The sequence below is a fragment of the Embiotoca jacksoni genome, unplaced genomic scaffold, assembly GCF_022577435.1.
Source record: "Embiotoca jacksoni isolate LCO1_2020_lvr unplaced genomic scaffold, fEmbJac1.0.p SCAF_25, whole genome shotgun sequence".
Lineage (NCBI taxonomy): Eukaryota > Metazoa > Chordata > Actinopteri > Embiotocidae > Embiotoca > Embiotoca jacksoni.
In genome coordinates this window covers 3,073,016-3,127,534 of record NW_027185376.1, presented here as the reverse complement: position 1 = coordinate 3,127,534, position 54,519 = coordinate 3,073,016, and the positions used below count along the sequence as shown (strand labels likewise).

The 54,519-nt window shown below is 44.7% G+C and overlaps 2 protein-coding genes across 7 annotated transcripts; both read right to left on the bottom strand.

Moving 5' to 3' along the window:
• Positions 1-719: 719 nt before the first annotated feature.
• On the bottom strand, positions 720-38,850 carry smarcd3b (SWI/SNF related BAF chromatin remodeling complex subunit D3b). 6 transcript variants are annotated; one of them, XM_069159631.1, is made up of 14 exons: positions 38,470-38,850; positions 18,260-18,474; positions 13,756-13,845; positions 11,170-11,212; positions 9,050-9,172; positions 8,766-8,891; positions 8,174-8,269; positions 6,289-6,390; positions 5,827-5,988; positions 5,621-5,718; positions 4,792-4,927; positions 2,951-3,073; positions 2,326-2,427; positions 720-2,233 (listed from the first exon to the last, which is right to left on the bottom strand). In XM_069159631.1, exons 1-14 carry the CDS (start codon positions 38,479-38,481, stop codon positions 2,180-2,182), a joined length of 1,482 nt encoding a protein of 493 aa, XP_069015732.1. In that variant the 5' UTR covers positions 38,482-38,850; the 3' UTR covers positions 720-2,179. The 6 variants fall into 6 exon arrangements, with proteins under 6 accessions (XP_069015732.1, XP_069015731.1, XP_069015730.1 ...); XM_069159630.1 differs by lacking the exon at positions 38,470-38,850 and adding an exon at positions 27,605-27,954 and having other exon boundaries at positions 8,766-8,888; XM_069159629.1 differs by lacking the exon at positions 38,470-38,850 and adding an exon at positions 27,605-27,952.
• A 1,891-nt stretch (positions 38,851-40,741) lies between these two features.
• Positions 40,742-53,910, bottom strand: nfx1 (nuclear transcription factor, X-box binding 1). The gene is made up of 23 exons (XM_069159620.1): positions 53,650-53,910; positions 52,048-52,974; positions 51,309-51,470; positions 50,968-51,045; positions 50,684-50,789; positions 49,947-50,018; positions 49,709-49,848; positions 49,500-49,599; positions 49,146-49,363; positions 48,376-48,473; positions 48,194-48,224; positions 48,010-48,092; positions 47,004-47,112; positions 46,627-46,746; positions 46,461-46,540; positions 46,088-46,318; positions 45,461-45,534; positions 45,268-45,369; positions 44,708-44,845; positions 44,525-44,591; positions 41,423-41,568; positions 41,204-41,308; positions 40,742-40,977 (listed from the first exon to the last, which is right to left on the bottom strand). Exons 1-23 carry the CDS (start codon positions 53,666-53,668, stop codon positions 40,902-40,904), a joined length of 3,282 nt encoding a protein of 1,093 aa, XP_069015721.1. The 5' UTR covers positions 53,669-53,910; the 3' UTR covers positions 40,742-40,901.
• Positions 53,911-54,519: the final 609 nt, after the last annotated feature.

Here is a 54,519-nt window from a genome sequence, read left to right as displayed (position 1 = left end):
AGTTGCTGGTAGGGCATGTCATTTTTGGCAAAAAAGTTTCCAGAAGGCATTTCAAACAAATGTGGCGAGAGCTCGTCGCACGCACACCGCCATGCCAGCCTTTTGATATTTACACATACCGTCCTCTTCGGGTGTATTAATGTCCAATGGAGCATGCATAGGTCATCGTGAAATCATCCGATCGCTTCTCGTGTGTGCTGGGATTATAAAGGAGGGTCTCGCCCACGAGTCCCGACACAAGAGTTTACCGCACAGTGCAAAGAAACCTCCCCGAAAAAAGGTACCGTCTAGAAAACTGCTGGGAAACAAAAACAAAAACAAAAAAAGAAGAAGAAGAAGAAGAAGAAGAAAATCCTCCATCTGACATTATAACATATACATACAAGTCAAGTGTTATAAAAAAAAAAAGAAAAAGAAAAGAGGTGTAAAATGAGATGGGTGCAGATTATATCGTGTGTCACAGCGACTGAGACTGAAAGTGAGGGAGGTCCTTTTTTTTTTTTTTTTATTTTTTTTTTCTTCTTTTGTTGCAGCTTCCAGCTCCCACGTTAAAAACATGGGACCTTAAAATAAACCGCCCCGGGCCCCAAGATACCACGCGGAGGAACGCTAACATTTCCCGCCCTGCTAATCCAAAACGCGTGGAGCTCCCATACTGCACCCACCGCCCCCCCCTCCCCCTCCCCCTCCCCCACCCCGCCCACCCTGAAATCCCCCGCAAAAACCCCCCTTCCCAAAAACACACGCACACACACACACACACGCGCACACTCACACTCTGTCGTATACTGTACAGCTGGCCCTCTAAACAGGGACAACAACAACAACAACAACAAAAATATATCTACATTCACATCTCTAGAAAAAACTTCTTTTTTTTTTTTTTTTTTGTGTAACATAAAAAAAAAAATAAAAAAAAAAAAAGTAGAAATGGACACGAGTGCTCAGACCTGGACTTAAGTGTTGTTTGTTTTAGTTTGTGAAAGAATAAAATTGTGTTCAGATTTATTCATCTGTAAAAAAGGACACGTTCGCAAATTTCTATTAAACCCAGGTCTGAATTTTTTTTTTTTTTGCCCACTTCTATTTCAGTGATCACGTTCTCTTCTTCTTGTTGCAACCTTTGGTAAAACCTTCAGGACATCAAACGGGCAAAAAACACGACACGAGGAAGAGGAAGAGGAAGAGGCAGTGAGCGGACGAGGCCCGACGCGTAACAGTATTATAGGCGTTTTTTTTTGTGTTTTTTTTTTGTCGTTTTGCTATGATTACTGGAAGAAAAATCGGATCAGTACTTTTGTTTTCTCCTTCGATAAAACACTATCCTTACTACAAACAGACACGGAGCTCATTGTGTGATAATACTTTCAGCTCAGGTAACTCTCCTAATACTGTTATAAGAAAGATACAACGGGGAGGTCTTTTAATAACCGATTCGCTCCAAAACCTCACAGACAGCGTAGATCCTCCGCAGCCACCCACCGTAATCTCAACTCTGCTGGTGTAATTCGTTTAAAAAAACAAAACAAAAATAAAAACACTCTCCTAATGAGAACGACTGAAAAAAAAAAAACAACAACAAAAAAAACCCGCACGCAGTCACACGAAGAATCACCCCTCGATAACAAAACAAAAAAAAAACTAAAACGCGAAGACTCATCCGCGGCACGTTCGCGTCTCTTTGAGATGAGAATCCTCCCCCCCCCCAAAAAAAAACAACAACAACAACAAAAACGCAGCGGCGTGTGAGTAGTTTGTCTCGACACGTAGAGACGGGAGTTTCTCTCTTTTTTTAAAAAAATTTTTAAAATTTTTTTTAAGTGACATATTTACAAAGCAGGGTCGAACCTCTGAAGGGACGACCGTGCGGCTGAACACATGCTTTCAGCGGCGATGTCGAGATCCGGGCCGTGGTATCGTATCGTATCGTAATCGCATCGTATCGTATCGTATCGTACGTGCCGCCGCCGCCGCGTGAAGAGGTTCACTTCGTTTTTTTTAAAAACACTGGTGAGAGAACTTGAGCTGTCATCACTGAAGATGAAGACTTCTTCTTAGTTTAGGTGTAATATTTTTCACCAGACCTTCAGCGACACACACACACACACACACACACACACACACACACACACACACACACACACACACAGAGCTCTGAAATCAGATGCAGAGCCTTCGCTTAGGTGTTGCGGACCGCCAAGGCCTGTTCCAGCTCCTGTCTCCTCTGCTGGATCTGTTCGAGAGGCGAGAGAGGAGGAGTCGCGTGAGTCACGTGACCACGCAGGGGCGAGAGTACGCCAGACGCTGAGGCGGCGTCTTCCTCACCTTGCAGTAGAAGTAGCGGCTGACGGCCTCCTGGGACCAGGGCTCGTGGTAAAACGCCGCCCTCCTCTCCTCCTCGGGGTTCCCCACCACGTCCGTCATTAACTGCGGCCAATGAGGAGACACCGCGTCATTAACGGCGGGACCAAATAACAACCGGCGGTTACGTTTCATACAGAGAGAATACAAACGATACCCGGGGACGCGATCAGATAACACGCGTCATTTTGAAGCTTAATAAACAAAACATTGGCTTCTAATTTGCAGCAGACGCTGTAAATGTTTGTAGGTCAGTGTGTCTGTTTGTACTTCACCTTGGGTCCAGACAAATTGTAGCCTCAAGGGGGCGCCAGATACGCTTGAGGCTCCTATTTTTTTTTTTATAGATTTATATGCATTTCTTAGCCGCAACTAATTGAAGCAACCATGAATAAAAACTGAATTTTGATTGGTCGCTTCCTGCCGTACACAGAAATGCGCTAAAAATGTCAGCCGATGAGATCACCGCCGTTAAACAATCCTGCCTCTCAAACCGTCCCATCGTCATTTTACAAAGACCAGTGAGCCGCCTGTGTTTTATTTTCCCAACATGTAAGTGTGCAAGTGCGTATAAATAGGAGTATCGAACCTTAAGGTCTCGGCTCTGGGACTTGAGCCAGTCCTGGATGTAGCCCTTGGGATCTCTGGAGAAACTGAGCATGAAGTCCCTCTGGATCTTCAGCTGGTTGATGGACTCGATGGTCTCGTGGATCTGAAAGGGAACAGACAGCAAATAAAAGGACAAGTATTTCCTCTGCGCTTTTTTTTTTTTTTTTTTTTCTTTCTTTCTTCTTCTTCATTTAGCACTGCAGTCTTTTATAGAAAAATTGAACTAAATAAAAAAAATCGTGTATTTACAGCGAGCAAATGGTAAATGTTTACGTGGCAGCAGGAGGGAGCTCGAGCTCGAGCGACCCTGAGAGAGTTTCTGTCGTCGACAGCAGAAATAGTGTAAATAACAATATGACTGATTTGTTGCCAATAATTCGCAATATTTGCCGCCACATAGCAGGCAATTCTACAGTAGTCAGTTTACTACGCAGCCATTTTTGAAAACATTACATGTATGTCTATGTAAATCCTAAATAAACACTTTCAATGACAAAATATTCTGTAAACCAAGGTAGGAATTACAAATCTATTAGATTATTAATGAGAATTCATTTTCAGGCTTTAAAGCCAGGATATCTGGAGCTCTACAGAAGCCTTAAAAAACACAAACGGTCCTTTTCATAAAAAGCCTCGGTGGTTATTGAAAAAGTCAAATTCCAACTTCAAGGTCTTGAATATATTTCCTTGCCTGCCGTAGTGAGCGACAATATCTCTGTGACTCATCGTTGGCTCATCTTTCTGCCACATATCTTACTCCAGGTCACATTAACTGAGGAATTATATTAGCAGGGAATATTGTTAACTGCAACAGGGAGGCGCTGACTCCATAAATAACCGTGTTGTCCCGACTGGTTTAGTTGCTGACTGGTATGTCTGTGTATGTATTATTGTCATTATACTGCATGTGGTGTTGAAAAGTCTTGACTTGAATTTGGTGACCACGGCAGAAACCCTCTGAATACCAAATGACATTCACACTGATGGAGATGATGACTTGAGTTTGGTGTGCTGTGAGTATGACGAGCTTCTCAGAAACAAACGGTCTAAAAAAAAAAAACAGTGACACCACTCTGCGCCTTGTAATCGTAAAATACCAGTAAATTTGGCCTAAATATCGATCTGCTAGAGCAGAGGTGCCCAAATTCGTTCTAATTAAGGGCCAAAAATGAATCTGGGACGGAGGACCGTGGGCCAAAAACAAATGACTATGTTTTATGAAATTACATTTCATTAAATGTAATAGATTTGACGGGAAAATCAATATTGTAAATCTAAAATAAAAAATTTCAGAGTAATTTAAACCACTACTCTTTACTCTGGGTAAAAGTCATATTATTATTATTATTATTTTGCATAAATTATTACACTCTGCTTTATGTTTTACGGCACTTCAGAATCAAGAGAACAAGAACGAGCTCGTCACAGAGGACCCAAAACAAAGACAGTGTGGTCCAAACTCGGCCCCGCGGGCCCCAAATTGGGCAGCTCTGTGCTAGAGTAGGATTACTGTGTGTCCACGAATGTAATAAAAGCAGCAGTACTTGAATTTTTGTATCACATAAGAATGTACTTCTGCTCTGGTCATTTGTCCCCCTTCCTTCCAGCTCACCTTCTGCAAAAAGGTTAAAATGTGAAGCATAATAAAACATTAATAGCTTCCACGTTTAACACAGTCGGGTGTGAAATCTTGTTGCTAGCAAAAGTACTGCAATAAAACAAGCTCCTTTAATGGATAATTTACAGCAAAATCAGCTGTTTACCACCTCAGTGTGACACGAAACCGGTCAGGTGGCTTAAACACGTCGCGTCACATCTCACCTTGTTGTCGAGCGAGGCGATTTCCTGCTGGTTGGCGGTGGAGAGGAGGAAGCTGCTCATCTGGCTCTTCAGGGGATCTTCCACCTCCACGTCGATGTCGTAGCAGGCCGTCTTCTTCTGGTCGTTGGGGTCCACGCTGGCGAGGACGCGAGGACGGGGGAGATTGCGAAGAACGTGAGCGAAAGGAAACGCCGAAGAAAGCGGAGCGGCAAAATGTGGGTTCGTGCAGACGAGAGCTCTCAGTAAATGAAAGTTACCTCCCCGGTGCCTGCGAGACTATTGAATGCGTTTCCTAATTAGAAGTTTCTGTTCTTTTCTTTTCTGTCGTGTTGTGAATAACAACAACTCCTGTTTAATACGTATGAGAGGGGCGGCGTGGGGCCCCAGCAGCTGGCGTAGTCATGGTTCAACTCCATTTTGGTCTTAAAATATTCTCTTAATATATTAATAACGAAGTACATGATTTGTCTGGTGTGATAAAGCTTCAGCATTTTCAAAGAAAACTAAATCCCAGTAAATAAAACTATTTTAATTAAATATGTTTTTAAAACTAGAATTTACCACCTCTATGTTGTATCTCTGCACCAACCAGACAAGTTGCAGTTTACACCCACGTCTGTATCGATAACGTATGTCGTGAACACTTTGAAGGAATTTGATAAAAGGTAGTAAGCGATATATATATATATATATATATATATATCAATTTATCAGCTGTGGTATTTATCGGTGGCTCGTTGTTGTGCTGCCCGAGCTTGTTCATCTCAATGAGGTTTTTCCTGTTCAAATGTTGTTTCTGTGGGGAGGAGAGGACGAAGAGAAGTCGTACCTGATGACATGGTTGATGACGATGGGGTCGGGGGGCAGGAGGAGGTTGGTGAGGCGCTGAGGGATCTCGGAGAACTTCAGACGAGGGCAGTCAAAAATCTGCAGAGGCGGCGAAATAGAACGAATTCAAAGAGTTTACTTTGTTTATAACGCTGAGCTCGTTTCATATCTCCCCACCTCCCTCCTCTCGTCCCCCTCCCCCACTACCTGCTGGAAGTACTTGTCACAGTTGATGTACTCCTTGTCGTGGGAGTCCTGCAGCTTGTTGGTCTTCACGTACTGCCAGAGGGCCTGGATGATGCAGGAGCGCGTCTGAGTGTGAATGCCGAGCAGGCGAGCCAGGCGAGGGTCCAGCTTAAACTGGGGAGGCTGCGGAGACGACGTAATCGCGTTACAACGCTTTTTTGTTTTCTTTTTTGTTTTCTCTCCCCCCCCCCCCCTCTCTCTCACGGCCCCGCCCACGTCAGGACCTTTTTCCACATCAGCTCCGTCACATCCTTTATCACGTTCCCCACCCCGGCCCGGAGACGCGTGTCGGGGCTGAAGCGGCCCCCGTAATGTTTCTGTTCTCACCGCAACAGCCGATTTCAAGGCGCGCGTTAGTCGCCCGGGTCGTAACGGGAGCCTATTCGTGGAACGGCGTTTGCCAGACGGGTGCGGCGCCCTCACCTGGTAGTCCAGCATCAGCAGCAGAGTGCAGCGCACGCTCACGTCTCCCGGCCGCTTCACCTGGAAGCCGTCCGTCTCCTGGGTGGTGGGCGTGCGGTGCCACTGCGACGGCAAAAACACAAGACACGGCCGCACGTTCAACGGCACGGACTGAATTGGGCATTTTGCGTCGTTTCGCACTTCGTTATCTGTTTGTTTCACACTTCTTTAATCAGAATCGCTAATTCATTTGTGCCCTAAGAGGCGCTGGAAACTTTTTCTCAGCTTCTTACTTTGAGCCGTGCGACGCTACAATAACACTTCTTTTTTTTTTTTTTTTCTGCCAAACTTAAAGAGATATGTGATATTTTTGTTGTTGTTTTCATGCTTAACACCAGTTTGAAGTGGGTGGGCACGTGCTCCCATTAGAGCTTATTAACATGTTTATCAAAAGCTGATCACAGTTATTGTTAGTTGTTTTTTTTTGGTATGTTTTTTGGATTATGTTGCCAGATATTCAAATTTTAGCCCTTTTAGACGTGTTTGTTTTCTGTTGGTTGGTTGTTTCACCGCTCCGCTCCTCTTTGGAAAATCAAATTTTTTTTTTTCCTATTTTTACATACAGCCTACGGGGTTTATGACCCGAGCTGCGAAACTAATGACACTCCCATCGGCCTCGGCTTCGCCAGTTGGTAAATGTTAAACTACGACGGTTAAAACGTTAAACACTGTTGGCGGGTTGGGGTCAGGCGGGTTAGCTCAGTACGACCTCACCGAGCTGCGAGCGCGACCGCGGACTCAAGTCTTACAGCAGCTTTTAGAAAACTCGCTCGAGACCGTGAGAATCTGCACGAGTCAAAAATGTGCAAAAAAAAAAAAAAGATAACAAAGAAGCCGTTTGAGTTCCTCGCAGGTTCGCCAGGAGGTTCGATTTCTGCAAACTACCAATGCGCAGCGCGCCGAGAAACCGAGATGGCGAAAGGTTAAAACCGCGTGGTCGGGCGGCTGAACGTTATCACGCATCAGCGGTATGAAATAACAGCAAAATTAAATACTAACCTGGCCAAATACAACTTTTTTTACTTGACATCTTTGTGTTTACATTTTTCAAAAAGCTGTTCAGCGTCTGACCGTAGACGCTATTTACATCTGCATTTTAAAATCCTAACGACTCGGGAGACTGAAAATAAAAGCACTTTAAAACACTTTCCGTCAGTACAGCGGATTGCAGTAACTTGGCGAGCAATACAGAGTAATGTTTCCCCGCGCCCGAAAAGATTAAGCACTGATTGTACCTCAAGGTAGAAACAAAATTCTTTCGATGGAAAAAAAAATAAAAATCATTCAAAGAGAAGCAGCACCTGAGTGCGTGGCTAAAATTAAAATACCCTCTTAAAAAGAGGAACCTTGAGAAGTCATAATTTGCACTCTGAAAGTGATTTTTTTTTTTTTATTTTGATATTTTTTTAAAGCCGGCGCATTTTGTGAAGAGAAAAAGTGAAGGGCAGCTAATGGCCGATTTTTAATAAGTAAGCAGTTCTTTTCTCCATCTGTATGTTTAAACGACCTTGTGCTATATGTCAGAAATAATAATAATAAAAAAAACCTCCTTTCTGCCGTTACAGGAAATCACGTCTATTGAAGAAAAGACGGTGCAGCTCACTCCATCGCTCCGCTTTGTGCATTTAAAAGAGCTGGTGTGTTTGTATCTCGACTCTTGACCAGACACGGGAAAAACTGTCTTTACAACTTAGATAATAACCTTCATCCGAGGAAAATGTCGATCTTTCCAGCGGCCTCATTTATGCCTCTGCATTTCCCGCGTTACGCTGCGCCCCTGATCAGAAGGTGTGTGTGTGTGTGTGTGTGTGTGTGTGTGTGTGTGTGCGGCCATGTTTGAGCTGACCTCGACCAGGTGGTTGTCAGGACCGTACAGGTCTTTGTCCAGCTCGATCACCAGGCTCTTAAAGAAGGAGGAGAACTTCTTCTTCTGCTTCCCCGGCTGTAAAACAGACAGACAGAGGAGGTCAGTTCGTGTCCAGACACACACACACACACACACACACACACACACACACACACACAGACACAAGCAGATTCAAAAAGGCAAACACGTGTCGCCACGTCTTCGCTTATAGTAACTTTACTCATCAAAAAAAAAAAAAAAAAAAACCACGAGAGGCCGAGTGAGCTCAGACAGAGAACGAGACGGCAGACGTTCTCAGGGTCCACTTCCTGCGAAGCGCAACCAGAAATATTTGTGGTTTGTGAGACTTAAAGCGCTTCGTACCGCTGAGAAACGACGGCCTTGCCCCACGGACTGCTGACAACGTCAGGGCGTTTTGCAGAGAAGCTTACGGCATGCGAAAATCATCCTGCTTTTCATTTTGCATCTACAACATCTCGAAACGGTCGTTTTATCCCACCCCCCCCCCACCCCCTCCCTCTGACTTCGTAACACACAGTGTTATTATAGTATAATAAATAACACAACTCACATCATCCAGCAGCTTCCCCTCAACTCGCAGCTCCCACGATGCAATGCTGCCGTCGGAGTCGTCGGCGTCGGGTCTGGCCGGGTTGAAGGTGTTGGAGATGTAAAGCCTCAGTTTACGCTTTTGCTGCTGACACGAGGGCACGACAAACAGCACAATTTAAAGCAACGTTCGTCAAAAACGTGGCAGGTCGCACGCCCATCGAGCCGACGAGGTGAAGACGAAGCTCCGCGGAGATCAGCGGGGACGCACGGCGCCCCTCCCGAATCCCGATTTCCTTTCCTTACCTTCATCGGTCTCTTCAGCGCCTCCTGGATGTCCACGCGTTTGCGCATGATGGTCTGGTCCAGTTTGCGCTCGAACGCCAGCAGGTCCATGTAGGCCTGAGACTCCGGGACCAGCTCCCGGATCTGCTCAGAGGGAGGACGGCCTCTCATTAAAATCGTGAGATCAGATTCACCTCCTGAATTAAGAAGTCAAGATTATTTTCACGTAACTAAATATCACTAAAGAGCTTAAGGAGATAAGCTGTCCCGCAGGTGCCGGTGCATGTAGGAGTTGTTTCAAGGACATTTTAGCCCCTTATATCCAGTTTCCTGTAATTTCTTCTTTCGGTAGCCGCAAGGTTCGAGGGAGCATGTTATTCTACTCTGTCTGTGAGAATGATTTCTTTTTTTTTTTTTTTTGGGGGGGGGGGGATTTATTTGGAGAAAAAAAAGCTAATGTAGCTAACTGCTAACATAATATAGTGTTAGACGTGGCTAGTTTGGGATAAAAGTCACAGAAGATAACAATAAGCTGGTAAAGAGAACATGAAGAACTCGGTTGACTCAGGTTTATTTAATATTGCGCTGTTCAAGGAGCAAAATAAAGTGTTTCACAAAAGAAAGAAGAAATGTTAAAAAATAAATCAAAAGAAACCAACGGTAAAAAAAGCAATTTTTCTAAACTATTTTCAAACAAGTGCTAATAATTTTCTTGATTGACAGGTTGATTATTTAATTTGTAAAAAGAAGAAAATAGTGACAAACCCCAACAGTTCAAACCTCAGAAATATTAACGATGAATTAAAATTTGTCAAATATTTTGAAAAGAAAGACAGGAAATCGTCATATTTGAGAAGCTGTAATCGTGACTCAAAGGGCTGTTTCGCGTAAAAAAAAACCAACTTAAATTCTAAGAAATAATTCCAGCTCTACTTATGTACAGTACACAGTTATTTCGTTTCATCTGTGACGAAGCATCACATTTTGTAGGGACTTCACATGTTTTGTGTGCAAAAAAAGAAGTTTCCTCTGAATGTAGTGGAGTACAAGTGTGAAGTTGCATCATGATCAAATACTCCAGCAGAGTACAGCTGGCTCAAATTGTACTCGAGTACAGTACTTGTGTAAATGTACTCCACCCCTGCTGCCCCGGCCGTCATTAATGCGCAGGTCCACACCATCCTCGGGACGCCGGGGGGATCGAAATGAGATGCAGGCTGTGCAGCCGACCAGCCGGGACTCAAGACATTACCATACCGATGAAAGTCCTCGGAGCATCAAGGGCTGCTGCTCACCAAACTACACACACACACACACACACACACACACACACACCTCCTCACCCTCCCTCCCTCCCTCCAATCTTCCCTCCCTCCCTCCCTCCATTCCTCCCTCCATCCCTACCTCCTCTTTCATGTTCCTTTCTAAAAGGCTGCCTTCATTGTTCCCTCTCATTCCTTCTCTATCTCCACCTCGCCTCCTTTCACCGGGCCGAGGTGCCGAGCAGACGGAGGGGAGTGTGGCAGACATTCCCTGTCACTGACTCATTACGGTGGAGCGGCGCCCCGGCCGAGCCCGCCGCTATCTCCCTGTCTGGGTTATGTTAACGGAGGGGATAAGACCTGAGCCCAGACGCTCGCGGTCTCCGGACCTCCACGGTTTCAGCGTGAAAGCCTCTCTGTGCGCCGCGCTGCCCCCCGCCCCCGGGTCCGGGTGAGGTGATGGCGTGGCACGGGGGGGCCGAAAGCCGAGACCACAGGGATGAAAAGCACAACCTCGGCCGGCACGCACTCACCTGTGGCAACAGGAAGACCCCGCTGCCTCTTTCGGCTCGACTTGTGGTGGCGTCTTCTACATCACGCTGACTATTCCAATTGAAATCAATGAGCTACCACTTAAATAACAGAATGACCCCCCCCCCCCCCCCCACACACACACACACACACACAAAACAATGCCCTAAAACCTTCTGAACCCTCTCATCCAAATAACAAATAATCATCTGGACCCTCGGCGCCTATCCAAGAACCCCAGACGTCAGTAAACGGACCAGGATTTTTCTGCTCTGCACACAAAAGATAAAAACACACACACACAGACAAAAAACAGAGCAACAAAGGTAAAAAAATATGCAGCCTCACCCTTTGCGGAAGAATCTTGTCTGCCATTTTCCTTCTCTTAGCACTAGAGAGAGGGAGAGAAAGACAGAGAGAAAGAGGAAAAAGAGAGCATGTTACTATGGTGACTGATAGCGTAGCACCCAGGCCATCTGCTAAAATGCTGGGCCATATCCAGCACCCCAGCGTCCCAGCTGTGTGTGCGCCTGCGCGCGTGTGTGTGTGTGTGTGTGTGCGTGCGTGCATCTCGTGTTTGTGTGTTCTCTGAAATGCAGCGGTCCACCTGGAAGAGTGAGATCCTCGAACAGCCAAAAAAGTGTCACATCACATCTCTAGCCTGACATGTATTCACTGCACACACACACACACACACACACCGCAGAATCACCGGGACCGTCGCTGCGGGACTCGGATGGCGACAGGATGGGTGTTCGAGAGCTTTTAGGAATTCAGAGTCTTTCGAGATTTTCCGCGAGGAGAAAAGCGTGCGCGTGTATAATTCATTTGATTCGCGAATCCTCGGCATTTCCTGCAGTGTGAGAACGACACGCGTTTACCGTGTTCTTTGTCTTTTACTTACCAAGAACAATAAGTCAATCCGTGTCAAGTCGGCGCCTCCGTCAGAACTTTCTTACCAGGCGATTTACAGAACCGACACTTCAGCTTCCTCCTCTAGTCAAATTATCCTTGAATATTTCATCTGCGGAGCGACCATTCTCAATTTAATTCAAGCGAGTTGTCGGTGGCTGCAGAAGGACACAGCCTGAAAACAACTAAAAGGGACTACACTGCAAAAAGACAATAATAAAAGAAAAAAAAAAAGGTCAATAACAAATCTCAGGATGGTTTAAACTTATTTTTCTCTCGTTAGTGTTACGTCCTTCGGGCGAGGGCTCAGAAAGGTACAAAGATTAGCTGCAGTCCTGCTTTACATATAAAAACGAATAAAAAGAGCTGATTTAAAATTTCAAGCGCCTTTATTTTGAAAATCCAAAAAGACTTTTTAACTGATTTAAATAGATAAATATTGAAATAAATAGTTCAGCATTTTGGAAGGTAGCCTGATTTTCTCTTGTTTTTTTTGTTGTTGCTAAGAGTTAGATGAGAAGATGGATACTGAATCTCTCATGTCTGTAGACAGCCAGGACATGGAGGACATGGAGCTTTGCTTGGCATGAAGATCGAAAATCCAAGAAGACAGCTCTCCTGGCTCTCTGCCTCTCTCTCACTAATTAATTTGTTACATCTTGGTTGTTAAATTTGTACAAAACCTGATATGGAGAAATGACATTGTAGTAAACCAGGAGTTTCAATCTGTTTTCGTTGCCGGGAGCAACTTCAGCACCAGAACCTGTCATTTTACACTTTGTTTTTGCACTGTGTGTGTTTATAACACCCTGTATTTCTGTAACGTCAGCTGTCCTGTACATGTTTTTATTCCAATTTGCACTCGCTCTTTTTTGCACACCTGGTTTGGTGTCAAACTGCATTTGTAATGACTTTGAAAATCTCTAAAGATCCCTCTCCATCTCCTGGCTGCAGCTTAATATTTAGTTTCGTGGTTTTGATCTTCTCATCTGAGGATGAAGATAGACTTCCTTTTCGACAACGCATTCACGTAGACGATCAGCGTCGCCCATTGGTTGGTAAACTGACAACCTCAAGTTCAGCATTATTTCTATTTTGGAGCCATAAGTGACCATATTTGGATGAGATGGGGAGGAGCTAGTGGAGGATCTGACTTGATCTGATTGGGAAACCGAGTACATTACGCCCCCCCCCCTTACAGAGGAAACCTGACTGCACCACATGCCTGTCAATCAAACAGATACGCTCCCCAAAAATGCAGCTTTATGAAGCCTAATATCTGATTAATGATGGAATTATTTTTGCTTTCCATGACCTTCTGTTAAATAGTCGGGGTGGGCAACATGGATAAAATCTTTTGATATAGGTCATTTTACATATATGTTGGTATTAAATTTACATTTTAGAAAGACACAGTCAAATATCTAAATGGAAATGTTTGTTTTTGGTCAAACCTAATTAATTAAATGCCTGAAAAATCAAAAGTACATGCTTCTACAGGTATAGATAGATACAACTACTGGCTCATCATATATTCGCCCAACCTTATGTGATGGTAGCACATTTCTTACGTTACTGAAAATGTAGCCTTTTTGTGGAGGAGGTTTTTGCAGTGTAGAGAAATTTTCTGTCACAGATCACTGCAACGGTCTGTGAAGCAGTATGTCACATCAGCATGCCAAATACTAAAACAAGCCTGCTGCAAGGAGAATTGAAGGATCCGGGAGTGCATTGAAAAGGAAAACACAAACAATCCGCCATTTTACACTATCTTAAAATGGTTTTAAGGTTAGATTTCTACTCTATTTTTTTTTTTTTTTTTTGCTCATAACTGTTCCCATCATGCCATGCTCCAGCCCAAAGCATGCACCATCTACATCTCAGGGGTCGAACCTCTGGGCCTGTACGTATGTTTTGGCAAAAATAACTCATTCAGGGAGTGCTAGGTCTCAAGTGAAGGGCTTAATAGGCCAGAGTCATCAAACCAAATAAAAACGGACATGCAGCAGAATAAACTCCTACTTTGATCCGAGCGTGGGATCTGATTGGGGCTCTCTCATGTCCATCTGCCTCGCCGGCATCTCATTGGCTCCGGGGAATCCGACCGGCTTCCTAAGAATTGGTGAGGATTCGAAGGTTGTCCGATTAGAGTTGTGGCGAGACACACACTCAGCGGCAGCAAGTAGGATGTCAGAGGGTGGGGGGGTGGGGTGGGGAGGGGGAGGAGGGGGGGAACACCTGGTGGTGCTGGCTGTTTGTATGTCTGTGTGTGTTGGATGTGTGTTAAGTTCAAGGGTCTGTTAGTAGGTGCAAACTCTGAAAAACTCAGACAAGGGCAGGCACTGGGATGTCACTGTGTCCATGCACGCACCGAGGAGGAGGGGGAGCACCGAGGAGGAGGAGGAGCCGGGGGGCGTCCCGCTCGTCTGAGGGACACACTCGTTCAATAAAGCTTCTCGGTGAACCAAAACAATCATGCTTCACACACAGAGGCAGACAATACACTGATAATGGACACGCTGTGAACTCGAAGGATCACAGGGGGGAAAGGGAGGAGACAGGCAGAGTGCGCGCTCACCTCTTCGGTGCAGCCCGGGGCGGCTCTGCGTTGCAAACACGGATGTTGGTTTGATGCGGTGATGAGCATTTGGTGCAGATGAAGACACCGTGCATACTAACAAACAAAATCACAACCCTCCCTGGGCTTTTCCAAAACTGCCAAGAAACAAAAAAAACTAGATCTCGCTCGGCAAATTCGGCTGCGGTCAGCGCCGTGGCCGAGCACCGAGAAAGCCGTTTGAACCTCGCGATGTTCCTAAGCAACCTGAAGTGTCCAAGGTAACTATGTGTTATGAGCGGTGAGCAAAGTCTTTAGGTTTTACTTCAAGGACAAAGACCAGAAGTAATAGGAAAAACCAAGGTTCATAGGTAATGTGGTACTCAAGGGAAATAAAAGACCAAATTGAAAAATCCCAAACAAAATATTGAAGAATGTGGATGACATTCGTTTTCTTAAAGCAAAACATCCAGGAAAAAAAAAAGAAAAAAAAAAAAGTTAGCGCATCAGCTTTTAATGTGAATGCCAGAGGTTAAAGGTTCATGTTTTCAGCTGCCACACTTTGAAATTTGTCATTCGGGAAGAAGTAACTCGTCTTCATCCTCATGTTCTTGGTGTGATGCCCACTGATGAGACAGGCTGCCATTTCTCAGGCAATGCTCAACGCCATGGCGACCAATCGATTTCGTTGTCTGACTACACACTGTTAGACCAACCTGCCTAAATTACATTCGGTTACAATAGACGGAGTGTTCGTTGCTAGGAAACTCCCAGATGTGTTGATGTAATCAATCGATTTCAAATTTAACTGAAGAAACGTTTCAACTTCAACCTTTGTGAGACTGCAGCACGTCACAGCATGAAATGTGTCACTAATTGCTTGTCATAAAAACGAATCAAATGTCTGGGTTGGATAAAAATATAATCATGAGAAAAGCTATTGAGGCAACAAGGAGAGCTCTTTAGATATTTCCACATTTCATCAGCTCTGCAAATTGGTCGATTTGTTTTTCATTTTTAAGAAACGTTTTCAAAGCACACATCAGATAAATTCAAGCAGTTGACATTTATATACTACTAATCTCTAGCAGGAAATATGTTTGGAAATAAATACATGCATTTGACATTTTCTATTAACCTTTCGAACCCGACAGACTGTAGGTGGGTTTGAAAGGAAAGTTTTCTTAAAAAATATCACCAAAATTACATCATTTATCGGTGCATTGTCATCATTTCTTTGAATTCATTTTGAGAACCAAAACTTCCTCCGGGGAAAAACAAACAAACAACCAAATCGCAGCTTAAAATAGAGATATTTCATAGAAATAACGATTTTTCTACATCTCATAAAACTTTGCCAGAAATAAAGATTTTGCGCCGCTCGCAGCTTCTGTAAAAGAACAATATTTCTGTGCTCCTCAGCGCAACTATGAAGATCAAAAGTGACGTGACAAATATTTCGGCAATTTTTGATTGAACTGCAGACCGAGAGGATGAAGACCAGAAGTTTGTAAAGGTTGTAAAAAATTTAAATAGTTCAATAGGCGTAGCATGTAAAGCCCAACCCCCCCCCCCCCCCCCCCCAATATTGGTAACACTTGTGGGCCCTTAGAAAAATGCTGCACGTATAAATATATATATTTTTACATTTTGTGAGATAAATTATGGAAGAAATCCTACTTAAGGTTGTTTTTTTTCTTCTTTTAGGATTTACAATATCATAACTGTGTTATAAAGACATATTTAAGTTCCCCCTCCTTCTTGCAATGACTTTCCATAAAGGAGTAGGACACGCTGGTGCAGTGAAGAAATGAGCCTACAGCGAGCAAAAATGAGACAGAAGCATAAAAAAAAACAAAAAAAAACAATCCACAGAAACTGCTGGAGGCTCAGAGCGTTGACGTAATGAGAAAACGTTGTTAATTAATGTACTTTCCAAATGACCTCTGGATGTAAACGTTGGTCAGTGGCGTCTATCGCCCGTTGTGCTTCCCAACACAGTGCAGGCAGCAAGTATGTTCTCCACCAAACAAATCAGGTGGGGGGCCGGAGGAGGGCGGGGGGTGGTGGAATAAATGAGCACCCTCTAGGACGCAAGGTTGAGTATTTCCACCACTTAATGCAAAGCAAACCGCAATGAAAATCCTATTTTTAGCAGCGGCGGCGTTGCGTAGGACAGCGCGAGCGCTGCGGAGCGAGTGTAGCCGCGACCATAAGGTCTCAATGACACTGCAAAACACAGGTGGGCCGCCCTCAGCTGGCAGCAGCGAGGCGTCCGAGCTGGACGGGACGAGCCGGAGCGAGCCGGAGCGTCAACCTGTTTGCCAGAGGACGCGCGCTCCCGCCAAGCAACAGCGGAGAGAGTGAGGAGAGACGACGACGACACCTGGGGCGGGTCACCCTGGACCATCGATCAGAGCCTCCGCAGCCGGGCCGGGCCGGTGCCTCTCGGGATGGGTGGGGAAGGGGGCGGGGGGAGGGTTGACGCCCCGACGCAGGACAACATTTCCCCTGACCTGTTCGACAAGCCTGCTTAATTGTAAGTGGATCAATCGCGCTGCAGATAGCGAAACAGAGAGGTCCACGGAGTGCGCATATTGATCGCCTTTCTAATGACCATACCTGCCACACACTCGTCTCCTCATAGACATCCAGCTACTGTGTGTGTGTGTGTGTGTGTGTTTGAGTGTGTGCGCGCATTGAGGGTTTTGTACACGGTAGTCGAACACCTGACAACAGATAGTGTAACAAAAAGCCGAAGCCGAGACGAGACGAGAGTCTGCACGTCTGCAGACGGCCGCGTGGACGCCGCGGATGTGTGTGATGGTAAAAATGAGACAACAAAGGGCAAACAGAGAGCGAACATTCAGGCACGGCAGCGAGCGGGAGGGTAAAGAGTGGAAGTACGACGCGGTGAGCAAGGCAGAAGATGCAGAAAGGTGGGAGCGAGGAAATGTGCAAGCCTGAAGAGTGGAAACAAAAACTGAAGTAAAAGCTGTGAAAGCATGTCTGTACTTTTTGATTTTTTTTTGGGGGGGGATTTCAATAAATTCATGATTGTTTAATTTACTGAAAGGAAAAGTGATCATCCCATCACCTTTTTTTTTTTTTTTATCAACTTACAGTCCTAAATACTAAAACTTGAGAAGTTGGAACCAGCAGATATTTTGCATTTTTCGCCACACTAGCGGAGATGCTCTACGGAAACAGCTTTTGATCCCCGGCTTCGGGTCAGACTGAGTTCATCTCAGTAGAAACGGATTTGGTGTTGTGTGCGATTGGTTTAATAAATGAACTTTTTTTCACAGAATAAATAAATAAATAAGTGACGTGATGATGTTTAAGTGAGTCCACTTAAAAGTTCTACCATTACAACAATGAAAACCAGTTAAGTGAAGCAAAATCCATTGGTTATTTAAATAAGTTTAGTTGAAACTACCAAGTTTAGTTGGGCAAACTACATTTTATGGAGTTCAATCAGTCACATTTACACAAGGGAGTTAATTCAGCAGAATAAAATATGTTTATGTTGGGATTAATCAGGACAGTTAAGTAAAATCAAAAAAGAAAGCATTTTATTGAATTATAGTTGGTCAGTTTAATTTGCAAGATTATTGATTAAATCCAATTCTGACAGATCATGTTGGTTGCACACATGTCAGTTATTTCTGTCTTAATGATATTATTAATTTATTCAACAACCCCGATTGTGATGGAAATAACCGTATTCAGTAAATCTAAAAACTTTTTTTTTTTTTTTTTTTTTTGGGATTGAGCGCTTTTTACTGGATTTGTTTCCACGGCGATGCCTATTTGAACAAATCCAGATGTTCAGTTCATCCAGATTAAACTGAACGTGAAAACCGCAGCCGTCGAGCTCATCGGTCACACAGAAGCGGACACACGAAGGGCTACAAGCCGTGCAGCGTTCAGGTCGCAGCCGGAGGCCGAATGGATTCGGGGACTCACTTCCTGGAGCGGTTCTGGACGGCCTGCTGCTGCTGCTGTTGCTGCTGCTGCTGCTGCTGGACCTGCTGGGAGGGGGCGGGCCTCTTACGGCTGGGCTCCATCACCGGGGCGGGCAGGCCGGGCCGCACCGCCGGGCTCCCGCCGTACGGCGGGCCGGGGGGGCCCATGGGAGCTCCCTGGTGGGGCATCCTCGCTCCAGACGGCATGCCGGGGCGCTGGGAAGGAAAAGACGGAAAAAGAGAGGGGGGGGGGGGGGGGGGGGGGGGGGTCACGGGTGGAGAAGATATTCAGTGGCGCGTTATCTGATTCATTTCAAAATCAAGAGTTTCTAAAAATACTATCAAAGAAAACGTTAGATCTACTTTTTCCTCGGTGGATTGAAGGTGGAGTTGTTGTTTTTTTTTGGTGAACACGCCTATCTCGAGTCACGAATCGCAGCTCTAACAAAGAGCTTCACGTCAGCCTCTGAATCCAGACGACCCATCAACATACAAACTGTGTTACACGCCGTGCCTTTCTCTTCTCCTCCACAACCTTTCGACAATCAAACAACAGCAGCGTTGCGCAATTTAGGTGACGTCAGCTTACACAATTTCAGTTTTGTTGCCATGCCGGGCCACAAACACGAAGATCAAACACGTCCTGTGAAGCTTTAAAGGGAACGCCGTCCAGTGTGGGATCTGTGTTCGTTAGACAGTGACGTGAAATGTGCCGCATGTCATTCAGGGCGACTTTTGAGGCCTTGAAGTGTCATTGGAGTAAATCTCCCAGCGGTTTCAGACACAGCTGAACACATTTATCTTAAAAAAGATCATCTCATACTGGTAGCGGTGATTTGCTTTATTTGGTCTTGTTTTAACTGAAATTTCCACACAAAAAAAAAATAAAAATGCCAGAAACGAGAGAAACTGCAGAGAACAAACAGACAAAAGTCTTGTTTTTGTTTTTTTTTCTTTCTTCTTCTTCTTTTGTCTTTTCTAATTGGAAATTAGGTTTGGCAGACAGAAAATAGGCTCCATGGGGATTTTTCACTCACACACGCACACACACACACACACACACACACACACACACACACACACACACACACACACGCGCGCCTCCTAAACAATGCAGACAGTGTCAGAGCCTGGAGTCCCGCTCTACCGTCCTGACGCCTCAGAACAACTGGGGGACTCTCACCTGTGCTTGTCACTCCCACGGCAACAGCTGCCTCCAGCCTCAGTTTTATTGTCTGAAACCAGGCAGGGGCTCGCGTGAAAAGAAAAGAGTCCCGTCTGACTCCATCCACAGCGCGGACGTCCTACCGTCTCTGAGGATAACCGATCCTCTAATTAAAGTCAAATGACTTCATCGCAGAAGAAGAAGGAACAGAGGAAGTATTCTGGCCCTGAAAAGTCAAATTATGAGCGAAAGTCGTGTGTTCAAACTATTTATCATTATAACTACGAATACATTACGCACAAAGGCTTCAGTGGGGCAAGTATTTGTGATAATTTGATTAATTTATTCCGTAATACACACGACTAGTGCTGAATCTAACCTTAGACGCTCCGACGTGATAATTCAATATTGAGAATTTTTAATTTGAAAATATCTTCATGAAGACGTACATGCACGGTATTAATATGGTATCCAGTTTGTCAAAAATCTTATTAGTTGTATTGACACGGCTTTTTATGTTCGGCATTTTCATTCAGCGTGTAATTTATCCACCGTGGCGTCGACAAGATTTACACAATGGAAGGGGAAAAAAAAGTCGACCGCGTGCGAGGCCGCCCCCCCCCCCTCGTTCACTGGTCGCCTCGATACTCTCGTAAACAGCGAGCGGGCAGTATTTCAGATTTCTAGCTTCATATCGCGTCACCGCTGACTGCATGTTGAGTCGCACAATAAAGTAAACTGTGACGCATTGCATTGTGGGATCGTTTGCAGAAAGTCGCGGTGGACGCTGATGCTTTTTGTCGGGGCTGTTGTGACGCTCCCGGTTTTCATCTACATTATTTTTGACTTAAAATGACAGTTTGTAATAACTCACATTTTACACATCGCGCGAGAAGAAAAATTCAAATTATTTGTAATAATTTGACACGACACCCCCCACCCCCTCCCTTAATAAATGATACGCATAAACATGAAGCTTTTCTTCTTTTTTTTTAACAACACTTTTGACGTGTAATAATTTACATTTAATTTAATTATAACCAAACTAACCCAGGAGGGAAAATTACTGTTGAGTGGTTTGAATGCATCATATTTATTCATGAGTTCACCACAAACCTTTTTTTTTTTTTTATTGCTCAAAAGAGTATAGAAACACTGCACGGTGTTACACGTGAGCCTCATTTTATTTTGGGTGCATGATGGGACATTTTGGAACAAAGTAAAGAGTTTCTTCCAAAATATATATATATATATAAAATTAAAAAAATCCCTCTCTTCAAACTGCAGATGAAGAAATTGTTGTCTGCTGGTTTTAACCATCAAAAAAAAGGAAAAGGTCTCGCTGGAGGAACAACTGCCCCACTCGGTATCAGAAAAGGTAAATGTTGGAGAAGGAGGACAGCTGAAGGATTCGGATCAGAGGTTTCATAACCTCACGTAAGCTCCCGTTTTGCCACCATTTGTCACCTCTGAATGTCGACTGCTTTACGCGCGTCCATACGAAGTGATCTTTAGACCGTCCACAAACACACGGAAAACAAACAGGGAGCGAGTTAATAAACAGGAGGGAGAATGAGGAAAAAAACAACAACTAGATATCAACGCGAATGCAATGCGTTTCGAAGGGAGATTTAATGACACAGAACCGGATAAAGACCGTCGTGCTATGCGCCCTCTGAGATGGGGACCGAGCAGACGCTGCTGTCACTCTGCCGGGGAGTTTGGTGGCCGGGGGGGATGGGGGGTGGGGGGAGGGGGGGGTGGGGGGGGGGGTGTCGGTGGCAAACTGAGAAGGGTCTCCGAACAGGAGAGGATAAAACAACATATGGTCCCCCCCCCCTCTCCCCCCGCACCCCCGCTCGAATGTTGTCAACTTGTGGAGCCTTAAGAGACCTACTTTATTCTCCACTTCCCACCTAAGCTGGACAGTAAGACCCTAAAAACCGGCTTCAGACCGGACTTTCAGCAGCGGCACCCACCCAGACAGACGGACAGACAGACAGACACTACTGCCGCTGCTACCAGCGTCCGTCTGGAGACATTTGAGCCTCCCAGATAACAGATCCAGAAAAAAACAGAGCTGGATAATGTAAATACGCACGCACGCACACACACACACACACGCACACACACACACACACACAATGAGCGGTACTCTCTAATCTGACCTGCTGAACTGACTCCAGCTCTCTGCCCGGAGCTCTGCCAGCCAGCCAAGCAATCGAATCTGCCATGTGGATGGATATCTGAGAAGTGTGTTGGCATCTCCGGGACGGCTGGAGGGATTTGAAGAGGCCAAACTTAACCCACACTCCTCTAAACATATGAATCTGTGGGTTGTTACATGGATGGCCCCCCAAAGGCTGCAAGAGGAGCCCTGAAATCTATTAAAAAGCTGAAGATATGACTTCTTTCATAAGATATTCGGCGGCGACTAAATCAATACTTGCCTTTTTTTTTTATTATTATTATTATTATTTTGCTGCTATATATTTTGCTTTGAGTGTGACAGTGAAGAATGTAACTCGTGATTAAAGCTCATTCGAGACACAATTATAGAGCAATACTCTCGTAATTGATCATTTAGTTTGAATATTGCTTCCAGATTTTAATCTTTGCTTGTAATTAGGAAGATTAATATTAACAGCGATTCAATTAAGTGTTTGATGACTTTCAGCGGAAACTAATGAACGAAGATTTTTGATTAAAAAGAAAACTGTTTATTGCACTGAACTTTAATTTGATTATTTTGCCTGTAACGTGTGAAACACTTGCTGATTAAAAACAGAGATGAAATGATCGTTTCTGTTCTTTTTCAAGCAAAAACATCAGCCCTCCTCAGGTTTTCAGCTTCATTTATATTTTTCATTTCCATTCTTTTTTTTTTTCTTCATTTTTACATTTATTCATGAGGCAGGTCCATTTCATCCAAAGCAGAGCAGCAACTAACCATTATTTCCATGATTTTAATTGACCCATTCACAATTTTGTCTTACAAAATGACATTAAAAAGTGAAAAATGTCTTCAGACCAAGGCGACGTCTTCAAAACCAAAACGTATTCGGAGAAGCTCCACACATTTGAGAAGCTAACGCACCAATTATTTGACATTTTTTGCTTTAAAAACAATTACCCAAATGAGTATTTAATTTGATCTGCCGGATGACTAATCGGCTAAATAAGCAATCATTGCAGCTGTAGTCCGACGCAGCACACGAATGAGGTAGAAGGAAGGGCGAGGCCGTCGATCGGCTGATGTAAACTTTGTTTGACTTTGTTTTTTTTTACCGTTAAAAGGAGACATTTAAGGACGTCACGTAAATTTGTTTAACGATATTGTTCCTTTAATATCTCTGGTTGTGTTGAGCCATCGTGGGAAATGATGCAAATCCATCTTCAGGGCAGTTTTACGGTCTATAAAACATTATTATACTTCCATGTGACGATGCTTTTAATTAACTGGATTAGTAGGAACAGACGTGCCCGTCCGCTTATTTGATCCACCTACAGGTTTTCTTTATTGACTTTAATCCCGGGTATCGAACAGGGTGCTAAATCTGACTTAATTTACAGTAAAGGATCAGTTGGTCAAAATGACAGGATGCATTTTCGGGCAGTTCCGGGAACTCTTCAAGCGCTCTCAACATTGAAAATTACAACAACAAAAAAAGTTCAACAGAAACATCTCAAAAACGACGTCCTTTAACACACCGTGGACAGTTTTCATGGCGGCTATTTCTTTGGTAGAAAGTAATTTCAATGAAAGCCGATCATTGTAAGGTCTGTGGATTAACCAGAGTAACCGGGACGTTGTGTTTGGAAAGTCAAGTGGCTGCTGAATCTCGATTTTCTTTTTAAATCTACTTTCTTTTTTTTTTTTCATCCGCAGGGCCGCGTGCCCCAAGAGGTGAGTGAGATCGGACATTTTTTTTTTTTTGTGCGTGTGACTTCAGCGAAGTGACCTTTTAAGGAAGTAATGAAGTCAATCCAGCGGTGATAAAAAAAAAAATTAAAAAGAGGTGAAGTTTACATCTTCCTCACACACACTCAGAATTTTTACAGGCGACCAAGCTAACAGTGTGTCATATTGTGTTTCGGCTTATCGGGGTTTCCCACGCAGAACGCTGGAAGGCTTTTCCCTTCGCCGCGGCACTCGCTGACCTCCACACACACACACACACACACACACGAAGTCAAGAGAAGCAAACCCAGCATGGGGAGGTGAGGCAGATAATGAGAGAGAGAAAGAGTTAGAGACCTGCGCCCACTCATCGGTCCGCGGACCGGAGCTTTGGCCGAACGCCGCTGGGCGGCTGCAGCACGGTGACCTTCAGGAAGCGCAGCTACGGCTGCGTACGCCGTATTTACATACGTTTTACGTTATGTAAATGTGCGTGTTTTTTTTTTGTTTTTTTTTTGCGCATCTAAAGAGTGCTTTGCATTATGAAGAAGAAGAAGAAGGAAAAAAAAAAAAAAAAACGTCATCGCTTGCCCACGAGCTAACAAGCTGCACCAAAGCATCCCCACATCCCATCGTATAAATATTTCTCCATTCTGCAGGATACACAGCGAGGAACCTGCCGCAACTATTCCAACAAGAGTTTTCCATCTCAAAAATGTGGCAGAGAGAGAGAGAGAGAGAGAGAGAGAGAGGAGGGGGGAGAGTGTGTGTGGGGGGGGGAGAGGGTGAACGGGGGGGGGGGGGGGGATAAGCAGAGGGAAATATTTGGTTTGGAGCAGCCAGAGCCTCATCAAGGTTAATTGGTCTGTTGAGAGGACACACTCATCTGGCTCATCAATCACCTGCTCCATTGTTTCCTAAAGTCTGTCTTCAGCAGCGGAGCCCCCGTACCGACCGCTCCTGTCAAAGAGACAATACCTCATCTTGTTTCAAGTGTATAAATCTGGTCGGTGTCACGGCGCCCCGACATCAGCGCTGATTAAAATGGAGTTAAGTCTCGAACCAGAACTCCGTCGAACAAGTTTGCCAATTTAAGACATTAAAAAATAAAAAAAAATAAATAAATAAATAAAAAAGACTCGACACTACCTCGCGTCTTTGACCTTCTCGGCGTACTTGAGGTTCAGGAAGAGACGCCAAGTTTCAGGATTAGCGCAAAGAGGGAAATTTAGTTCAGCACCAGGTAGAAACCCACGATGTCTCCAGAATGACGCAAGTATTCATGACGGGAATTAGTTCTCTTGTCGATTGCTGTCTCCAATTGTTTGGAAAATCAGCCTACAACTGCACCAGCCCAAAAAAACACTAAACCAAATCAGTGAAAAGCAGAACAAACACTCGACACTAAGAAGCCAAAAGCAGCGCAGATTTACCTTCTTTTCCTTTTTTTTTTTACTGAGAAACATGACTCAAAACCATTTCCCTGCTTCTATTAATCATTTGAGCTCATTTAGTCCTTGATGTCAAAAGATTATAGCGAGTTGATTTGTTTTTGCGGGTCGAAAACAATAAAAACAAAACTCTACTACACAAAATATGAATTCCTTTCGGGACTTTTCTCTGAACTTTGTGCCGTTTTTGTGAAATAGTGCGTACTTTAATCTCTTCGGGCCAAATTACTGAGTGAAGCACCTGAGCACCGACCGCAGACGACAACGTTACAGATTGGAGTCGCGCTGCGCTGCGCTCCGTCTCTCCATCAGTTCTGGTCCGAGGGCACCGGGCGGTGTTGTGACCCGGTAGCGAGGCGGGTCAGGCACAAACCGAACAGGCACAGATGCCGTCAGCAGTGAGTCCCTGGTTCGATTCCAGCCCGGCTGAAACTTTACCACATGTCGTTGCTCTGTTTTCTTTCCCCACAATTCCTGTCGGTCTAAACTTCAGAATCTGGAACGAAGGCAAAAATGCCCAAAAAAACAACTGCGTAAAAAAAAAAAAAAAAAAAAGAAAAATGTAACTGTGAAAATATAAACCACATAACTATCATAAAAGTCCCCCCCCCCCCCCCTTCTCAGTACATGATGTGATTCCCAATTTCAAGGTCGTGACAAACGTGAAATTCAGTTCAATTTATTTAGGAAGTTGAAACCACAACGTAGCTCCAGGATTACATCTACTTTCCAACCTCTGGGTTGGGACCCCAAATGGGGTCGTGAGATGAATCCAAGCGGTCGCCGGATGATTAAGAAAGCAGGAGACACTTTTTCGTCCATATTTTCCAGTAATTTTTGGCATTTCTTCTGTCAGATCACGTGATTTTATCCCATCGGATTATTACAAAAGGCCACCGAACAAACGTTTTGTTGCGTTTTGTCCCCCACTTTTCTTTCACCTTATTTCCTTTCGTAGCTCTACTGGCGATTTACGTAGAAGAAACACTGAAAACAATGACGAAAAAACGACAAATGAATGATTGTTTCACTCATTTTACGAGCAAAAACAAAACAAAAACAAAAAACAAAGATTATTGTCTAATTGCAACAAACATGACATTTTAGTTGATTATTTGTAACTCATGACTTAATTATCTTTTTCTGTTCATTTTATGCAGCTATGATAGTACAAGCCTAATCGTAGTTTAATAACGCACCTTATGAAGAAGAAACGGCCATTTATTAGCTGCGGTGTTTGGCTTTGCAACTAAAACCGTAAAGTTTACATCTACAGATTCTTATTGAAACGTCGTCGGCTGTATATTAGAAGTGAAGGTAAAACAAGTCTGTGGCGCCAATTCTCCACTCAAATACCATTACACCACAGAAGAAGAAGGGAGTGAGATGATGTCATGGACAGAGCGCCCGTTAAACTTCAAACGGTGACTAAAATGACGTAGGAATATTGATGGGAATTTTACGTTTCCGTTCGTTTAATCCAGCTGTTGTCAGAGACACGAACCACACGATTAAAATAATTACGATCGCAACGTAGTTGGTGCTGGAGAGTCCAGATTAAGAAGATTTGCTGCTTTACTTCGTCGTATACGATTGTAAACAGTCCTTTTTTCTTTTCTTTTTTTTTTTTGTCAAACAAAACAAGACATTTAAAGGTTTTGCCTCCGGTTTTGGGAAGTTGTGATTGGCAGAAATTTCTTCGACGTTGCAATGACAAAAAGGTTAATAAAAGGACAAATAACTGGCAGATTATGAAAACAATCGTCAGCTGCAGCCCTAAAAATTTAACTCTGAGGGGAAATCCACTCTTTTATTGATCTGACGAAGATGGGACGAGAGGGAGGAAGGGGAGAGGGGGGGGGGGGGGGGGTCACGAGCACATGGCTTTGCTTCGAAAGGGTCACGAGCAGAGAAAAGGTTGAGAAACAATCCCGCAGATCAACCGGTTCTTTTACACGCCTCCGACGGCAAAGTGACACTGACCAAGTTCATTCAGCTCATTACCAAAACAAACCGCTACTACGGTCCTCCATGTGCTGTTATTAACGTGAGGCTCACGGTAACAGTTGCCTAACCTCTAACCACAAGCAACACTTGACTTGACATTTCACGCCGGCTTCACATGAATGGGCCGATTGTTCTGCGTGACTTCCAGGACCGGCCGCCCGCCTCGGCTCCATCCACGACACTACTTCCGTTCGTCTCATGACCTTACAGGTTCAAATCCTTCCACCAACCAACGACGCGCCGCCTGGAAAGGCTGCTCCGACTGTGTTGTTTTGAGTGGACTCGTCATTTCCCCCCTCTTGTCTGTGACTCCCAGGGAAGCATGCTCAATGTGCTCCTCTGTTAGCCAAAGGGGGAGCTGCCTGCTTTTCTTTTTTTTTTTTTTTATGCTGCTGCTGCTGCTGCTGCTATTTCTACAATTATCCTTTTTGTGTGTGTGTGTGTGTGTGTGTGTGTGTGTGTGTGTCTGTGTGTGTGTGTGTGTGTGTGTGTGTGTTAGAAATCCTCTGCTCCCCATCCTTCTCCCCTCTCAGCCCCATCCATCCACGCTGCTCCACTTCTTGTTCTCTCAAGCCATCTCCTAACAGGCTGAGATCCAGGGGGCTGGAAATAACCTTCACATGGCCAGCTTTACCCAGCTATCTCTCACACACAGACCGACCGCTGCCTCCGCCGCTGCTGCTGCTGCTGCTGCTGTGCCGACTCACACACACACACACACACACACACACACACACACACACACACACACACACACACAAAACAAGATGCATGCCAGAGAGCCCAGCTCCCTTCACGGGAATGACGGACAGCGCCACTCACCACTCCATGGACCAGGAACTCAAACAGTTTGCTCTTGGTGGCTTTCCTGGCTCCCCCCGCCGTCTCCTCCGTAGCCATTTGCTCAGTCCCCTCCGTTCACCCTGCTACGTCTCCCCTCTCCTTCTTTTGTCTTTCCCTCTCCCTTCACCCAGCCTCCTGTTCCCCTCCCCTGCTCCACTTTCCTTCTCTTTGTGCTCTCCTCTTCAGCACTGCCTGTCCCTGACTCTCCTTCCTCTCTCTCTCTCACTCTCTCCCTCTCTTCCCTCCCTCTCCCTCTATTTTGAATGTGCAGCAGCCCCGCCGAGTCTCTCGCTGTGTCTAGCTCACTTTTTTTTTTTTTTTTTTTGGAGTTGAGCTGCCTTTCAGGAGCCCGGCACGTCGCTCGGAGGTGGCGGGGCGGCGGTGGGTGGTGGTGGTGGTGGTGGTGGTGGAGGTGGTGGTGGGGGGCGGGGGTCTGGCAGGGGGGTTTCAGCCAGCCTACCCTGCCGCTCCCCCGCGCAGCTGTTGCATTCCATTGGTAGATAAGAGCATGCGGCGCGGCCCGGCGAGGCTTGCCGTTTGGTCTGAACGGGGGCTGGGCAGGTTACAATCAGTTAGCCATTCCTCTGCTGCAGCTTCAACCCTCCCCTCATCCCCAACCCCCCCCCCCCCACACGGTGACCAACCCCAGAGGCCACGGTCGCACACACACACACACATGGAGTGACTCCGGGCTCATTCTCAAAAAAGGGCATTGGGCTCTTAAAGGGGCCACGCTTGCATATCATTAACACACGTGTACACAGAGAAGATGCCATATATGATGGGAGTCTGTGACGCCAGCGATGATGAACAAGGAGGAGCGTGGATGCTATTTTTTTCTCAATTGAAAGCGGGGGGCCACTCAAAGCACGGGGAATAAATAATATTTGTTTTGCCTTGAGAGTACAAAAGCATTTTCTCCACTTCAGCCACTTCACAGGAGGAAAAAGGCCACGTCAAGAGCACCCTTCATTTCCTCTGTTTCTGAGCCACCCCCCACCTCCTCCCCAACCCCCCAGTCAGGGTGCATTTGTAGGTTACAAGGGGCTTCCTCCACTTGCCTCATTAGCTTTTACCTTTCACCCAGTAGCCGGCCCAGAGGCTACATTCAGGCTGCTGGCTGCAAAGGCAAACAAACAGGCCGGGCCGGCACAGCAAGGTGACTGTGTCGCTTGACGCGTGTCAGTCGGTTCTGCTGCTTTTCTCCAGCTTTCTCCTACTGAATCCAGAAAAAAATGAAACCTCTCTAAAAAAATAAATAAATAAATGAACAAAATGGTGAAAAAAATAAATAAACACATAACGTCCATTCAAGGACAGATGGACTAAAGAAAAAGACAACAGAAACATTACAGTGTTTCTGTTTGTGTGTGCTGTGATTTCTTCCGTCTCACACTCCGCTCGCCCGTCGCCCAGCCGGTCATCACTCTGACTAAAACCACAACACGCTGAAGATTACTACTCTTTCGAGTCTTCCTCGGGCTCCGAGCACTTCGTCCTCGCCCTCCCTTCTTCCAGCCGTCAGATGACAGGAGTGAAATATTCATGAGGTTATTTGAATGACAAAGGAGGTGAAGCGGGGCAGATTCAAAAAGAGGGGCTTGGCTTTTGTGACACATGACGGCAAATTGTCACTTGTCCTTGTTTCGTCTTCCACTGCTGGTGTGAAAAATTGCCGGGCCTGGTTGTCAAAGTGAGAAAATGATCCTCGGAGACCGAAAACAGTCATTTAGCAGAAAAATCTGTCCTTTAAATCAACCTCATGTTCTGCCGAGGCGTCTCTGCGTGACGCTGGGAGGGAAACTCGGGCCATTATTGTGTGGACAGCTGGTTAGTGGGTCTGTGACCTCTAGCCCAGAGGTCGTGACCTTCTGGAGGATGCGTCACGTCTTGGTCGTTTAACACGACCGTTTACTGCCTCTGTGTTACCGGCTGCACATGAAGCAAAGTTACCGAGGGAGAAGCTAGGAAAGGAGCAGCAACACACAAAAAAAAAAATCAAAACATGTGTCCCTCGAACTTCCTTCACATCTCTGATGACAGGAATGGAGTTATTGATAGGCTCGCCCTCCTTGTACCGCCGACAGCTCGGTGGCGACGCCTGCTGTCTGGATGAGAGTACTGCTGCTGCTAATAAATCAGTCTGGGAGATTTCAAGGAGCCCGAAGCATCGCTGCACGATTTTCTTTTTTTAACTGCCGCCTCGATCCATCTGTGTTCTCTCTGCCGTCGTAAAACACCATAAAATTAGTCTCGCTTGATGTTAGATTAACCTTGTATTATATAACAGATGGCGTAGGCTTTGGATTTATTCATCATAAAAAGGCACACGAGGTGTGCGTCTCAATTTTCCCGCAAGGTCAAAAGCTCAACCCGCCGAGCTTATCCATGCAGATCCGGAGGTTCTGCCAATATCCCGTTTCTCCAGCAACGACACGTGGGCGTTCAGCGATAACAAAGAGATCCAGCAGCTCGGGCGATGCAGAAAGGGAGCCTTGAGCGCAGGAGTACCCCCTGCCAGACCCCCATCATCTCCCTCACCAAAAGCCAGGCAGTCTCACCAAATGGTAATGTCCCAGTGTGTAGCAGACATGGGGGTAGAGGGGGGCTAACAGGGGGTAAGGGAGCTGCAGCAGTATTATTAATGACCAACAGGGGGAGCAGAACAAGCAGACAGGGGAGCTGTTGACTGAAGGGAAAGAGGGATCCACATTCAGGGTCTGCTTGTAAAGAGGTTAAATACTCAAGAATGGCAACCAAAGCGCATGAAGCGCAGGGAAAATAATCTGTAAATATTTAATAGCAGAGTCATTTTTCTTAGAGCCAAGTTCCAAATGACTGATTTTGTTTTCAAAGCATGTTTTTAGTTGTTTTTTCCCCCCTCTCTCTTTACTTCCTTATCCGGCCACATGAGGGAGACAAAGAGTTCATCCGACATACAGTACAACAGTCTGCAAACTGTCTGGTCTGTTTTCTTCCCTGCAAAACCAGCTGCACTATCATTTTACAGAAAGTTCTCAACAAAGGACGCCTGTTAGAAATCCCAAGAAAAATCTGAGGAAAGAAAATGGTATGTGGTCACCTGTTTACACCTCTATAAAACTGGCCTAGGACTACAATTAACAGCTATTCACCTCACTTTTTAACCTTCCTATTATGTTCTTGATGAATTGATTAAAGGTTTTGTCTATAAAATGTCGAAAAATCGTGCCACAAACCCAAAAATAATTAGTTTACAGCTATATTAGAGAAGCAAAACATACTGACAGATTAGAATCTGGAAACAGGTAATGTTTGTGATTTATGCCAATGAAGATATTTAAATAAATAATTAATCAACTAATGAATTCATTGCCTAATCTTATCACCTGTATTGTAAAGGAAAAATCACTTATTGGTTAAAGATATGACTGCGTCCACACATGATCGGGCCACATTGGAAGAATTTGCCGCAAGTATTTCTCTATAACACTCAATACTTAAGGAGCAAAATTCTGAGAAATAACTTCCCTAATATTATTTATTAAGAGTTATAAGGTTACAACCTGAGATAATCTGCTTCATCAGGCTTGTGTGGGTGTGGCTTGATCTGATTTAGGCTCTAAAAAGCGATTAATCCAACTTTTTAAACAGTGAGGAAAAGGGATAGATAAATAAATATATACAGGAATCTCCCAAGTAAAGTAACCACAACTTTTCAAAATTAGGGCTTTGTGTTCATGTAGGACAGCATCACTCATGGTGGGTAAGTGACTGAGAAAAGAGGTTTTCAGGGGCCTTTAAGGCTCTCAAGACAAAAAGGTTGGTAACCGCTGGTGTTTATAATCAAATTACACTACAAGACAGATAAACCGAACTCAATCAAAGATCCCACAGTAGTAGAACACACAAAAAAAATAAATGACTTCGTCAAATCTGTCTTTCACTTTTCGGCTTGGTGAAGGTAAATCTAGACGATTTCTTTGCTCTGTTCAGCCGATGACGCGCTGCATTCAGAAAGTATGAAAAGAGGAAGAAAACTGTAGCGCGACGGTTTTGGCCTCGAAGTGTACAATCATTTCACGATTACAAAGAGAGAAACGGGGAATTAAAAAAGACTCTGAGATTTTTATATCGGCGCTGACGTATGACGTACAGTTCCCAGTGGCAACGTTCACATACCAGAAGCCACGAACCTGCCCTCTTCAACATTATTGTCACAGACAGATGGGGCGCACTAGGGGGAATGTGGACTGTGCTGAGGGCATGAAGAAAAGTCTGAATTCTCTCCCACCACTGGGCCCCTCTCCTCTCTTTCTTCAGTTTAAGAGCCGCAGACAAAACCCAGCTCAGGCTGCTTAGAGCTCTCGGAAAGCTGCTCAATAGCCGTCAGCCGCCATCAAAGGGACTGTACAGAAAGCACGCAGACCTGCACCTTCACTGGGGTGGATTAGGGAGAGGAGACGTACGTTTCGGCTCCGATTCCTTGCAGATCGGCATATGTAATGAAGAGGAACCCGCGGAGAAAGAGAGGAAAGCCTCCCGTGACGGTTGAAAATAATGGGGCATCTGCTGATATTGTGTGATCAAAGTGATTTGGTACAATATACCGGGAGGAAATAGGTAAAAAAAAAAAAAAGACAAAAAAAGAAAAAGAGCTTTGCACAAAGCAGCAGTGTTCCCGTGGATATTTTTGTTGTGAAGGCATGTTAAAGCACCTCACCTAAGGAGCTGCAGATAAGGAGTGTGAGGTCGACCTTGGATTTCAGGGGCGGTTTGGGACAAAGCATCTTTATCCGGGCGGCGTTTATGGTTCAGCTCCCGTCGCTCTGAAAAAGACGAGGCGTTGTAGCAGCAGATGGAAACACGGCGCAACACTAATGAGCCAAGTTTCCCTGCAAGCGACCAAAAAAACAATAAAAAATAAAATAAAAAAAAAAAAACACACTGAGACAAGCCTGAAGCATTACCTGCTCCAGGGCATTTCCTGTTTGCTGTAGCCACGACAACGGGATAATCTGCAGTGCATTCAAAGCTAGCAGCCAATGAGAGGGGGGGGGGGGCGCGAAGCCGACTTCAGCGACTTCAAAACTGGAGCAGCAGCTGGTGAAGTGAGAGGGGAACTATTTCTGAGCTTAAACTGTAAAACTAAAAAGAAATCCGAGCTATAGAGAGAGAAAAGGCTTCGGCTCGCTGTGTTAGTCAGCGCCGAGGTCACCAGGTTCAGCGCCGACACAAATATACAGTGAAAAAATCCGTCCCTCGCCATGAATACACCCTACCAGCTCCCATATAAAATTCCACAGGATGAAAAGTAAAACTGGCAGGGCAGTCTGAATAATTCCTGCACTGCGAACTCTCGCCGGTTGCACACGGCCTGCCCTCACCTCACCTCACCTCCCACCCCGCCCTCCCTCTTCTTTCCTACTCTCCATCCAAGCCGAGCATCAGGCCCGGTCTTTCAGCGCCGCTCTGCCCCGTGCGGGACGGGAGACGGAGCCGACAGAACGAGGGCAAGATCGGGATGTGGCGGGGCCGTAACGAGGCGACTCGGCGTATAAGAGAATACAATCCGACGCGGAGAGGAGAGGCGAACGGAGAGCTGCCACGTCTGGACGAGTAATTGGAAACGGGAGTGAAGGGCCTGGATGAGCTTTCGTGTCAGAACAGTGACCCACAAGTTAAACTACAAGTACATAAATGGCGGTATCTCCTCAGTTTGTACCTATTACTATTACATGCGAGTCAGAGCCAATTTTCCTTAAAATTGATACCCAATAAATCTGTTGAACGCTTACTGCTGTTCTGAAGGTATTTACAAAATGCTCAAAGACTCATTTCCTAAAACGGGTTGCACGAAATGCCATATGATATTGATTTATTTTGTAAAACACAAGCCGCCGTGGTAAAAAAATGTGAAATATTTGAAAGGTAACACCAATAAATACTCGCGTAAGAGATTCACTTTGTGTAAATTGTGCAAGAATTTGGCTTCAAATTCGGCTGCCACCTTTGTTTGGATTTGGAGAAAAACATTCAACTTGATTTCTGGAGGGCTCAAATGATGTGAGGTACAGGTGGGGGTCGTGGGCAGTTATTTGATTAAAACCTATGCATTTACATATGTAATTTTAGGCTATTATCGTGACAATATTTACTTAAAATATGCCATAAAAATACTAATAATCACAAAATTTTGGCAAAACAAATCTTATAGTGAAGCTATAGTGGCTCAGGTGCTGTAAAAAAAAAAAAAAAAAAAAAAAAAGTGTTATAATGGAGGAGTTAACCTTAGAAATGGGATAAAAGCCTTCATTTATTGAGCTATAATCCATTTCTTCCATCCAGACGGTCAGAGGAGGATTCTGGAAATACCTCGTGGTCGGTGACCTTCTGGGTGTTTAAAAGATTGACAGATATTTTATTTTTAGAAAAAAAAAAATCAATGCCCTGCGGCTCCAATGTAATGACGATAACACGAGATACAGCTAATGTACTGCGCTCTCGGATGAAACCGACGCTTAAACAATAACTACAGTGCGGATGTGCAGCAGCAGCAGCAGCAGCTAACACAGTTACCCTCAGGTACCATGAGTTACAGAAACAAGGCAGGATTCACGGTTTCCCAGAAGACGAAAGGTTTTGTGGATGAGACTGAAGGTGATGATTCATGGTTTATGAAAGAAGGTGTGTTCCTCTCTGTTAAACGTTCTTTCACCACTGCAGCAGTTTTTCGGTGCCATCAAAGTCCATCTGGTCTGAGCAACTTGAACAACAGCTGATCCCGCCTCGCACTGTTATGTCACAGGCCAATGTAAAAAGTGTCTTTTCAGATATCGCTGTCACCGAGCTAAACCACAGCTGCTTTTTCAACTGCCTTTAAAGTCATCAGACAGGTTTTTTCATCCATCCGTTTGTCCGTCCATCCATTTATCCACCCATCCGTCCATAAATCCATTCATGCCTCAATCCATCCATCCATCCAATAGAGCATTAATTTATTATTTGCTCATTCAGTCATTTTTTTTCTTGTAAAAATGCCAAATATTACAAAGCTCCAGTTTTCCCATCATTTACAGCTCCAATTATAGGATAGTAAACTGGATATCTTCAGGCCTTAAGACAAAACATTGATTATAAGGATATTGAGATAAGCCGATGGACATTCAGACTGTCTTCTGATATTCGACAGACAAAAACAGACCAATCAAAATGAGAAAATAATCAGCGGATTAGGTGATTATAAAAACAGCTGTGAGCTGCAGCCATAAAAACATAGTTTGCACGAGCATATCTATAATGCAGTTTTCCATTCATTAGCAAAGTCGTTTTCTTTGTGCACCTGTTATATAAATATTTAAAAGGTTTTAAGCAACGAAAAAAGGCAGCTGCATTTATTTGCACGGGTGAGTAGCAGCTCTACCATCGACATGCACACACACACTGCAGCTAGTTTTCAACATACAACTGCACCAAACTCTACAACAGAGCACGGTGCAGTATTGAGCGTTAACATCTAAATGGGTCAACCAGCCGCTCGGTGAACTGCAGCGCCATTAGGACCCAGACAGTTTTTCCCCGAGTCGAGTGCACAATCTCATTATCTGCGTTATAAATGGAAGTAATATACCAAAAAAAAAGTAATATGCAACTGAAACAAACAACAACCAGCCAGCTATGGCTCTAGGTAAGACAACAGTGATTAAAAAAAACAGTGTAATACTCCGGTGGTTGGCAGGGAGGGCGCCACGTGAAATTAGGTTACAAAGCTCTCTACTTAAAACCATAAAAATCTATAATCCTACGGTGAAAATGACACAGTGGAGGTTTGCAAGGCTGTGAGAAAATGGTATTTATAGTTTGGAAATTGCATACAATTCATCGTCAGCGCTGTGGCAGTGCAACACCGCAATGCTACAGTGCAGTACTATGGTAGTAATGGTAAAGCTCGACAGTAAACCTTCATAAAATTGGTGCAAGTGATGTTATTTTATTCGTGATTCACCTGTGGATTATTTTCTCGTCAGAAAACGGTAAAAAAGCCAACGAAATTTCCCAGCAGCAGAGATCATATCTCTCGATTGCTTCCAGCAAAATCAAAGATATTCAATTTAAATCGCATAGAAACAAAGAAAAGCATCAAATTTCCACATTTCAGAAGCCGCACTCTGGACATCTTTGGCATTTTTGCTTGAAAAGTGATTGATATGATTACTTGATTGTCAAAAACATCGTCCCAAGTGAACAATCAAAATGACTGAATAACTACTTCAGCTCTATTATTCAATAAAATCAATATAATTTGTCCAAGTTTTCCTCTGGAGGTCGTTTGTTTCCACGGTAACAAACAGCCATTGAACCAGCACATTCCTCACCAGTCAAAAAAAGGAAGTGCTCCATTGTCCATTTATCCAAGCAAACAACACAAAACACAAAGCCGGGGGAAACAATTAATTGGGCGACCTACTATTTGGGAAACAAAGCAGCTTCCAGTCTCTCTGATTAATCTCGCCGGTGGTTGACAAAACAGTGTGAAAAATAAGTTAGAAAAACTTATGAGAAACTCTGCAGGGGGGGTAAAAATGTGCACTCGGTGAAACACTGATTGACCTTGATGAGTGTCCCGAACTACACCCGTCCTCCTTTCTTTATACCGAAGGGAATATCCGGGTCGGGGAAGACTGCAGTTTGAAGCGGAGCTATTTCAGTCCTATTTGTTCGCAGAGAGAGCGCCGGCGAGGTCCGACCGCTTCCACGGGCAAACGTTCAAGTTCAAAAGCGTCGTGCTATTCACGACTCAATTTAAAAGGAAATAAGAGTTAAAACGCAAATTAAAACCCGCATAAAGAGGAAAAAAAAAAAGGGGGGGGGGGGGGGGGTAGGACCTGCTGCACCACTGCATGGAAATGTATATGCTGTATGGAAAAAGTCTTTTCACGCTGGAAATATGAATAGAATCACCTCAGTGAGTAAATCTGTGGAAAAAAAAACCAACATGTTGGCAGCAGTTTTCTGAAACAACACCGGTGATTCTCCATTGTTTGTTTGCTGAATGCAGCAAAACAAAAAAAAATGCCTTCGTGCTCGTGTTATTTTTCTTATTACGGTCCAAAAAAATAAACAAAATAATAAAATAAAAAAATGTAAAAGCATTTTGATAGCTCTCTCGGAAAATCAGCAAGCAGCCGAGCCACCAGGGCCCTACATATCTCAACAGTTCTGGAAATAAAGATTCTGGAGCAAGAGGGGGACGAGATGGTTTAAAATCAAAACATTTACGTTGGAAGCGTCGAGGAAATGATTAATACGACGTGCTGTCGTAATATTTTGCGACAAAACGCATACGGGCATCGTTAGGCTACTGACGTTATATAAATACATCTAGTTGCCTGCTTGACAATCACAAATCCAAAGCTCTTACCAAGTTTGATGCATTTCCAACTTCATATTTATATGCAAAAGATTATTATTATATTATTATTATTATCCACATATTTAGATACGTATATATAAATAGCTACTAGCCTTTTTTTTTCTCCGGTTATCTTACCTTAGCTTGCCTTTGTTTGGGGCTGAAGAAGCAGGCGGACACACTTTTTTTTTTTAAAAATATAAACAACGTGACATTTAGTCGGTGTTTTCATGCTAAGCTAGGCTAACCAGTGACGACATCTTTTCCAGGTCTGGACGTGGAGAGCAGAAATGTCGAACTGCTCCTTTAAGGACAGAGAGAGAGAGAGAGAGAGAGAGAGAGAGGTGGACTTCTTCTCTCCACAGGGGCAGCCAAACAGTCAACAACAAAAGGAGGATTAAGTTCCAGCTGAAGCCAATATGTTGCCGACTACAGCTTTAACATATAAAAAAAAATAAAAAAAAATAAAAAAACATTTTTTTTTTTTTAAAGATTTTCCTTTTGGATCAGCAGAAGCAGATCTGGGTTCAACTGCACACCCTTAAATTCCTCTCGTGCTGCTGCTGAGTTGCACCGCAGCCTGCCAGCAACGTTAACACAGTGAAACTGAAACTTTTCCTTGCAAGATCCAAAACACACACACACACACACACACACACACTCGGACGCACCGACAGCCCTCCACCACCTCCACCACCACCACCACCACCCCCGCGTGCACACGAAAGCAGCACCACATTTAGTGTTGTGCGCCCTCAATCAAAGCGCGCGGGTGCAATTAATTAAAAGGCGAGAAGCGAGAGGATGGTCCCCCTCCTTCCCCTCTCCCCCTCCACGGTGCATCCACTCCTCAAGTGTCTTGTTTCCCCACACCGGTCAAGGTTAACTAGCCGCGAGAGCTTTTGGTGTCTGCGTCGGCTGCGAAACGGGGGAGGGCCGGGAAGGTGGAGAGGGGTGGAGGTGCTGCGGACTGCACACTGGGGCTTGTGTTGATGATGCAGACGGGGCTGAGAGAGAGAGAGAGAGAGAGAGAGAGCCACCGAAGCCTACAGTCCCCCTTAAATATTTTACCCCCCCCCCCACCCCCCCAACACCAGACACATCTCCCCGCTCAATATCCTCCACTACATCGTGCACCGTGCGACCATTACGCCCCGCGGAATAAGCCCCAAAATTCAACCACGCGGTGGAAAATGAATAATGGTATTTTTTTTTTTTTTTTTTTTTTTAAACGCACAATAAATTACAGCGAGACGAAGAAGGAAAGAAAAAAAAAAAAAAAAAAAAAAACTCCGGTGCGCACTAATCCGGCTGGCAACGCGCCTACAGGATGAGGAAAATTACATAGTTTTAATGGTGGATGCGGATAACGGAGCAGCGAGGCAAAGTGGCGTGGAAATAAAAAAACAAACGCTGCTAAGTGTGTGTCACAAGGTAGCATAAGCATCCATACCTTTCTCTCCATCACTCTGCGCTTTTTTTTGGGGGGGGGAAGAGGGGGGGTAGGAGGAGCGGTGGTGGTGGAGGAGGTGGTGGTGGGTGCTACTCAACAACAGCAACTGGAGGATGTGTCTCCGCGGAGCTGTCCGGTGGCTGGCTCGGCTTGGCGTGGAGCTTCCCCCCACCCTTCAACTTCCTCGCGGCTGTCAACGCGGCGGCGGCGTCTTCCCCCTATCACTTCCCCATTACCGGACAGCGAGGCGACTTATCAACGCTGGCCTGCGGGACGCCGAGCCGGGGATGGAGCCGGAGCCAGGATTGGTGAAGCCTTGTTCGGAAGGGAAGCAGGAGCGCAGGCGCGGTCTCTGCTGGAGAGTCGATATAATGAAAAATTACCAGTGGCAGGGAGTGTCATCAAATTATCCTCGTGAGCGGGTTTTTTTTTTTTTTTTTTTTTTTTTTTTTTTATAGGGTGGGCGGGGGGTGGTGGTGGTGGTGGGTGGGTGTTGTGTGTGTGCTGCTCCTGCTGCTGCTCGATGAAAGATGTTGGCATAGCAAGAGTGAAATGTTCACTACAGGTTTATCCTGCACCGAACAGCTGTTGTAAATGTAATCGCAGTGAAGGAACAAAGAGACTGAATATATATAAAAAAAAAAAAAAAAAAACCTGTTCACTACAGCAACAAAGGAGCAGCAGCAGCAGCAGCTCCCTAACAGGAGGAACTGAACCACTTTCTAATAAGCGACCCTTGATGATAAAACAACAACAAAAAAAAGGGGGGGGGGGTTGTAAAATTGTTGCTAATTGCCATTTTAAATGGTTGATTAAATATTGCTTTAAGTGGTACCAATGCACACATCCGGAATCTGCAAGACTGAAACATCCTCTTGGAAAAGAGACAAAAGATCTGGACAAAAATCCATTTATTAACAGATTGGGAATTACCCTCATTTATTTATTCAAACTGTGTGAATGTAGTTGTTTTCCAGCTTTTGCCTAAATTCATCAGCTTTATTATTTTTTTTTTTTTAAGTTTTGTCATGTATTTTTTAGCGATGACATCTTTTAAACTGTGCCTCCGTATCTTCCTGTGTATTAAAATACTGGATTCCTTCTTTGTGTCAGCACGTGTTTATAAATATGGTTGTTTCTGGCATCATTTACCAAATTTAAACACCAATTACAGGAATTTGTAACCTCTAATTAATAGCTTCTAACTAACAAAAAAAACATAACTTCCTTCTTTAAGGCAATTACATCAACAAAACAGCAGAACTGAGATACTAAAAATGAAACATTATCATGAATTTGGAGTCACATATATTGTAAAACATAGAAAACAGACTATTTTTACATACCTCTCACAATAATATGAGAAAATGACTCATAAAAGCTGCACGAAAGCACTAAAAAGTAAGGCTTTACTTAAAAGTGTGCTTTAACGAATGTGAGAATTTAAGCTGAATACTGCGAGTGTTCGTGCTGCGTGTGAAAAAAAAAACCCTGCACATCAGAGTGTCCACTCAGTGCCGGGGTCTGTCTCATGTCAGCACATTGGTGACTCAGATCTGAGTCAGCAACTCACACCCCTCTTGAGCCTCACAGAGCTGCAAGAGTGAGTGTTTAAACCGGTCCATTAGCTGGAGAGCAGGATCCGAGGCTCTCACCTGGACCGGGCCAAAAAAAAAAAAACACCCCGCCGAAGAGAAGTATGCGTCCAAGTTGGCCTCATCGCAAAATACCTTCAGCTTGTTTTTTGTTTTTGTTTTTTTAAACCAAGAAGTGCATCTGGGGTCACAGCAGTGTTTCAAACAGAGCTTCCTTTTTTTTTCTTTTTCCGCAGTGCAGCCCACTCCTACCCACCCACAACCTGAATCCGGCAAAGGTTTACTACTGAACTCTTGGCTCGGGGACCAGCAGAACGAACAAAAGGTATCCGCGCTGAAGAACTGGCACACGGCACCAGGATCTTAAAACCAAAAAGAGCGTCGACTGTGTTATTGTGAAGCACGTTTATCAAATCAACATGTGTATCCTTCATATAAAGGAGAATTCACTTTTTTTTTTTTTTTATTACATTGCGTACAAGCGGGAGGCAGAGAAAACAGGCAGGAGCTTTTCAAAGTCATCCCTCCTCACAGACTGTGCAAGTCTTTATAAGCTAAACTGAAGGGAAACACTCAACTCAGCACTCGTTCAACTCGCCCTTTCACATAAACTACGAGTCTGGCTCTCCCCCCCCCCCAACCCCCCTCCCTGAGAGGGCAATCAGCATCTTTTGAAATGTTTCCAAACATATTTTTATTTGATTGTGAAGCCGGAGGCGATATTTAATGAACAAATGAAAAGGAACATTTTTTTGGCAGGTGTAGAGTGAACTTCTCGAAGCAGAACCTGAGGTTTTCCTCTCGTGTCGGCCTCGTTTTTTTTTGTTTTGTTTTTTTTTAGTCCTGGACATCAAAATAGTCGATCACAGGCTCTTCTTTAACCATCTTGGACCAGGGGGTCCCGCTGACGGGCCTACGAGGAGAATCAAAAAGAAGATTAATCCTACACGGGAAGACAAAAGATGAGAGAAAAGCAGCTGCATGATAAAAGGAAGAAGGAGGAGGAGGAGGAGGAGGGAGGAGGAGGAGGAGGCGGCAGATCAGTGTGACGCTCAGGGAGACTTCGCGGCTGCTGTGAGGATCCGGATTGACCCTCCCGTGTACAGAACGGTCTACTTCAACCACAGAAGACGACTTACTTGCTGCTGTGCTGTTTGATATGAGCGATGGGAGGAGGGGCCCTGGCGGCCGTCTCCCGCTCTATCAGCGATGTCAGGGATGAGTTGGGGCAGACCGACTTCCCCCTGGGAACGAGCGAGATACACAGACACGTCCTCACCAACGGCGCAATCGGCACTTTTTTTTAAACGCCCGACAGGAAGCAATTGGCACATTCGTGAGAGGCGGTCTTTTCTTACTTGTGGGCCGTGATGACCACGCTGCGTTTGGGCTCGCTGTCGTAGCTCACGCTCTCCACGGCGTAGACCTCGGCCAGCTCGTGGATGATCCTCCGGCGGTCTCGGTTCATCGGCGGGAAACAGTGGGTTTTCTTTGGCTGTTTACCCTGCCGACGTCGGTAATGCACATCCATTAAGGGTTGTTTTTTTGTGTGTTTTTTTTATACTGAGGAGCATTTCACGCTTCACGAGGCTGCTTCTCTTTTGCTGCACGCCCCCCCCCCCCCCCACCCCACCCCACCCCACCCCACCCCCAGGTACTTTTACATATCGGACACAGCGTGTGAATGAAGTGTTAATTCGTATAAATTGGTAACAGAAAACACTCAACTGTGTCTGAAATGAATTTTCTTTTCCAGTGGCCGCGTCAGGACACTCTCAACTCCTCTTCATAAACTTGATGACGAATAATCAGGTGTCTAAAAGTATATTGCTTTGTTTTCGAGGTGTCACAAGAGAGACGTGTTGGAAGCTGCCGTTGGAAGCTGCCGCTCTAATCTGATGCATCTTTCTCTTCTGCCTCTTTTTCCAAACTACATAAACGACTGAAAATGTAAACTAGTTTCAAACTATTGCCATCACCCTTTTTCTTTGACTTATATATAGTGTTTACTCTTTATTATTACAAGCATACAGACGCTCCTGTCCACATACACCGGCTTCTTTTTCCCCATACTGCTGCAGCATGAATGGATATTTTAAACTTAAAGTGCAGCTCCAACATGACTCCTTCCCACGTATAAAGAAATGGTTTTCTGAGTCCCGCGGCCTGCGCAGATCTCTGACCCCCACCTGATCGAAAACCTTCGGGATGAACCGTAACGCCGACTGCGACTTCAGGCCTTTTCGCCCAACAACTGCGCCGACCTCACTCGAGTTTCTGTTGTTTAACGGGAGCAAATCTCTGCAGGCAGGTTCCAGAATCACGTGAAAGGCCGACACAGAACTGTGAAAGCGGGTTATACATAGTATAATGTTGTGTGGCCTATTTTCTATTGGCAGGGTCACTCTGCACATCTGCTTTTTTTTTGTATGTGTGTGTGTGTGTGGGGGGGGGTTTACAGCAGAATACAACAGAGAATCTACAGCAGGCATTAAACTGGTCGACTTTCTTTTGCCAGAAGGTAGTTAAAGAGGATTACAGCAACATTTCGATAAAGATCATTTTACAATCTTGTTTTTTTTGGAGAAGTAAAAGCCCACACAAAAGGATCAAGGGTAAAAAACATAAAAATAAAAATAAATAAAAAAGCTGGTGAGCTGCAGCACAGTAAGCAGTAAATTTAAGCCTTAAAGAAATAGGATGAAACCTTTTAGTGACCCGGAGGAAGAAAAGCTCTGATTCTTGATTCATTGATAATAAATAAATAAATTTAAAAAAAAGAGATTCAGCTCCTGATAAATAAACAATCCTTTCCATTTGGAAAAGGAACCAAAGCAACAGCGACCTTGACAGCGTCACTCCTGAAGGCTTTAATACATCTAACAAAGCTGGGAAAAAAATACACGCAGACTATTTTTCTGACTGCCCCAAGAGATACCTACTAATTCATCGTGGCTACTAAAGAGGCTTCATCGTCCTGTCAGAAATATACAAGCGACCACAGCTGGTTCCATCTCGGAGGTCCACCAGAGAACCGGCTGAGCTCAAAAATAGCCAAAATATACAACAACTGGGTCAGAAAATAATACGAAGACGATGAAAGCTGCAAAACCCAAAGTCATGGCTAAAAATGGGCATTTTAATTCGTCCGGCCGAGGGTTTTTTTTTTTCCTCCTCTCTAAAGTGACACTAATTCTAATGAGCCCATGAGACTCAGCTTGTGTACATAGTGGAGATACTTAGGAAAAGTAATACATCGTAAATTAACTTTAATCCAGATGCATGAGTCATGAAATGTCTGCAACAAATGTTTAATGCAGAAGCCGAGGCAGTTTAAGGATTTCCAACTGCTGCCTTCATGCTCACTGAAGTAAACAGTAAAAACAAGACAAAATCGTGAGTCCATCCAGAAAAATGACTGTAATACTTATAAACTTCAGTAAGGAGGAAAGAAGTAATCTATTAAAGCAAATGAGGCAGCACATAATGTAACTGCTGCCCTCAGGGTTCAGCAGCTTCATATGAATTCTGATTGAAAAGCTATATAAATGCCGGTTACTGGTGTTCATGAAGACTTTATTGCAGGATCGTTTTGCATCTTGTGTTGGAAGTTTAGAGGTTGTTTTTTTTTATTATTATTATTTGATGGTGCACTGGTTGCTATAACTACAGTGTGAGCAGACAGCTTTGGGCATAAAGTTATCAACCTTAAATATTGAGACGCTGCGTGACTGACAGGTCGAGCCGCCACGGTCATGAAATTTAGGCTGAACATTAATTTTCCGACAAGTGATTAATTATTAAACTGTCATCTTGCGTTGGTTTGACTCGGACTGCTACTGTTTGGCTACACATTCAACAAATGGCCTCCTCCGTAGCGCTTTCCTTTTTCCACCAAAAAAACTAAATCTGCCCAGCGATGCTGTGGTGTTTGATGTTCCACTTAAATCCGTGACTTTAATTTCAATAGACGCTCTTTGAAATGCCGCTGGTTGAATATTACAAGTTAAGGGGCCTCGGAGATAAACAGCAGGTGGTGTTATTCTCCACCCATGTGCTTTTAAACCGCGGCACAAGAAGGCTGGCGCAACATGACATCATTAAAAAAAAGAAGAAGCGCCAGGCGAACTTTAAAACGGTAGAAAACGATGTGAAAAGAGCGATGGGAATTTCCATCCAGCTGTTTTCATACACATGAAGGGATATGATGCTTATGATTAAATACAAAATTATAAATAATTTTTTTTTTTTAAATTACCATTATGTAAATGTTGAATCATTATTGAAAATGCTATCAACATGCAATTTGAAACATCACTTTTTCCTCAGTTTTTGTAGCCTAAGAGCAGCAGACTCCCATCAAAACCACCAGAGGGAGCATCACATTAAATGAGATCTCATAACTCTAAGCTGAGATCACAAATCTGGAAAAATAGAAGGGATTCAGGAAATCACCGTACCTTATTGACGAGCTCAATAACATTCTTGATCTCCTCCTCGACCTCCGAGACAAATTTCAGGTCTTTTCTGAAAGACGAGCAGAACAGAGTTGCATTTTCAGTCCAGTGGTTCACCTGACGACGCGAGGTTTTTACTTTGACCATCAACGGGCAGTGAAAGAAAGCAAAAGTGTCAAATCCGACCTGGCGTCATCTTTCAGGCTGTCGCTGTACACGGAGGACGAGCGAACGTTGAAGGGGTCGGAAGACGAGTCGATCTGTAAGGCCTCCGCCAAACGCCGGTTTCTCTCCAGAGTGGCGCACTCTTCATCACATTCGAGCCTGAGGAGCCGTTTAAACAAAGAAACACCACGTTTTTATGTTGATGATGGTTTTCAAAAAAAAATATTCAGATTCTACTAAGATACGTCTTAAAAAAAAAAAAAAAAAAAAGAGGAAACATCACTTGGCTGAGCCGCATTTGAAGCTGTTGCAAACTATTAAAGGCTCTTCTTGAATTATTTCAATATTAATGCACAAACAAAAAAACAATTCAAAGTGGAAAGCTAAACTATCCCTATACAGGTAAATATTTAAAATACTATTTCATTATTGACTAAAAATAAGAGCAGCACGATCTTAGATCTGCGACTTGTTGCTTGAAACATCTTGTAATATTTAAGCCTCGAAAATCACTTTCAGCAAAACGTTTTACATGATGACTTTAACAACTTTCAAATCGTGCATTTCCTCCGCTGCTCTACCTCGTCTGCTTCAGCTCCTTCTTGGTGAACAGCGGGCCGATGTCCATGGACTCGCCCAGCTGCATGTCGGACAGCTTACTGGCCATGGCGATGGCGGCGTATCTGCAGTGCAGGAACAAAGGATTAACTGTGACTGTAACTGTTTGGGAAAAACTGTAAAAAGAGCCGACTACACAGAGACAGCAGAACGGACCTCTGATACGAACTAGCCGCTTCTGTGCAGAATACGGTTTCCTTTCTTCGACCGCAGTCGCACTGCAGCGCCACCTGCGGACGACACAAAGAAACTCAAGAGTCCTTCCTGGTGAAAACATTTATTTGTGAGCGGTCAAATATGTTGGCTTTTTTCGTTTTGTTTTTTCATGTAGACAATAGTCGCGTTTGAAATTCCTGCAGCTGTGAGGGGCCTCATTGTTTAAGCTCTTTTGAGTTTGGATCGCTGCCACTGACAGGTTATTATTTCATCCAACTTAACCATTTGTGACAGTTACACAGCGCTACGGCAGATGTCATCCGCTGCCGGCAGCCTCTGCGGAGGATCACGTGGGGGGAGGAAGGGGGGGGGGGACACACAGCTGGACGGCTGAACGGAGATGTGACACCTTCCCAGAAGATAATTTATTCCCTAAATAAACATTTTTCGCATCATAAAATGAGTTATGTCGGCGAGGAGAAACTTCTGATGGTGGGAAAATATGCCTCAGCCCCCTGTGAATCCAAAAACGGAGACCATCTGCGCGAACTTTGTAGCCCCCTTTTTTTTTTTTTTCTTTTTTTTTTTTTTTCTCTGCCAGCTGTTCTGGGTGGCAGCGTGCTGTACCTTGGCAGCGCAGGTGGTGCGTGGGCAGCTGCTGCCGTTATGACAGGGAGCGGAGCACGGGTGGCCGCAGTCTGGACGAGGCAGCGTGCAGGGCTGCTGGCAGCCGCCTTCCGCCAGACACTCCCCCCGGTGGCAGATCCGCCTGCAGCGGTGCATTTCGCAGGGCAGCTCTTTATTACACGTCAGGCCGCAGGAGATGTCCTGCAGGTGACACGCGATGTTGCTGCGTTGCTGTGGATCCGAGGGAAAGAGCGAATGAATGAATGAATGAATGAATAAATAAATAAATAAAACAGGAAACTAGTCGTGCAAATTTGTGACACACTGGGGCGGGGGGGGGGGGGGGGGGGGGGGGGGAACACACACACGTTACCTCGTGCTTTCCCATGCACCATTTCTGAGTGAGGTACGTGCAGGGGGGACACTTCTCCTCGCTGTGGCAGTTGTGAAACACTAAATCAGAGGCAAACGTCAGGAGCACGTTTCGCAGTTCGCGCATACGGCCGCAGCGCGAAAAAACGCTCATCGCTGTACCTTACCCGGGTGGTCGCACTCGTGTCTTCTCGTGCACAGGCTTTTGCACTCCGGTGGCTTCGTGCCACAGGGGATGGGCGGATATAACACGGAGAGGCCGCAGTGACACGTCAGCTCGTCAAAACCTACAAACAGAAGCGGCCGTGACAGACTGGGATATGAGCCGTGTGGCGACTCGACGCCAGACATAACACCGCAGAGGGAACGAAATGAAACAGAAGATGATGCAAGAACCTCAGGTTAGTTCTTTTTCTTTTTTTTTTTTTCAAGAACAGAATAACTATGTGGTACTTCTCAGGTCATAAATTCAACGTTGTTAGGAGCGGAGAAGGGAAAAAAAACAAAAAAAAAACAAAAAAAAAAACCTGTCTGCGGGACTCACTGGACTGCCAGCAGGGATCGCAGTTTCCACGGTGACAGGGCTCCTGGCAGCGGTGGAGGCCGCAGTTGAGCTTGTAGCCGCAGATCAGGGGGCACTTGTGCTCCACGTTCTGGATGGACACAGACAACAAGAAAAAACAACAGTCACCTCACCTCATATGGTCGAGTGTTTCCCTAATAAATAAATAAATGATTAGCACTACAAAATAACTTTCAACTCTTTTATTAAATATGTGCCGTGAGTGAAATTTTAATTAAGCTTCACTTCCAAATGGCACAAAGTGGATTATTTTTTTAAAAGAAAATAGTGAATGATAGCATTCAGAGTAAAGCTAAGCAACGTCACTGAATAAAAACAAAACATTAATATATAAATTTGAGATATTCTCGATTACGTCACGCGTAAGAAACCATGTTAGAGTGAAAAGAGGTATTTCTTACAGTAAGTGCTCACAAACACGCCGAGTGTTTCACTCTTCCTTTTTCTGATTCCATCATCGTGATTATTGAGAAATTTCCTATTACCACATTAAAATAAAGTTGCTGCGTTTGTGACTGATGCTTCAGGAATTCAGACTACTATGCATATTAGGCCCATCTGCGATTGACTGGAGAGAATTTTTGCTGATAGAAAAGTGCCAAGTTTTAGAACTGGGCCTTCCATGTGGTGGAAAAACACAGTTATTTCTGAAGTTAACGCCCTGTGACTGAAGAAACAGAAAAAAGCAGTGACATTCCCGACCGATCCAAAGGAGAAAATCCAGCATACGTTCCATAAACTTTCACATAGAAACTGGGAGATTTTTTTTAAAACTAACAAAAAATATATTCAGATTAGAAAGAAAAGTCAAAGTTTGCCACCGTTAAAACATTAGTGGGACATTAGCTTACCTTTTATCATCGGTTCACGCATGTTTATGGTTTTGGATTGTGTGAACAAACACTGAACGCATGTTTATGGTTTTGGATTGTGTGAACAAACACTGACAGATTCTGTGACGACTCACCACACAACAAAGCTCGCCGCACTTGTGTCGGCCACAGAAGCGTTTCTTGTTGCAGCGCTTCTCGCAGGTGAAGACGAGCTCGTCTGGAGCACAAAGAGTCAAAGAGGTGAAACACGAGACAACGGGTCGGGTCGGGGGCGACGCCACGCTCCACTCATTCGATCTGGAGGAGTTGAAATCTCACCTTCTGTTTGGATCTTTACGCATGGGACCTCCTGGAAAACACACACACACACACACACACACACACACAAAAGATATCTTTCAAATCTTTAGTGTCATAAAAAAAATGAAGAATCTTTTTTTTTTTAATGTTGTTTTGGATTCACAACAAACAAATGGGTCCGCTGGGTAAAATGTGCCCACCTTTGTCTTGGAGCCACATCTGCACCTGACGGTCGAGGTCAGAGCGCACGGCCCGCAGCCGCCCTCGTGGCACAGATTGTCACACAGATGGATGATGTCTGAAATAGCACAAGTTCATTATCTCCTGACAAACTGCAAGAACAATGCCAGCGGGCTCCAGATCTCACACGCACACCACACAGCATTGCTTTTAGAAACAAGTTATTCCGCAGTTACAGTAAAAGGTTTACACGAATGTACTCGGCACTAATGACATTTAGGTAAATCGACAGATATGAAGACAACTACAGACATTTAGAGGCAACGGCAAACATCAGAGGTAAATTCTTCCAACACGAGTGCTGTTAAAAAAAAAAATGCCGTTTACGAGGGATGAAAAAAAAAAAACCTCCTCTTATGATGCAGAGGATCTGCTTCAGGCTTAACGCGACGTGACAGAAAAGCATGAAGTCTTTAAATTTGGACGAATAAAAGCTGACATCGTGACGTTTTTCCGTCTCTCTGCCTTCCGTCATGATTTTAAATGTAGCTTTCTGCGAGCGAGCAAAGCGTCAACTTCACAGCAATAACGTGTCACGCTTTTCTACCGATAACCACGAGGCCGCTTCAAACCGACGGACTTGTTGCCGTCGGTTTCACTCCATCAGTCTTTCAACATTCGACGTGTACTAGAATCAGCTCCCGTCGACCGTCCGAGCTTCAAGCAGGCATTCGGGTGTCAAGAGACGAGACCGTCGCCGTCCTCTAAACAACCGGTTCCTTCGTCTTACCGCTGGAGCCGCAGGCCAGGGGTTTGTTGCACGTCTTTCCGCAGGAGGGGATGGGATCGGCGCAGCTTTGTCGTTCGGCGTAGCCCAGCTCCAGGAGTTTGGTCAGCGGCGTTTGAGCGCAGGGACACGTCTTCACCAGGTTTGGGGAGCGCGGGCACGGCTGGCACGCCCCGCGGTGGCACACCTGCTGGCACCGGTGAGCCTCGCAGTTCAACATCCTGAGCAGAGCAAAAAGACAAAGAGAGCTTCAGGTCGTGATGGAAACTGTCTTCTCTCAATATAAAAAAAACCAAACAAAAAAAAAAAACTTGTAGCATTAATGTATTACGGAGATCGTTAGGTGCCGCGACTTACTTCCCACATATTTTCTGACAGGAGAAGTGTCCCGAACCGTTGAATCCTTCTTTATCCATGCCGCACAGGGCTTCACGGGTGGCGACGCCACAGTAGCAAACTACACGCAGACGTTGAAAACAAACATTCACGACGTTTGAAAAGTCTCCCGATTGCATAACTGGCTCGGCGCCCGAAGACACGTTTGCGGGTGCGGCCGCGACACTCACCCTGCCGGACCTGCATCTGGCAGGGCTGACACGTCCCGCCGTGGCACACCTGCGCGCAGTCGTGCTCGGCGCAGTTGAGTCGAGCGCCGCACACTTTGTCACACTGGAGCAACGAAGCCTGGCCGCAGCGCATCGGTTGACTGAAAGGAAACGATTCAGTCAAGTGCCAAACAACAGGGAAATATTTCACAACGACGAAACAGACGAGGGAGGCAGACGTGATCGAGCGGCCGAGTACCTCTTCTTCCCGCAGACGCAGGATTTTGTTACGAAGGCGGGACACTGAGGACAAGGTCCAGGGTGGCATAAGCTGAGGAGAAACAAAAGAAAGCGTCGTTCAAGGACAATACGGTTTTGGGTCGGTGGCGTCATCGTTCAGATCTACTGTAGAATTTCGCTTTCCGAAAGTTTCACAAAACATTTACCTCAAGTTTTCAAAGACCCTTAAAGTGAAAATGAAGTCTTTAACCATATTTAACATCCATGTGGTGTTTTTTTTTTTTTATCTTTTTTTTATAGAACACATCATGAGCGAAAACAAGCAGCAAACACCGTGGCTGAGTATTTCTGTTTGGGAACCGCAGTGACAGTGTGACGCAGAAAACGCGCATCGACACAGCCAGGGTTTCATATGTCATAAACCAATCCAAGGTGAGGCTCTCTATATCAACGAGCTGCAGGCGAGAGGTGACGGGGTCGGTGGAGAGAGGCATATTCATAGATCCAAAAGCGCTGAATGAAGGGAAATGTGTAACCTAAGCCACTATGAGGCACGAGGGGATTTTTTTGCTAAACTAATTTGTAGTTTTTGATAACCGTGGATGAGCTTTTAGTGGCTTGATGGAGGGCTGAAGGGGGACTTTTGAACGGTCTTTCAAAGCGTTGAGCTCCCGTCTGGACACGCTGCCCTAAAGTGGCATCATTTGAAACCTGAAGCAGTTTTATTGTGTTATTTTTTTTTTTTTTAAGGCTTACATGTTACAGGGGTGGTTGCAGTCCAGTCCGCTCCTCTTCTTCCCACACATGTCACCGCAGCTGTGGGGAATCTCACTGCGCTGCCACTCGGGGTTCGTCTGCTTACCTGCCAATCAAACGTGGAATAAAAGAAATCGCGATCTTGTTTCTTCCTCCTTTCTGAGACACACTTGAAGGGTGTCTTATAAAATACAACAAAGGGACTACTATTTTTTTTTAAAGATGTATTGTATTGTAAAAGATGCAAGTTGTTATTATTGTTCGCATGAATTAAACACACTCACCACAGAAGCAGATGTAGGACGTTGGGGGTTTCATTGAAACATTCTGGCAGGCTGGACAACGCCAGCCTTCGGCTGAATCTGAAAAACATGAATTTTAAGATACATGCATCTATTTGTTTTTACATGAAATATAACGCACTGTATTGTATTTGTGTATTTTTATAAGTGGGCCTCCGTATTGTCCGACCGCAACAGTAACTCAATGCACTGCTGAAGCGGCAGGAATTTCGGTTATTGTTAACGGAGCCACAGAGGCCATCATGTGCCAGGTGTTGTGTACAGTTTGTTGTGCAGCGACAGAACAGAAGACTATAGTGAGCCGAGTGTAGGGGCCCCCTCACCGTCGGCCTGCGAGGCCGGGGACCGGGCCCATTTCTTGATGCAGTTCAGGTGGAAGACGTGGAAGCAGCCCTGGCAGCTCCACACCGGGGCCATGACCCGGATGACGTCGCAGCACACCATGCACTCGTACTTCTCCTCGGACAGCTGTTCGATCAGACACCCTGTGGCGGCAGAGGAAGAGATCAGAAGGTCAGAGGACGGCGGCGATTCCACAGAAATAACCCGCGAGCTGACGAGCCCTGCTCTCACCCGCAGAGCTTCGTCCAGGAGTTTCTAGAGATGCCACATGCATTACGAGACCTCAAACAAAAGAATTTTGATGGAAAATCATTCTGAAAATACTTGTAATTCATTAATCACTTGAGTAATTTTTCCAGGCAAAAATGTATAATGAGGACGCTTTATCAAATAGGTAGACCAAGCACAAATATAAGAGGTATGTAATAAACAGTATCAGAGAACTGTTGTGTTTATATTGTCTGTGTAACTCTGAAGATACTTCACAGGAAACTAAGGTCAACATAAGTTTTAGGGTTTAGTTGGTTAGTTACACTAAAACGTCCTACAAAAGAAAAGTGGATCGTGAGTTATGTTGAGGATAACAAAGTTCTACCGAGTCTAACCAGTTTTTAATATAATAATATAGTTGGGTGACAAGATGTGTGACAGCAGTGGGTGAATTCACGGATTCACTTCTTCTGGTGAGGACACAACAGGTTGCAGAAGTTACAGTCCAACCTGTCTGCGTCTCTTTGCTCTTGGGCATCTTGTCCCAGCTCCTCTGACCCGACTTGTGGTTTTGATGGTTTGCCCTTCGTCCCCCTCTGGCCTGAAGAGGCGCGTGTCGCTCCGAGCCTCTTCCAGCTTTACAGGCGGCGTCCTGCGACAATCTGCCGTGGTCGGAGTCATCTCGGCCCCCGGCTCCCCACTCTGAGCCCGCTTCCTCCTGAGACGGCGGTTTGGGGGGTTTGATGGGTCCTTGCCGCCAGTTCGCCTCTGCGTGTTTCCTCGGCTGATCGTGATGTTGAGAATCGGAGCCCGTCCTGCTCCGCTGACTTCTTTCCTTGGTTTCCGAAGGGTTTTTTTCTTCTTTGGTGGCATGTGACCTCTGGCCCTCCACTCTCGGGTTGTTTTCTTTTAAGTGACCGCCTCTCTCCTTCTGTTCTCCCCTCCTCGACTCCTGGCCAAACTTCCTGGGTTTTTTAGCCCGGGCGTCTTGGTCTTCATTAGTCGGTTCCACGTTCCTGCTCACACCTTCTCTCCGCCAGTTGGTTCCATCGGGTCCATCCACGGGATGAGCACCTGACTGGTAGCCACCCACATATCTGTTGCTGCCGCCGTACGGGACAAAGTCACCTCCGGGTCTTTGCCAGCAAGGGCCTGAGCCATTTAACCCTCTGTTCCCTTCTCGCCTTCCTCTGCCTCGGCCTCGTCTTCTGGCTTCGTCCTCCCCTTGGTAGGGAGGATGGTGATACTCTTCATAAAACGAATTATTATGGCTGAACGGGGGTTTAAAACCCTGATGAAAGTGTCCGTATTGTTGAGATGGATCATAACTGTTGCTACTCAGGTTTCGGTCGTTGTTGTGTCGGGGTCGACCTCTTCTGGATCTGTGCTGATGTGGCTTTTGATGGGACGTCCCATCCGGATTGAGGTCAGGCGGGTCTGCAGACGGAGAAAAAGTGACAAGCGTCACAACCCCCCGAACACGTGATTTCAACAACAACAATAACAGGCTTCATGTTGGGGATGAAAAACATCACTTAGGATTTCGTCACACATCCTCGTGTAAGAATCGGTTCTAAAAACAAAACCTTTCTAATAAGAGTAATGTTCATCCCTAATTTACTAACTGCATATTTCACAAGTCAAATACCACTCCTATTAAAAGTTATGAAAGCCTCAAAAATGACCTAATCTGGCAAACAAAACCTAAAAAAACAACAACAACAACAACAACGATGAAACACAACTAGCCGCATTAGCTCGTGTTCCTGGAGATCCCACATCCGGTGTATTTATGGATTTCAAAGTTCGACGTCACATGTTGTCACGTCACCCTGACACGCGCCCTGATGACGTCAGCCGGCTGAAAGCGTCTCGAAAATGAAAAAAAAAACGGATTTTTTTTTTTTTTAAATCACGTTATCTAAAAAGTTCACGTGAGCTAATTGTTAGCGAGCTAACGACAAGAGGACGTGACGTCAAACTGCAGGTAAGCACGATAAAGTGGCGAGTTTAGAGCCGATTTAACGTTAATTTGAAGATCGTGGTTTGGTAACGTCCTCTGGCTCCGGCTCACTGTTTTAAGGGAAATGATTTCGGCAGTTTATTATTTACCTGAAGAGCCCTCAGCCATTCAGTTTGAACTCTGCTTGTTGCTTCTCCCACGCGACACGTTTTTTGTTGTTGTTTTTTTTTGGTCGATAAAAGAGTGTTTTCGGAGAGATGACAAGCGGATCCAGGTACTCGGGCAACTATATCACCTGCGTCCTGGTTGTTTTAAAAAAAAAAAAAAAAGCGAAACACGACAACCTCCTCCTGCCTTCAACCGACCTTATCAACGTGAGCTAGCTGAAGGCTAACACGAATCAAGTCAAGCTTGCTTACGTCAAAACCGGAACTTCCGGTCAACGTTTTACAAAAATAAAACGCAGGACGTGTTCGTTAAAATCAGCACGACGTACTCGTGTTTTTCTCTCATATCGAAGATCGCATATAAACAAAATATATCTCCAGTACAAATAATACATTTTTGGTCATTTTGGAAAATATTCTTTAATTTCAATTATATATATATATATTTTTTTTTTTTTTTTTTTTTTTTTTTTTACCTATTTACGGAATAATTATGTGGTATGCAATTTATAATTTGTGACCCCTTTTTTGTCCTCTGCATCTTTTTTCCTAATTTTATATTATTTAATTGCCTCGTACTTATTTTATTTGGATTAGTTACTCTGTGTGCCCAGATTTGCTTTGTTACCTGTTATTCATTGATTTATATGTTGTTTTGTGTTTAATTGTGTTTACAATCTGTCTGAAAACATAATTTATTTTTACGGTATCCAAGTCTACCTTTATTCTCAGGGGGGGGGGGGACAACGTTTTGACAGACAAAGCACAAAAGCATGGACACAAGGTGGCGCTTTATGTTTACGTTTCAACAACAGAGAATAAAGAGGCTCTTCCTGAGACTTGGAGGAGAAA

Bases quoted from the DNA above. Each gene is read 5' to 3' on its own strand.
- smarcd3b (XM_069159629.1), bottom strand. From the start codon at position 27,682: ATGGCTACGGAGGAGACGGCGGGGGGAGCCAGGAAAGCCACCAAGAGC. The intron at 18,475-27,604 runs GTGAGTGGCGCT...TTTCCTTCCCAG, and splicing joins AGTTCCTGGTCCATGGAGTG to CGCCCCGGCATGCCGTCTGG. The intron at 3,074-4,791 runs GTGAGATGTGAC...GTTCCCTTTCAG, and splicing joins TCGCCTCGCTCGACAACAAG to ATCCACGAGACCATCGAGTC.
- nfx1 (XM_069159620.1), bottom strand. The intron at 50,790-50,967 runs GTGAGTGTGTTT...TTTGATTGGCAG, and splicing joins GTCCTACATCTGCTTCTGTG to GTAAGCAGACGAACCCCGAG. The intron at 48,225-48,375 runs GTGGGCACATTT...TGTGTTTTCCAG, and splicing joins GATGTGGCTCCAAGACAAAG to GAGGTCCCATGCGTAAAGAT.